A 69,701-nucleotide genomic window follows, 5' to 3' on the forward strand; every position below is an offset into this window, starting at 1 on the left:
CTGAATCGGCAAACCTAGTTTCGTTCCACTGTACTGGAAAATCTCATTTCATTCAATAACACAGGTTAACATATATCATCGTCGTGTGATCAACTGACCCACAAGAAATGAACGCGGAATCCCGCAGAATCCCGCAGAATATCACCGTGCATTACTGGTTGCGTGTCTGAGGATGAGCTAAAAGGTAGCACTCTCTTTTTATGTGTTCGGAGTTAACATGATCCTTATACAGGTATCAAGTTTTATTGAAAAGGAGCCAGTAGGGGCCTAATAGAAATTGATTTTGATATTTTACAAGCTTAAAAAAACAAAAACAAGCCTGCAACTTTATTATCATTATACATACATATTTTCCATCAATCCGTCTATCCATTTTGTGCATACATGCGTAAGTACGTATGTTCATGAATGCATCTGTACATCAATACATACATCTGAAATATAACAGATCCCTTGCTGCTAATCAAAAGGAGTAGCCCATATCTGTTAAATACATCGTTACATATACAACATTCCCTTTCCTTCTTCTTAAACTTGATGATTTAAATAACAATTTAGGGCGAACAAAATAAGTATCATTACAAACCATCGTGCAACGAAACCTAGCCGAATTATCATTTCGCTAGTTGTCATAATTTTCTTACACACCCGTTGGTTAGAAAATCATTCGTTATTTTTGACAACACATACTTTTTTTTACACATGTACGTGTGTTAGTATTTCAAGACATGCGACTGGCTGTTCCTAGGTCACCATTGCCATACATTCAATGAAAAACCAGCACGATCGAAATCGATTACTCTGTGACGTATAGTTAACCTGTCAATCATTTGTCTGTGACGCGTAAGTGCAAGGGCTGTAAATAACTTTTACTAAAAAAAAATGTTAACATTTGCTTAAAACCTGGCTTTACCTAGAAGACATCTCTGATTATAACTTGCTAAAATAATGCAACACTAGTAAAGAATTACCAAATTGTCAACTGGCCCTTAATTAATTTTGATGAGTATATATGTCATTTATCTCAATGAAAAAAGAAAGAAATGTTTTATTTAACGACGCACTCAACACATTTTATTTACGGTTATATGGCGTCAGACATATGGTTAAGGACCACACAGATTTTGAGAGGAAACCCGCTGTCGCCACTACATGGGCTACTCTTTCCGATTAGCAGCAAGGGATCTTTTATTTGCGCTTCCCACAGGCAGGATAGCACAAACCATGGCCTTTGTCACTGTGGTTTACACCTACCCATTGAGCCTTGCGGAGCACTCACTCAGGGTTTGGAGTCGGTATCTGGATTAAAAATCCCATGCCTCGACTAGGATCCGAACCCAGTACCTACCAGCCTGTAGACCGATGACCTAACCACGACGCCACCGAGGCTGTAAATCTCAATGATGATACAGTATCAGAGCATTGGAGTAATTTTGACATTTTATTATATACTAGGGCAAAAACAAATTAAGCAAATTTGGTAAATGTACTTAAATAAAAGAAAACTCGTGACTTAAATTGAAATGAGACACTGACTTTAATTGATGCATCGAGATTTTCAGTACAGAATGAAAATTGTAACTGACATTCGTTATTCAATATAGCTTTTATTTTAAAGTAGAATGCAGTAGTAACAAATTATTAAACGTTATTGGTTTTTTTCTAATTTAACACTTTTTTCTTAGTATGTTTTTGCAATGTTCAATCCATCAAATATACCTCTTAATAAAATAAAAATAATAATAATAAGAACATACACAATATTTTATGGTAACATTTTATATATATATATATATATATATATATATATATATATATATATATATATATATATATATATATATATATATATCTTTAAAAAAAACAAATCATCCACTGTGTGTGTTCGATCCCTTAGCCTCTCACACCATTGGTTGTTTTGTGGAATCGTTTCGCGTAATTCAGTTCCAGCGAGAAAAATCTCTGCCAAACCAAAGATGTGTTATCGTCTTTCAGACAATTTTCTAAACACGGCGACTTGATAATTTCCCGCTGCGAAAGTTTCTCGGTAAATTTACATCAAAGTAAGGACAAAGTTCCGAAATTACGCGATACACGTTAACATGGCCCTGTGTGGTCTCGCGATGCAGGCGAGGCGGAGATTTAATTACGAAAATCCAATATAACTCCGTCCAACTGTTGTTTTTAGTGTTGCGAAAATACTTGAACAAACGTACACGGTGAAGTCGCGTCCATGCCAAATGTATAATTCTAAGTAATTTTCTCCATAAATCAGACCGGTTAAGCGTTGCTGCAGAAGATATCATGTACTTAATGGTTATTTATATTTGCAGCTATCGCTTTGATAGGGGGAAACGAACAGTCATAGGCAACTTGACACTAAACACTTTGATATTTACATCCTCAAAAGGGTAGTTTAAAGAGTAGGTTGTGTCCATAGTTGGGGGGGGGGGGGGGGGGGTATGGAAAGTGTAACCACCCATCCACCCACACAAACACACACACACACACTTACCCACGTACTATACGTATATTATATACGTGCGTGCACCAACTTTGATCTCTTTCTATATGTACCAACCACCTTCAGTTACACACATTCTATCGCACTTATTAAAAAATAATATTTTGTCTATTTTTATTCGACGATATCTGGAAAGGAAGAATTTTCGTATTCCCTCGCTCTCGGTAAATGCATTATTTGTTTGTTTTGCGATTTGTTTTGGTTCCAACCAGTGCCTCACGACTGGTCGTGGTATGTACTGTCCTGTCTTTTCCCTCTCTATATCTATCTCCCCCCACCCTTTTCTCACACTCTCTATCCCTCTCTCTGTTGGTCTGACTGTCTGTCTATCAATATATATATATATATATATTGATAGACAGACAGTCTCCCAAATGTCAAAATAGCAATATGCTAGACATCAAATTAGTGCTAGCATAAAATATGTCATTAAACAAACAAATGGAAAGAGCACGGGTGTATATCTGGGTGTATATCCTTTTGCATTAATTTAGACAAAACGTTTACTTTTTTAGTGTATAGAATCGTAGGATATGCAAAACATCTGTAAGAGTGAAGCACTGACAATGTATGTTATTATTTTATGTATATAATCGTGAGATATGCGAAATATTGAAGAACATGTATATATAATCATTTGCATAGATTTAGACTAAGGCTTCACTATTCTAATGAACATAATTGTGAGATATGCCAAAGATTAAAATAGAGCAAATGTATACATCAGTTTGCATAGGTCAAAACATAGACTTTACTATTCTAATGCACTGAATTGTGCGATATATATTAAATTACAAAATAGCAAATATATAGGCTTAAATTCTTTTGCATAGATTAAAACAAAATCATTACTATTTTAATGCAAAGAATTGTGAGATACGCGAAAGACTGAAAAGGATCAAATGAATATAATATTTTGAATAGTTTAGAGACAAGAGTTTGCACGATTTTAATCGACGGAATCGTTTATAACAAAGTCTCGCAGTGGGACATAGCCAAAGTGTCTCCATCACGGAGCGCCTAACTGGTATCATCTGGCGTACGTCACATTAAAATATCATTATATATAATTATCGTACAGTGCAATCTGGCCGTATATCTGTAAAACATTCCCGTGTACTAAAGCTGCGTGCATTCAAAAATGCAACATTGTGTGTTAGCAACAAACATCTGTCTAAATAGGTTAAATGGGCGGTTGAATTTTTTTTTTTCCTCTCATACTCAATAAAATAGAACATTCTCTGTTCTTGCATTTAAAAAAAAAAATTGATATTTATTGTTGTTGATTGTCGTAGTAAATGTCTTGGGAGAGGGGACTGCACCATTAATAAATTAATTAATTACGATCACGCATTAAAGCGACATATCCTAGTTTTTAAATTTATTTAAATAATTGAAATAAGACACTTATTAACATTTCATTATTTAGATTATCCATTTTATTGTAATCCTGGTGAATCTAATTCCACAAAATCTGTTTTTTTTTTTGTTTTTGTTTTTTTTAAACGCACGTACTTCTGGAGAAGTAACGGTTATGGAGACGAGCTCTATTCTGTTTTTAGGGTATTTCCCAGTTTGAAAGTCATACAAGTTTGTTTCATTCTATAACGTTATCCGGAGAGAAGCCACTTCTGGACGCATGGAACAGACCTACATCAGAAGCTCTGGGGATCCAGGGAAGACCTGCAAACAACTGCCCAATTCATCACTCAGATCGGAATGTCTGTATGAAACAATTTTCACAAATTGGAACGAAGAAGAAGAAGAAGAAGTAACTTTATCCATATGTGTCACAGTCTCTGTAGATTAATCACACTTAGTGTTAATTTTCACGCTTTGAAACTAGAGACTGTGATTTTAAAATAAATCGAATTAGATTTGAGGGCGTTCAATCATGACATCACTGACCTTTTAGCTGGTGATCTTTGCCACTGCATAAAAAGTTAAAAAGTTAAAGTTTGTTTTGTTCAACGACACCACCAGAGCACATTGATTCATTAATCATTGGCTATTGGATGTAAAACATTTGGTAATTCTGACATAGTCTTATAGTAAACACTATACGCACTATATGCACTATTCCACAGGCAGGACAGCACATACCACGGCTTTTGATATACCAGATGTGATGCCCTGGTTTGGACAGGGGAAAAACGATCAGAGAATGGGTCCACTGAGGTAGTTTGATTGGCTATCGGATGTCAAACATTTGGTAATTTTAACATATAGTCTTTGAGGAAACGCTCTACATTTGTTTTCCATTATTAGCAAGGGATATTTTATATGCGCCATCTCACAGACAGGATAGCACATACCACGGCATTTCATATATCAGTCGCTGTGCACAGGCTGGAACGAGAAATAACCAAATAGACCAACCGACGAGGATCAATCCAAAACCGACCGTGCATCAGGCGAGCGTTTTACCACGCGTACGTCCCGCCCTCTGTCGTATTAAAATGCTCAAGAATCTTCCTCCATCCACCGGCCTCGGTGGCGTCGTGGCAGGCCATCGGTCTACAGGCTGGTAGGTACTGGGTTCGGATCCCAGTCGAGGCATGGGATTTTTAATTCAGATACCGACTCCAAACCCTGAATGAGTGCTCCGCAAGGCTCAATGGGTAGGTGTAAACCACTTGCACCGACCAGTGATCCATAACTGGTTCAACAAAGGCCATGGTTTGTGCTATCCTGCCTGTGGGAAGCGCAAATAAAAGATCCCTTGCTGTCTGTCGTAAAAGAGTAGCGTATGTGGCGACAGCGGGTTTCCTCTCCAAATCTGTGTGGTCCTTAACCATATGTCTGACGCCATATAACCGTAAATAAAATGTGTTGAGTGCGTCGTTAAATAAAACATTTCTTTCTTTCTTTCTTTCTTCTTCCATCCAGATTATCCATCCGTTACGGTATTGTATTGGAATAACTTGTGTAGACTATTACACACTGATATACATTCATGGTGATTGCGTATTCCTTTTTGTACGTAAGGCGATACCGCCATGCCCCTTTACTGCACCCCATTACAAATTTATGAACAACACGACTGAACATGATGGCTCTGAACAGCTAAACATCAGAAGAGCGATTTACCTACCTCTTAGCAATACCGAATCCCCCACCCCCATCCGCATGTGTATGCATGCACAAGTATACACACAAATGCGCATGCCCATAAACATTTGTACGCGCGACCACACAAAAAGCACACGCATACATACATACATACATTCATACATACACAAACAAAACACAACATAGAATGGTCCAAAATCCACATCGGCGCGACTATCATCAAATATCATTAGACCGAGATCAGTCTTTATCAAAGTTATGACGCGTCTGGCGCTGATAAAAGAAATTAATTATTCCATAAACTAGCACATTTTAATCATTTCACAAGTTTGGCCGACTCTGACAGCCGCATCTTGATGGATCGACCTGCGTGTAACGAAATCCCTTTGCAAGATGTCAATGGCGGTCAGTACTTCCTGCTATCTTAACACACATCTAATACGGTTTCCTGGATGGGGAGAATTTCAGTTTATAAGCAGTATCATCCCCTTGTTACGTCTTATCTGATATTAGGGGTCAATTGTGAAGGGAAAAGACACTCAATCTCGTTCTTTTCCATCACGAGGAGACAGCATTTGGGATTCTCTCATATTTGTTACTGTCTTTGTCACATGATTCCATTTGTTGACTGCATTAAAACCTAATTTTGAGCATGTAATATTTGTTCTTTTCAAATTGTATGGGTTTTATATGTTGTTGAGTTGTTTTGGTGGGGAGGTGGGGGAGGGGGTATTTTAAAGGTTTTTTTTGTGTAGTTTATGTTCTTGAGTGTCCTTTGTGTGTGTGTGTTTTTGTTTTTTGTTTTTGTTGTTTGTTTTTGTTTGTTTTTTATTTGTTGTTTTTTTAAATATAGTTGCTTGGTAGCTATTCGTATGTCTGTTTGGCTGTTAAATATTATGTTTATAATTATAACTACCCCATCAATACAATACGTGAAACTAACTACCGTTGCAACATAAATAAAACTAAAACTGAAAGTACTGCCAAAATCATCAGCAGGACTATTACCATTACCACTACATCGTCACTACCAGCACTATAACCACCACCATCATCATCACCACTACTACCATCAAAATCACCATCATTAGCATCACCATCGTTACAACCACTACTACCACCATCATCACATAACCATTATTATTTCTTACAAAATGGGAATGTTCCGATGGTAACTGCAATAGTGTTCACCACGTGTTATGACCAATATGAGTTATTAATATATCAGAAACTATAAGCCGGAGTGTGTCGGCTAGTAGAACCAGCACCATGTTGAAAATGTCTGGCATTTACTCGAAAATGTCTTGGGGCGGTCTGCTTTCAAGATCAGAGGCATAATTTTTCACATTGTTGGGAAACATTTTATTGTAAGTGTTGGATAAGTAGTGAACCTGCTCCTATGTTTTTGTCGGGTCAGTCGGGCTGGAAAAGCCAGGAGCAGCCGGCTGTTGTAATTTGCTTTGATCTTTTGATGCTCGCCAAGAAACACTTGGAGATTGCTTTCAGGAAAATGTCATTCGAAACCCACGTGCAGCCGAGACTTGCCGTATGCGTTGTGTGTTATTAATAAGACAATCAAGGCCCAAATGTCGAGGTGTTGCTTTACATGGGTGAATAATAAGGTTCATTATTTAGGGTTTTGTGGAGCTAAATATTATGTTGGAAAAGAAAATATGTCATCAAGATGGCTTTGGTACGAACAAAAGCATGCTCTGGCATGCAGTAGGCACGATGCAGCACATATGGTCGCGGTTTGTATTCTTGTTACAAATGTTTCAAGTGGGATTTTGTGTTGACACAAGTCTTATTTCATCAGGACATAACACATCTGAAAAAAGGGCGTAACCACCAACTTAATAGAAACCACCGTGATTGTTACATGCAGTGACCACCATTAAAACTGAAGTAAAATTAAAGAATATGGTTCATTGATTTGGTTTCTTCGTTAGAACTTCCAGTTATATCAAACAAAATTGAGAAAGAAAATAAAGATACAATTCCTCCTCAGACATGCTAGACAATAGCCATGATACAGTTCCAATGTTCCAATGTTCAGACAGACCAGACTAAGATTTTGGGTCATAATTCACAAAACCTTACCAATGCCTATATAGTTGGTTATTAAAGTGCCGTCTAACCAGTATTAACCTTGAAATTGGTTGGGGTTGGTATGAAGCTTAGAGTTAGATCTGATTGGATGTGTACCATCGTGTTTACTTGTACTTTTCATTTCATACACATGTATATGCATTTCAAAGACCAAATTCAACGGTTGTACAAGCACATATCCACGGACTAGTAAGGTTTCAAATATATGAACTGTGTAATACACGTACTTTATTTTTCAGCGAATGTGGGAACTCTTTTTTGTTTGTTTGTTTGCTGGGGTTTTTTGTTTGTTTGTTTGTTGTTGGGTTTTTTTTTTTTGGGGGGGGGGTTGTGGGGGGTTGTTTGTTTTGTTTGGTTTTTTGTTGTTGTTTGTTTGTTGTTGTTTTGTTTGTTGTTGGTTTTGTTTGTGTTTTGTTTGTGTGGGTTTTTTTTGGGTTTTTTTTTTTTTGGGGGGGGGGGGGTTTGTGGGGATGATGAAACAATCATATTTCAATACTGCGATTGTAACTTAAAGCATGTTCGCCGTAACCGATTTAGTTGTTAATACATTTGAAATTTGGAAAACTCAACGAATACTGATCTTTGGGACATATACTGAATATATATATACATACTGTATGTATCTTGTGGACCTTCATCTTTTTCACCAAGGTCAAATGCAGAACGGAGCCCCTTATATAAAGAATTGTTAATATTTGAAATACCCTTAAGGGACATACCCTAGTCTCAACCCGTGAACATTAACACTAAGTTCAGTTAATCTACCAACCTGTAACACATTTGGATAAAGTTACAACTGAGTGAAACATGAGTCTGTGACTTTGAAATGGTGAAATACCCTCTGAAAATGGACTAAAACTCGACTCCATAACTGTTACTTCTTAGACGCACGTGCGTTTTTAAAAATATGAGAAATGCATTTTGTGATATTAAAAACACCAGAATGACCACAGACACTTCGAATGTACGGAAATTGATAATCTAAACCATAAAATCTAAGTAAAGTATGATTTCAGTTATCAAAAACGGATATAATAGTCAAAAATATACCTTAGTGTTTACAAACTAGGGTATTTCCCTTTAAACACACACTCCTTCTGGGTGAAAGGAGAGAAGCTGCAACTGCGGTATCTCAGGTATCTCACGGAGTCTTGTGGCTGGTTTCCACATTAATTAGAAAGAACAGATCATCGCTTGATCATTTGTTTGTATCACCCTCATCTTAATGTGATATACGTGAGCGATGTTGTCTTTAAAGATACGTGGTGCATAGTTAAATAGGAAACACTAACTGAACGTGTTATGTGATCTTCCCAGGACCCTGATATATTACTAAACTAGATATATCCAGTACTAAATAATAATACTAGTAGGTAATGTGGTCTGGAAACGACTTATCTACGGGCTACTATGATATAACAGCAACGTGATATAATATAAGTATAAAGACATAAATAGATTTGTGACTTGTAACATCTGTTAGACATTTTCAGTTACCAGTGCTCTCAGTAACTAGATGGGGGCGGGGTTTAGCTCAGTCTGTCGAGTGCTCGCCTGAGGTGTTTGCGTCGCAAGATCGAACCACCTCGTTGGAGCCATTCAACTGATTGGGGTTTTCTTGTTCCAACCAGTGCTTCACAACTGACATATCAAATGCCGTGGTATGTGCTTTCGTGTCTGTGGGAAGTGCATATAAAAGATGCCGGGTTTCTTCTGATGACTATAGGTCAAAATTACAAAATGTTTGACGTCCACTAGCTAATCATTACTTAATCAATGTGCTCTAGTGATCTCATTAAACAAACAAAAACCCTTTAACTTCAGTAACAAGAACGGACGGGCGGACGGAAGGACGAATCAACCGACGGTCTGGCTTATAAAAATAACATATATTGAAATATCTGTTGTCGACTTTCAGCCGGTCGCCTTCCTGAATAACAAAGAAAATCATCAACTTAACGCGATAGTATGCCATTGTTTTCTCAGCCAGTAGCCACCTGAACGCCGACTTCCGATTCGGTTCCTGGGTGGAGTTAGCGTTTAAGGGTTTTCTCCAACTTCAGTTAGATTGATATTTTGCAAGCCTGGGGACAGAAATGAAATCTTCCAGAGAACAACAGCGCTGGTACCGAATTGAGAGTCTGCTTCCTGAGTAACAATTCAAAGTTTGTTAACAAGACCATCACGAGGTCATGGGTTACATTGTGAAATGTGTAGATTTGTTGACGAATTGGGTAATATTTTCCTGACGACAATATGTGAGCCATACAGCGCGGAGATTGATAGTGGTCTCAGATGGCCCCGTCGCCATCAGGGTGACGGGGTTAATCAGAAACAAACCATTCCATCCATAGCGAGATGTATTCTCTCATAGTTGGCTTCTGTGGGGTTCCAAAACTCGACTCTGGAAGTGCGCGAAGAATTCGCTATCCGAGCCGTTGTTTGCCTCAATGTTGCTGACACGTCTGATTGGATGGAGTTGAATACCGCGATAGATCACCAAGGGACATACGCGTATTATTGTATGGAGTAAATCTGGTTTCAAAAAGACGACTTCATTACAATGTTAATTTTCCCATATTACAAATAATAATAATAATAATAATAATAATAATAATGTATAATTAATATTACTGTCACTACTATTACTGCTACTGCTGCTACTACTGCCACCACCACCACCACAACTACTACCACCATCACCACCACCACTACTACTACTACTACTGAGGTGCTGCTACTGCTGCTACTACTGCCACCACCACCACTACCACAACTACTACTACTACCACCACCACCACCACCCACCATCACCACTACTACTACTACTACTACTACTACTATTGATGTGCTGCTACTGCTGCTGCTACTAATACTATTGTTATTAGTGCACTATAGTTACTATAGAAATTATATAAATAATGCAAATACTACTACTAATAATAATATTAAGAAAAAATATATAAATACTTGAACCACAATTACTGATGCTGCAGCCGCTACTACTACTACTACTACTACTACTGCTACTGCTACTACTACATCATCTACTACTACTACTGCTACTACTACATCAACTACTACTACTACTACTACTACTACTACTACTACTACTACTACTACTACGAATTAATGACACCAAAGGACGCATTCAGCTATATCTTTTCAAAGACTTCCTTGTAAAAGAACCTCGTGGAGGATAATTTTGTTCATGGTGTATGACAACACGAATGTGTGTATATGTTTCTCTGTGAGTCTATACTTACGTACATTTTACGTAATTTGTAACAAGACCCATGTTTGTGTGGTGGGGACAATGAACGTTAAAAAGCCTCCAGCACACTTGTCAAGATTTGTTCCCGATTGCTGCTAATTTCTTGATTCATGTTGGCAGGCAACAGTGGACAGAATCGAGTATGTCGCCCACTATATCTTCCCAACCAACTGATCAAAGCCAAATGCTTCCATTACTCGGCAAGTCATGACGGCAGACTGCAGTCGTAGCGGCGTGTGTGGTATTCCACAGTATCTACTATCGAACTACTGTAAGAAGGAGCAGCAGCAGAAGACGAAGAAGGAGAAGAAAGAAAAAAAACATTTTAGTTTCTTTGATGGTCTGCATCTTGGCAACAGATGATGCCGTTTCCCGCCGAGCTCTGAAGTACTCGACCGCCATCATCGTGTGCGCAAGATGATTGGGTCTGACGCCTACTCCCGCTGTGCGAGCCGAGCACGGACTGCACGTTCTGACGCCATCCAATCACACGGCTTTATGAGGCACGAGATGAATTACACCCAATGTCAAAGGTCGCTCTATATTAGCTCATAAAAATCTCTGATGGAAGAAGGAACACTTGAAATGACGAAGTCACTTCGCTTGATTACCACAGGCACAAAGCATTGCGTTATGTTTTCTCGCTACTTTCCTCGAGATTGGCCTTAAATGCACAAGCAATCCCTTGTGCTGTTTTTATTGTTTTTTTAAATATTTTTATTAATTTTTTATTTTATTAATATGAGCATGGTGAATAATGGTTTCTTTGACTTAAACACTAGCAACAGCCCGGCGGGTTATTTCAGTTTAATGCACTGATATTTGATCATAATTAAGACGGTGGTGTGGTTTATTTACCGTCAGAAATTTATTGACCGAATACAGCAAGTCTAACAAGGTAAAGCATGCAGATAATACAGTTACATAATTGTGTAGTTATACTACACATGGTAACGCTGAATGTATTTTATAGTTTTCCAGTCTCAAACAGTGCTCCAAGACAGTTATATTAAACATCGTGGTATATATATATATATATATATATATATATATATATATATATATATATATATATATATATATATATATATATATATATATATATATATATATATAGTAGACGTTGGTTGGGTCGAACCCCGTCTGTGCAGAGAAAGTGTTCGACCCATCGGGTAGTTCGACCTAATCATTTGGTCAACAACGTGTGAGTGTAACTCGGGACTTCGTTTTTTATTTATTCGAGCGTCGTTGTGTATACGACCCTTCCGAGTTCGACCCAACGATATTCTACTGTGTGTGTGTGTGTGTGTGTGTGTGTGTGTGTGTGTGTGTGTGTGTGTATGTGTGTCTGTGTGTGTGTGTGTGTATGTATATATATATATATATATATATATATATATATATATATATATATTATACTAGTGGGAAACGTCCCTGTGCACTAAATGAATGAATAGAGATCTGCATTTACTTGAAGTCCGGTCATGAAGATATTCCAGAGGTGTTCTGTCGATTGCACGTGTTATTCACGCTTTATGCGCATAGCTTGTCGTATGCGCATTTCGGGTCACGTGCTACTGTTTGACGTCATTTTTCTTATTATTGGACTGCAAACGAATGCATTGCTTCTTATCACCCCAAAAAACCCAAACATATTTCTTGGTATCTGATTGTCATCAACGTGATGTCACACCTCTCACAAAATGGACATCTTCGAACGATCGGTGTGTTTGAAGTTGGGATGGGACAAATCATGGTGGCTAGACGTCGAGGTGTTCACTGGTGTTCATCAGAACACCATGCAGTGTCTGCGGAGATGTTATTAACGGTTAGGAGTACTAGAGACCTTCTGCATTTAGGGAGCCTACGTGTGACGTCACGTTTGCAAAATCCCTATACCAGGCTAGTACACCTACGCAATCATTTGGAACCGACAAGTTTGAAATCCCAGAAAATACCAGAATTAAGAGTAATTAGTGGAAGAACTGTACGCAATCGGTTACCTGATTACAAAAAAAAAAGGAAAAAAAAAAGGACCACGTCTGTTCAGCAATACGTTGTCCTGTACGTCATCGACAACGCACTAAGCATGATATAGACTGCACTTTAGGTTTAGAAGTCACTACAGGTTCCCAATACTTTTAACATATAAATAATACATGTACTGAGAACAAAAGGTTTTGATTTATTTAAAATATAAGTATTCCTTAGATTTTAATGATACACAGGAACGTTTTATCCGTTAGCACACAAACAACACACACACACACACACACACACACTCACTAATGGGAAAAGTTATGTATGTGTGTGTGTGTGTGTGTATGTATGTGTGTGTCTATATATATATATATATATATATATATATATATATATATATATATATATATATATATATATATATATATATATATATATATATATATATATCATGTTCCTTTCTCTTCTGTCAGTCTTTTAATCTTCAAAATTGTGTTCAAACAGTTGCCAAACAGTTGTTTTAGTTCCTTCTCAAATGCAAACAGGTCTGGCCTTTCCATCGGTACTACAAAATCACTGCCTTTAGTGATTCGTTTATTTTAGAATATTCAAAGATCTTCTTTTCTGTTATTTTGAAAACGTTGTCATATATAACACAATTTATGATAATTTATTCATCTAATTTCAGCTCTTGCGCGATGTCCTGGGCTCGTAATTCTGAGGTTAATTAATTTGTGTTATTGAGTAAATCCGCTTCCTCCACATGGGCTTTTTCTAGGTAATGGCTCCATGGGATCCTTTGTAGGTACGTTCTCAGAGACAGGAAAGCGTCGAACTCGGCCTTTGGTGCACCTGGCTTGGGGCAATGTTCTGTGTACACCTGGCCACGGAATCTAGCAGTAGACATTCTGATAGTAGAGAAGTAAATGAACAATCAGCATTTTGTTATCATGGACATTATTAAAACAAACAGAGGGAATTAGTTTGTAAGAAATTTAGCTCTTTTTTCAATTCAGATTAATTCCTCTTCATTCAGAAACATTTGAAGCACAAAACGTCTGCCACGGTCTATCTATATATGTGACTCGGCAAGGAAACGTCTTTGTTTTCTATTTCTTTGCATATAATATTTATGCTGATAGGATGGACAATGTGATACAGTTTACTTCCCTGCTACTAATACAAAAGTGAGTTGCCCCCAGCATCTATAAACACCTCCTCGGTTTTATTTCACCCGAACCGTTGTTCTGTCGCCAGTTAACCTGATGAATCTTTACATTTTAAAAAATGGATTTTATTCGCTATGCAAAAATAATTAATGAAACCAAACTATCGATTAACTAGGTGAAAATCACGTTAACAAAGTTCTGGTTACCTAAGAATTTGAAATCTTGTTTTCCGTCTTTCGCTGTCTGGAATCGTAGATCAAGTATTGAAATATCTATATTAGACACCAAAAGAGCTATAGTTTGACATTTCATTTCAAGTTATTTCTGTGCTTATAAGTTATATACTGTCTGTCTGTCCACAACAATAAGAAAGAAGTCTGTGTAGTAGACTTAGAGTCGTTAAACTCGCTCTGGGTGGAAACCGGTGCCGGAATGCGAACCCAGTACCCACCAGCTTTACGTTCGGTGACTAAACCACTGTACACCACTAAGGCCCGTTAAAGTTCAAAATGTGCTGAGGTGTCTTTAAATAAATAATCCTTTACTATAGCAACCTTGAACCCCATGACGTCACGACCACTGGCGTTACTGGTGTCGACCAGCGTAGTCTGTAGGCTATAAAATATATGAAAACCAACAGGTTTATACCTGAGATAACGTGAATGATTTCAGCCGACAGCTATCTATTTAGAAGCAAAGGACGGGTAAAATTATAGTAAATTGGTAAATAACCAAAACATGTAGTCATGATACTATCAGTTGAAAAGGGTTATCTCCCCCATCAGTGTACGGCGGGCCGCTCGGGGAGACTATTCGGTTCGTTACACACATTGAAAACGCTTGTTGTTGTGGTTTAAAAGAAAAAAATTATACCCAACATGCAGAGAGATATAGTTGCAGAAAATTGAAGTATCGAAATAACAACATTAACCATCATTTTTTTCGCTGAAGCGTAAAATCTCGTCATGGATATAATACTCTCGTTACAGTCGCGTGACTATGATGATTGACAGGCCTTGTGGTGGCCTCTGGTGCCCAGGAGGCCCTGCTTGGGATTTAAAATATAACAAAAAACAATAATTGTAAATGGTATATTATAAAATTTAATTTTGGGGGTTTATGGGTTTTTTCATTGTTTTTTTAAATTATTATTAATATTATTAATTTTTTTATTATTATTTTTTTTTATTTTATTTTTTTTATTATTATTATTATTATTATTCTTTCTAGCAAATTTTACAAGGTTTTGGATGTTTATATAACACGTGTGTTTTTTTCTTAATAAATATTAATATTTAACACTTGTATAATTGTTGAGAGACAGTTACCCAATGAAAGTTAATTAAAGTTTTCATTTGACATGTGCAATCCCAAAAAGGTCTCACGACATAAGTTTTTCTACGTATCAAGCTATGTCGATTTGTGTCGGGGGAAACGATTGGCTATTGAGATAGCGTCGCCATGATGAGATTTCAGGGTGGTCCTGCCGTGTTGGGGAGAGAAAGAATGTTCTTCTTCTTTTTCCGTCCACCTGACGAGAATAAAGAATGGTTCACTGTGATCACAGAACGCGTCAATGTAATTATGAGATGCATGTCGCCATGTAGCAACTGATGATCGTGCTATGATTTATTCAGCTGTTCGCTCGTGTGATTTCCCGCGCAATTATTGGGCAAATGAGCTTTTCTTATTTATACACGTATTAATAACTCGAGGTATTTTTAACTCGTGGGGCAGTTAACAAAAGAAATTATTATTTAGCTTATAATGCAAATTACACAGATACTTATCTGTTCATGGTGTTAAATGTTTGCATAAAGCTGTAAGGATTTTAAATCTTCGTTGCTTTTTGCTAATTAAACGTTAAACGAAAGAAAGAAAGAAATGTTTTATTTAACGACGCACTCAACACATTTTATGTACGGTTATATGGCGTCAGACATATGGTTAAGGACCACACAGATTTTGAGAGGAAACCCGCTGTCGCCACTACATGGGCTACTCTTTCCGATTAGCAGCAAGGGATCTTTTATTTGCGCTTCCCACAGGCAGGATAGCACAAACCATGGCCTTTGTTGAACCAGTTATGGATCACTGGTCGGTGCAAGTGGTTTACACCTACCCACTGAGCCTTGCGGAGCACTCACTCAGGGTTTAGAATCAGTATCTGGATTAAAAATCCCATGCCTCGACTGGGATCCGAACCAGCCTGTAGACCGGTGGCCTAATCACGACGCCACCGAGGCCGGTAAACGTTAAACGAAAGCCTATTTATAACTTAATTTCGGTTTTGAAAACAGCAAAAAAACACAAAAAAAACAACAAAAAAACATTTGAAATTAAAATGAATAGTGTGAAAGAAATAATAAATGGAAAAGATGCGAAACGAAAACGAAGTAAATAACAGTTATGCACTGTTTATTTATTTATTTATTTATATCATACTGTCCAACATTAGTGAAAAATATATTGAATATCAAAAGAATCGCGAAAGTAATTTTCACCTGTAACTTGAATTTAGTTTTTTTTTAAATAAATAATCCTTTACTATAGCAACCTTGAACCCGATGACGTCATGACCACTGGTGTTAGTCTACTGTTGTCGACCAGAGTTGGTCTGTATTTTTATATATGAAAACCAGCAGGTTTATACCTGAGATAACGTTAGACTGGATTGACACATATTAAGAATTTCTAGAATTAAACATTCCGCATCAGGATGTGCAACTGAAATGAAAACAGTTTTCTTAGTCAAATCCCATATGTTCAAAAATATTAGTATCGTCATTTAATTTCAGGGCTAGCTCTGCCACTCGCCAAATTCGCCAATTCCGAATTTTAGGAACAATTGGCGAATTTTATTTTAATTTGGCGAAAATATTTCAAGTAATAATTGGTGTTTTGTAGAAAAATAACTGGGTTTTGCTTTTTTTTTTATCTTTTTTTTTTAGATAATTTGGCGAAATGTTTTGCTCACCCAGAGCTAGTCCTGAATTTAACGTGTTTCTATCGTCTACTTCCTAATGTCTTGCATTTAGTGCTAGATAAACTAAAATAATTGTACTGATGATGTTTCTGTTCTTGAAACAAGTTAAAAGTTTGTTTTGTTTAACTATCCACCACTAAATCATATTGATTTATTAGTGGATGTCAAACATGTGGATACTTTGACTCGTAGTCTTCAGAGGAAGCCCGCTACATTTGTTCTATTAGCAGCAGGGGATCTTTTGAAACACTTTCCCGCAGACAAGACAGCACATACCACAGCCTTTGTTATACCAGTCGTGAGGGTTCTGGCTGGGACTGGGAAAAAACAATAATAGAATGGGTCCACCGAGAAGGTTCGATCATGCGACCAAAGCTTCCCAAACACGCGCTAGATACCTCCTGAGTTACATCCCGCCCCTATTCTTGAAACAATTATTAAATGTAACATTTTATTTACGGTTATATGGCGTCAGACATATGGCTAAGGACCACACAGATTTTGAGAGGAAACCCGCTGTCGCCACTTCATGGGATACTCTTTCCGATTAGCACCAAGGGATCTTTTATTTGCGCTTCCCACAGGCAGGATAGCACAAACCATGGCCTTTGTTGAACCAGTTATGGATCACTGGTCGGTGCAAGTGGTTTACACATACCCATTGAGCCTTGCGGAGCACTCACTCAGGGTTTGGAGTCGGTATCTGGGTTAAAAATCCCATGCCTCGAATGGGATCCGAACCCAGTACTTAACAGCCTGTTGACCATAAACAGAAAGATGAACAGTAAGTTTGGATAACTTCAGTTAAACTATTTGAACTGTAGGTTTGTGCCCTTTTCAAAGTTGTCACGACATTAACCTTTATAATCCATCGACGACAATCAGTTGAACATGTAGAGGCATATTAAAACTGAACAATGTCAGTGGGTTCTGGACAAGCATTAAAACCGTATGGCGGGGCTTAACTTATGACATTAAAGGCTACGGAACAGTGACCTACCTGTATAATTACTCAACCCTTATCAGGTGTGTGTAGTCAAATACTATTATTTACCGAACAATAGCACTCGTATCGCATATATCATCACAAAACACACGAATACGCTATGCGTGTTTATGTTTCAAACATAAATTCTTATACGGGGATCTTCCTTACGTTAATGTTTTGGTACAAACAGCAGGATAGCTTATTCACCGCCACTGCAATAATCATTCAGTAACTGAATAAAATTACATATTATAACAAAGACCTTGATTAACATTATTTTGACACCTGTCAAAGTCCATATTTCCCGCTGACATACAGGCCTTATTAAAGAGACTTTGTAATGCAAGACGTTTCCATGGTGACGATGGTGTCTGAGCCACCAAGCTGTTAGATCCGGTCAGCCGCCTCTATTTGCAGTCACCTGGGACTGGCATCGTTCATACCTGGTTATTATCTGTATGAAGGGGCGGGGTAGAACCCGTATCGCTGTACACGAGGTAATGAAATGCCTACGAGGACAATTCGCCATCTAATCTCGTGTTGCCTCTTTGTCGCCAACGTCGACACGCGATGCTGTGTGATCTGACGTCTTCCAGAACTCCTGACGTGGTGAGACTGTGGGACATGTGCGGGTTTTATACCATTAGAAATGTAAAGACTGTCCACTTCGAAAGGAAATACAGCTTGAGTGATAGACAGGGATTGCGGTCAGAGAGAGAGAGAGAGAGAGAGAGAGAGAGAGAGAGAGAGAGAGAGAGAGAGAGAGAGAGAGAGAGAGAGAGAGAGAGAGAGAGAGAGAGAGAGAGAGAGGGAGGGAGGGAGAGAGGGAGGAGAGGGAGGGAGGGAGGGAGGGAGGGAGGGAGGGAGAGAGAGAGAGAGAGAGAGAGAGAGAGAGAGAGAGAGAGAGAGAGAGAGAGAGAGAGAGAGAGAGAGAGAGAGATGGAAACCTTGTGTGTATGATATATAGGGACAGAGGAGGAGAGAATGGATGGATGGATGAATGGATGGATGGATGGATCAGGCCCGATATGGGGGACAAGCCATATTTTTATATTTATTTATACAGAGAAGGGCCAGTACATACATAGATGGATAGATCCCCTCAGTATAAAGACAATAGGTTTTATACTGTCTCAGCCATTGCTCTACAACTGGTATCTCAGAGACGGTGGTCATAGACATGTGCCACTTCTGTTTATGAGGGACTGCCTATACCAAGGGTCTCGTACAGTTAAACGAAGGATTAACCGTAATATATTACAATACAAGACGCGTGTTAGACTATGCAATTACGCGTCTATCTGTAAACACTTTCTTGTCTCGCGGTACCCTGGTCTGTAATCCCAAAACCATCCAATACCACACATGGACACATAACAGTGCATTACTCACATTTGGGTCGATAAATTAGAACTTTGTAGACTTTAGAGCATTGACTGGAAAACAAGAATTTAAATTTAGTTAATAAGGAATTGATCTCACGACGTTGCAATTTTTTTTTCATAAATGTTTAAAGTGTCTAGTGCACTTATATACACAAGGGAGTATCACCTGAATTGTATTGTAGCGAAAAGGTCGCCTAAAAGTAGTTGTCCGTGCCAACGTAATTTAAACCAGATATTTTAGAGGGTTTTTTTTTTACATATTCTGTAACGTATTTACCGATATGGCATGAATAAATGACTTACGTCAGTGTAATTTCATCTCCATACTTAATTAGTATACATTTCCATGCATATTTACAGCTTCTGTCTTTTTCTCTAGAATATATTAAATATTGCTGTATATTGTTGAAATGATAGCCTACTTGGTGTCAGTGTTTTTCAATAACGTCTGTATACAAAGGACATTAATTTCAGTGTTTTTCTTCCTCGAAATGGTCACAGTTATTTCCGAAGTATAAGCCATATGGTCACAGTTATTTCCGAAGTATAAGCCATATGGTCACAGTTATTTCCGAAGTATAAGCCATATGGTCAAAGCTAGGTGGTGCTAAATTAATTTTAGGTGTATACCCCAGATAGCCTACCTAATTATCATAGCTCTCCTTTAAGCTCTCTCAAAAAGCATCGCGTTGTCATTTTAAGTCTTTTATTCACAGCAAGACTTTAGTGAATTGGTCTCCCCCCCCCCCCCCCCCCCCCCCCCCCCGCCTCTAAATTTTGCGACAGTTATACTTTTATTATATATTAATTTAAATTGTTTACGATCTCCCTTCAAACCTCCTCCAAAGTTCCCTTGGCATTCCGCCTCATGGCATTGGGGTCCCCCATAATGGATTTTCTGGATCCACCACAGTTAATAAACTACGTTCTGATACCCCCTTTTATATGGCTGGATGTAAGCTGGCGGTAAAGCGATGTGTAATAGTACACTGTGCTCTCCTGTTGATGAGAAAATGCTAATGAAAGATTCCATGCTATTAAGAAACTGCAGGATCCTTTTCTCAATCTCTCAAACATGTGTCGTAATTACCATTATAACAGTTTCATATCCTCTGAAGCATGTGTCGCAATCACCATCATAACAGTTTGAATGAAACCAGATATTACTTCCAGTGTAGCTTGTCTGATCTCAGCAAATTCAACGTTATTTCAAATTCAGGTGACGTTTCATTCGACCAACCGAAATTAGCCATCTCCAGGTTAGCAGCGTAAAGGCGACGTTAGCCAATGCCGTTTCGTGTTTAGGTGAACATTTGTTGTGAACAGTCATTCCAGGTGCCGTAAGACGACGCCACACGATACAAAAAAGAAAGAAACGACGCAATTTAACGACGCACTCAACACATTTTATTTACGGTTATATGGCATCAGACATATGGTTAAGGACCACACAGATATTGAGAGAGGAAACCCGCTATCGCCACTTCATGGGCTACTCTTTTCGATTAGCAGCAAGGGGTCTTTTATATGCACCACCCCACAGACAGGGTAGTATATACCACGGCCTTTAATATACCAGTCGTAGTGCACTGGCTGGAACGAGAAATAGCCCAATGTGCCCACTGACGGGGATCGATCTCACACCGACCGCACTTCGAGCGAGCCACATGATACAAATGCCGTGTACAAGAATAGCCGATTACATTGAAATCGTAATAGTTGTCTTGTCGTCACACTCGGCTATTCTCGTGCAAGTGTCTTCGCTTTAAAGGCATACTGTCACAGACCACTGATCTATTTAATTGTCTAACAGAGTATTACCTGAACAAAAATATTTTGATTTGTCCCTAAATGTACTTTATTCAACCATCTTCATAACCACCATACTCCATTTATTAATGACATTTTGTAAAAATAATTGAATTATGGCAATGGTCCATAATTCAAAAACTAAAATTGTCGAGAGGGATGGCATGGATTTCACTCCATCATGGTTTAGTTAAGGTGATGCGATAGCTAGATTTGGTTTCCAACAATTAATGTAATTTTTATTTATTATTATTTATTTTTAGAGAAATAAGGTCCTTAAATCCGTGACAGTATGCCTTTAAGGCACTCGGAATGACTGTTCACGACGAATGATCACATGGATCATAGGCGTATGGGCTCCCATTTTTGCTCCTATGTTTTGCTCCCATTTATTCATATCAGCATTACTACCAAACAGATATATAGGGTTGCAAACTAATCACTACGCATATTTACATTGATTATAACTAATTTTGAGGATAGAATGATGGAAATATATGGTAAAAAGTTCTCAGGTTTGCACATTTCCCCCAAATATCTGTATCATTTTGGTCCGAATTTGAGGTTTTGCTCCAGCACTGATGGGGGGGGGGGGGGGGTGTAGTCCCCCTGTCCCTTGCTTAAGACCTGGACACACGAAATGGCATTGGCTCCCTAATGTCAAATCTACCGGAGGAGACAAGACGAACTGGTCACTGATGTCAGGTTTTCATAAAATATGTAACAGGTCGCCGTCTAGTCCGGAGGGACGTAGTAAGTGTGGTTTAAGATTCGACAGAAACCGTCTGCGACTGGGTTCCCATAAAATATGTATTTTTGTATGCGTCGATCTGCGTCAGTTTGCGTCAGTCGGTGACGTCTTACAGCTTAAGATGTGATTTCAGTTAAATGACTTTGATATATTAATAAAGATGATTAATGCACCACCAAATCCATACTTTGTCCACTCGCCAACCCGAATTTTTTTTTTTTTTTTTTTTTTTTTTTTTTTTTTAATGAAAAAAAAAAGGGAAAGAAAAAGGGGAAAAAAAGAAACACCATTAAATTAAAATTAATATGACAACGTAAAATCATTGTTAAAATCTAAATCCATCTACCTTAAAAGCTATAACACCGGTATACATAAAACCATCGGTGGAATTCGTTGTCATAAAATACGGCCGATAATGAAATAGATAAATGCGTTTGTAGCATGTAGCGTCATTTCGGCGGATACAGTATCCGGCTATTGTTTGCCACTAACTGGACGACAGCTTATAGTGGATATGTTATAAGGGGATGATACCGCTATCAATTTCCAAAACCAGTGAATTGATGGTATTTCCTGTGCTTTTATAATATAACCAACGTCCAGATTTGATAAAAACTTCGAAAAGGCAGATAACTCTAGCAAGTGGTCGTATATCACGGACAGACCTGTGTGTAATGACGCGACAATGGACAACCAGCAGTGATTGACAGGTGCCACTGGTAAACTATCATTATATTTCAGGGCTGTTGTTTTCTCCTCCCGCTATGTTTTCCACGCGTACCCGTGATCGCTCTTTTGTCCACAAATTAAAATAATACTCCTACCCGGAGAAACGACACTTAAATAAACCCGAGAAACAAAATATAAATATTTGAGGCACTTAATATGACAAACTGAAATTTTCAGTGAATAAAATCGACAGTGAAATGGCATGGGTAAATATTTGCCAACATGACGCGGAGTCTTGTCCGGAACATGCCGAAAGCACCCGGTTCAAGTCGTTGGTAAACACGAAGTAGAAAGGTGAAGAATGTTAAATAAATTTGACAGTGAATAATGAGCGAGACACGACTATTGCGGAAACACGTCGTGTCTCGATATTCGAGTAGGGTATGATGACGTCGTTGACTTGTTTTGTATTCAGTGTTTGTGAAAGCTGGTCTCGCTACATGGTTTGCGTGCCCCGTTGTTATCTTGTACAATTGACACATATGTGTCGGTTCCAACCTACGATTTCTGCTTCTTATTAAACAAGAATCGTGGGTATTACTTTTCGATCATAAGTAAATTTATGTTCTATTGAGGCACTTCTTAAAGCAGCATTCTCGATAATAATTGTACTGTAATTTACTATAATAGTTTGTTTTGTTTAACGACACTACTAGAGCAAAATGGTTTATTAATTTTCAGCTAGTGGGTGCCAAACATTTGGTAATTGTGACGTGTAGTCTTCAGAGGAAACCACTACATATTTTTTTCATTAGTAGCAAGATATTTTTATATGCATTGTTTTCACAGATAAGACAGAACATACCACAACCTTTGATATAAAAGTCATGGGGCACTGGTTGAGACGGGGAAAATACAAGTAAGAGAATGGGTTCACCAAGGGGTTTCGATCCTTCGACCCAAGTACTGCAAGCGTGCTATATACAGACTGAGCTATAGCCTCTATTAGAAATTCGCGAGAACAAATAGGCATAGTTACGTCCCCTAACCACGAACCACTTCCGCCGCGTTCCTGTTACTTCAGGAATGGCCGATGACCACAGTTGTTTGTGAATCTTAAGTTGAGATTTATGCATGCCAGTCCCTGGCATCATAAATGTCACCACCTATGCTATAAAAATAAAGAATGATACAGGTAAAATTTAAGTTGATGAAATTGCATTTTGTTATAACTGATCACGTCCCTATGTGTTGTTTGATTGTAGCTGACGATTAACGATGACAGCGATAACACTCGAGTTTCTTAAGACTGTCAGTATGCTTGTATTTTGCATTAGTAAATGTTGTTATAAAATGATGAGAAAAGCTTGTAACGTTAACTGAACTAGTATACTGCCATACATGTACCATGCTATAAAATGACGACAATCAGACTATTAATTTTATTGTATTGCTTTTCTGCTGAAACAGTAATTTCTTGTCTAGCATGATGGTATCAGTTTTATTTTTACTGTGCTTTTGTATTAATATAATATACAGTTCAGGCACGGCGGAAGCAAGTAGGCATGGGGGGGGGGGGGGCGGGGGCTGACAGATCGAGGACGCAAAGCAAAGTTTCTTAGGGATCGGGGGTATGCTCCCCTGTAAACTTTTTAAAACTAGATTCCATGAAATGCAATTTCCTACATTCTACAAATAAAATTCATCTCTACCTTAAGATATATCAATAATATTTTTGATTAATAATTATTGTGGAGCTAGAGACCATACGCCAGTCCCTCCTCCGCCGTGCCTGCAGTTATATAGAATGTTATGGGATTATGAGTAGCAGTCTATTATTTGTATTGAGGTACCTTTCAACTAATAATATCCAGTTTATTGACATGTGTTTATAAGCACCAGTATTAGTATTTTCTGCGGTCTCAACCAGTGTCCCACGACCGATATATCAAAGATTATGGTATGTCCTGCCCTGTCTGTGGGGAAGTGCATATAAAATATATCGGTTTGCTACAGGAAAAAATGTAGCGGGTTTCCTGAAGACTACATCCCATATGTTTAACATTCAGTATCTGGTGATTGATTAATGTGCTCTAGTGGTGTCGTTAAACAAATCAAACTTTAACAATGTCATTATTATAATCTAGGCCAGCGTGTCAATCTATACTTCACGACATGACTAGCATAGTACGTTGTAGCATATTACAGCAGTTTTTAAGTGAAATAAAATATCAAATTTTAATACAAACATCAAGCATTTGATAGGATCTATTTTGTTTAAAATAGGTAATTTTCTATTGCATTAATACAGATGTATGGTAGGATTTTTATTGAAGTTTATACAAGATACAACTATTTTATATTTATGTAATCTACAGTTTAAATAATACATGTATATACATGAATGTGATACTGTTTTGTTGATTAAATTGTAATAGACGTTATTTCCGTTTCAATACCCACAATAAAAGTTTAAAACGGTTTTGCTTAAAACATAATTAAATAATATGATACCCCTGTTACCAAAGCCCATAAATATAACTACGCGGCGAAATTAAGTAATTATATTACCATATAATTATTTCTATGTGTTGGGAAAAAAAAGAAGTGCAAAATAACACCATAACAGCAATAGGTTATTGGTGATGGCAAATGTGCAGTTTGCCGTTTGACCTTTGACCTCACTCAGCCTCCACCACCTGTCTCTTCCCTACAGAGGGATGTGAGATCAATAGTGGGCCTTGCTGGTAGCACTATACCAAATGATATCCGGCTGGGTCATTGTTTGGAGTGAACATTTAATAGAGCAATTAATACTACCAGTCCTGCCATTATTGATAAACAGGAGTTTGTTATTAGTATTATATTTCTTTTTATCTCGGCAATAAATGTATACGATTTTATTTCATTTAGCACCACTGTGTCAAGTAGCCATGTGTTTGAAACATATATGGCGTATCTGTAAAACTAATACAGTAGGCCTAAAACAATTTTGAGGAAAACAGTTATATTAAAAATAAACCATCAAAGGTTCTTAATACTTTTGGGGATGGGTTGTAGCATTCATTTTTATGGGCCATAATTTGGTTCATATTTTTGTGTATGCTAATAGTATTTTTAGCCACATACGTTAACATTGTCGCCTATGCGCTTCCATTTTTGTACAGTAAAACCTACTTGGTAATCGTCCTTGATGGCGCAGTGGTCATGTCACCCAATTTAAGAGCAGTGCCCATTTCACAAAACATCGAAGTTTACGTCTGTAACGGACAGTTATACAGGTCGTGCGTTTATATGTGTTTGGCGTCTATTCCACGCAGAAAATTACATCTTTTAGGACGATCGAGCATTTTAAGGACAAAAAGTAAAGTTTGTTTTATTTAACGACGCCACTAGAGCACATTGATTTTTTATTTTATCATCGGCTATCGGACGTCAATTTAAGGACAAAAGAAAATGAATAAGTGTATTTCAAATATATTTGTTGTACTATAATAGTAATATGAATTGTGGTTTAATCGTAGATTTACGTTTACGTACAAAACTAGGCTTACGATGTTTTGTGAAATAGGCCCCTGGTTCGGATGGATCCCAGCAGCGTCCAAAATCCATGGTGTACAAGAATTGTGATTAGCGATTTTGCACTTAAACACTGAAACATGAACTCAGTCGGTAGAGCGCTTATCCGAGGTGATTGGATCGTTGAATCGAATCCCCTCCGTGGACTCATTCTCTGATTGGGCTTTCCCCCCATGCCAACCAGTGCCACATGACTGGTATATCAAAGGCCGTGGTAGATGTTGTCCTGTTTGTGAAATTGTTTTTTAGCAGGTTACCTCTAAGATTATATGTCACATTTATCAAATGTTTGGCATCCAGTACCGATCATTAATAAATCAATGGCTTCTAGTGATGTTTTTAAATGGAAGAAAAATGTTTTATTTAACGACGCACACAGATATTGAGAGACGAAACCAGATGTCGCCACTTCATGGGCTACTATTTTCGATTAGCAGCAAGGGATCTTTTATATGCACAATCCCACAGACAGGATAGTACATACCAGTTATGGAGCACAGGCTGGAATGAGATATAGCTCAGTGGGGCGAGCGCTTTACCACTGGGCTACGTCCCGCCCCTGTTTTTAAATGAAACAAACTTTAATTTTTAACTAAACCATTAAAGGCATAGTGGCATGGTAGCTGATATATCAAAGACAGCACTGCGCGCATTAATTGACTTGAAACGTACGCGGTGAATATACGTGTTCCTTGACATCTAATGTGCGCCACTACTAGCCAACACCTAAAACAGCTAGCGTCAGTTGAGGTTAAAGTTGGTTTGTTTAACGACACCACTAAGGTACATTGATTTTTTAATCATCGGTTATTGAGTGTCAAACATTTGGTAATTCTTTTGTAAATGTATGAGAATCAGGATGTTATTTGCATTGCTGTACCTTTCAGTTGATATAACAAGAAGTGAAAAAAAGCCAGTGTGTGTGTGTGTGTGTGTGTGTGTGTGTGTGTGTGTATGTGTGTGTGTGTGTGTATGTGTGTGTGTGTGTATGTGTGTATGTGTGTGTGTGTGTGCGCGCGCGCGTGGATGTGTGCACATATGCATTTACAATGTAAATATATTCTCAGGCATGTAAATGAAACACCTCTGCAGCCATTTGTCTTTGTATTGTCTAATGCAGTTCAGTTTTGTCTGTATTAAGCAGCTACCTGACTAAGTTAATGGGGTTTTTTTTTTAACGACACCCCTAGAACACATTGTGTTATTAATCATTGGCTATTGGATGTCAAACATTTGGTATACGGACACATTACAATCGTCAGAGGAAAGCAGCTACATTTTGCCATTTGCAAAAAGGGATCTTTTATATGCATTTTCTTATAGAGAGAAAAGCACATACCGCGCGGCCTTTGATATACCAGTCGTGAGACACTGTTTGGAACGGGAAAAAACAACAATCAGCGAATGGGTCCATAATAAGGGTTCAATTCTACGACCCAGGCGAACGCTCAAGCGACTGAGCTACCCAACTGCCTGAAGCATGCGACTTTTTAAAGGTACTTAACCTAGTTATTAGGCAGTGTAAAACATCGTCGCAAATTACAGATGTTCTACCATTAAATTACACAACATTACTTACAAGTAAATTATGGCAAATTCAATTCAGTGGTCTTTCAAGAGTTTGTAGTAGTTCTTAATGTATTTTATGTGAAAGAGAAAAGGGCGGGGGACAAAAGCAATTAAGGATTGACATGATATATTTTTAATTTCAGTTGCAATAAGATAGATGTCTGTCCTTGTTCAGTTTATGGCACTGACAGTGTATGGTGTTTTGGCACAGGCGGGCGAGCGTGGGTTCGTTCGTGCGTCCGTGCGTCCGTGCGTCCGTGTGTGTGTATGCATTTATGTTGTTAAAAATAAGTCGACATAGAGTTGCAAAGTTGATTTATTGAGGGGGAAAAAAGCTTGAGACTTTGCTTAATATTTTTTTCTGTGGTGTATATATTTTTTATTTTGTGTATTACCGATGATAACACCATACTACGTTGAGCTTGGTTAAAATAATGAACATTGTCTTTGGAAGAAACATTAAGGGCGTCTCCCCAGTCAGCTAGTACAGACATTTACCAGGTTTTCTCATTAAAGCACCAACTGAAACATTAGCCGGTAAGTTTTGCAAATCTCGCGTATTTTCTTACACGACAAGTACATTAATAGCCGCTAAGCGATTGTCAATACCAAGGAAACATTCACAGCATTTACGTGGTAATGCACGGCATTCGAACATAGGTTTGTTTTGAAAACACGTCGCCGCATGACACTTAACTGACTGATTTACGTTAAGAGTTACGAAACACGATTCTCGATTAATATAACTCTTTTTTTAAAGTAACGTAAGTCGTTAACTTCGTTATAGAACGTAGTCAAGCATACTACAGAATTATTCTAATTATTGGTTAAAACGATTTGCGTCTGGAATACATGATATGTAATAGATTCGTCTTTTTAGAAGTTTCAGAAATTAATTGATATGGTGGGTGCTGGTACCCTATTTTGTTTTCATGCAAGCAGTATAAACATGTTTTATTTTATTGCGTGGTTAGTAGGTGCTGAACAACACTTCTCCACGTCTTTAATAAGCTCTAATGAGTTATTTTTGCTTTATGAATGCAGTAATTTGCATTTAAAATATTTTGAAAAAGGTTTTTCTATTAAAATGTAATTTAATAATTAATATCATATAAATTAATGAAGTTAAATATTATACTGAGAAAAAACAACTAAGCCAATAAGCATTATTTATTGAAAGTGCCTATCTTACTTTTCTAAACTTGAACCAAATTATTGAACACACCTTCCAATCCCAAAATAGCATTTACACACACAATAACACACCTCTTGAAACAAACAAACGAACGAACAATCAGTGACACAAGACTGGTCTAGTTGTTTTCAAATCATACGAATCATTCTGTGAAAGCTTTCAAAGATTTAATCCCTAGAAAACGCTCCATGTCCATATTATGTGTCTGTTTCACCCTCATTCCTTTTAGATCCATAACAACCACTGCCACAGTTCTTTGTCTAAAACAAACTATGACTGAAAAATGTGGAACTTTTATAATTTTATCACATACATAACTTACACAACCTGTTCTCGGATTTTTTTTATGTAAACGAAATAGTTTGCTCATTCATGGTATTCAGAAGGCTACTTCCTTTTAAACAATATTTATGAACGTTTGTATTAAGGATGGGATTGACCAACAGGCGATGCCTATATTAAGGCCTCTCTCTCTCTACACAATTTACAATTACAAATTTTTCATGGCAGACAAAATAATAAAATTGGTTAAAACATCAAGTAGACAGACAAGAAATGAAGGTTGGCTACTTCCTTGACAAATAACCCAGCAATGGATGCCTGATGGTGGTAATAGTGGTGGTAGAGAAGGTGAAGGAGGAGAAAAAATTTCCATGTTAAAAAAAAAGGAACTTGTGGATGCTACAAATCCCATTGAGATGGGGAACAAGTAAGACCAAGTGGTTTTCATTCTTTTTTAAAATCTCGTTAATGCATGGTTTCATTTTAATTACCTCCTACACGCGCTTCACGTACTTAAAAGAGCTTAAACAGAGTCTCGGGTAATCAGCTGTACCAAAAATCCGTGAACTAGGTCCGTAACAAGTGACCTCGAACGAATTAAAAAGATATAAGCTAAACACTAAGTGCGGTGGCCTTGATATCATAAGACGGGATCCCACCGACGTCGAGGTTCCAACACCGTGCGTGAGTTCGTCAAAGCGATCAACTTCTCCCAGCCTCATTGATGGTGCGTGTCAACCGGTGCATCTGGTTAATGAATTGTGTTCTTTCACTCAGAGCGGGTAGCTCCAGAGTGTGGAACCACGGGAGGTGGGGTTCGAAAGAAGCGCAAGATATGTTAGAACGTGTAAGCACTTTGACAGAAATGAACCCACACGTAATAGACTATATACCGTGTCCTCCATAAATCACGCATGATTCAAGACGCGACAGTCAAGCTTAGAGAGGAAGAGGGGTGGAGAGAAAGAAAGAAAGAGAGAGAGACACACACACACACAGATAGATAGAGAGAGAGAGAGAGAGAGAGAGAGAGAGAGAGAGAGAGAGAGAAGAGAGAGAGAGAGAGAGAGAGAGAGCCAAAGACATAGAGAGAGAGAGAGAGAGAGAGAGAGAGAGAGAGAGAGAGAGAGAGAGAGAGAGAGAGAAAGAGAGATACAGAGAAGAGAGAAAGGAGAGACAGTGAGACAGAGACAGAGAGAGACAAATACACACAGACACGAAGAAGGATAGACACATAGAGAGGAGAGAGGGAGACACACACACATACAGAGAGAGAGAGAGAGAGAGAGAGAGAGAGAGAGAGAGAGAGAGAGAGAGAGAGAGAGAGAGAGAGAGAGAGAGAGAGAGAGAGAGAGAGAGAAGAGAGAGAGAGAGAGAGAGAGAGAGAGAGAGAGAGAGAGAGAGAGAGAGAGAGACTGAGATACAGAGATATGTCGTTGAACAAAACAAACTTTAACTTTATTTTAAATCCTAAAAAAATAAGAGGGCATTTCAATTTATACAGAGATACGATATTAAATGTTACACAACAAAGGGGACAAAGTTTCTCAAAGCTTGCTTTTTATAATTGCGACAAAAACAGTTTGAGAATATGCGCGGTGCTCAGAGTTCGAGATACGATATAAGGGACATAACCCAACCCCAAACGTATCAATATTCTTCCACAGACTGAGTCATACAGGGGGAGAAATATATTATATAAACTCGAAATTTAAAATGCAGTCAGTAAACTTATAGTATATCGTAGCTTATCATCTAACCACATTGTTACACTTTGTAGGATAAGTTAACCATATTAAAATGATTTGAACAAACTCGGTTCCAGCGACGTAAAATTTGTTGGGTCTCTGAAGTGAATTTTCTTATGTAGCTGGTTCATACTTAGGAATGGTGGCACCGAGTGCTGACTTGTCCCATCGCGACGAATTCCAAAACCACTTTTCTGTGTATTTTGTGGTTTTTGTTTGTTTTGGGGGATTTTGGTGGCAGGGTGGATGGGCGAAACATCCTTTTAAGCTAATAAAATAACCAAACACTACTTTAGGGCACATGATATCAAAGGAGAACTTGGAATATTCACTATCAAAGGAAGCAAATGTTTTATTTAACAACGCACTCAGCACATTTATTTACAGTTATATGACGTCAGACATATGGTTATGGATCACACAGATATTGAGAGAGGAAACCCGCTGTCGCCACTTCATGGACTATTCGATTAGTAGCAAGGGATCTTTTATACGCACCATCCCACAGACAGGATAGTACATACCACGACCTTTGTTACACCAGTTGTGGAGCACTGGCTGGATATTCACTAACAGGGACAGTATTTAGCTCAGTCGGTTGAGTGCTCGCTTGAGGTGCTTGCGTCGTGGGATCGAACAACCTCGGTGGATCTATTCAACTGATTGGGGTTTTTTTATCGTTCCAACTAGTGCACCACAACTGGTTGAAGGCCGTGGTATGTGCTTTCCTGTCTGTGAGAAAGTGCATATAAAAGATGCCTTGCTGCAGTAATAAAATGTAGCGGGTTTCCTCTGATGACTACGTATCAGAATTACCAAATGTTTGACATCCAATAGCCGATAATTAATCAATCTAGTGGTGGACATAACCCAGTGGTAAAGAGCTCGCTTGATGCGCTTGGGATCGATCCCCGTCGGTGGGCCCATCGGGCTATTTTTTGTTCCCTCCAGTGCACCACGACTGGTATATTAAAGGCCGTAGTATGTGTCATCCTATCTGTGAGATGGTGCATATAAAATATCCCTTAATAGAAAAAGTGTAGCGGGTTTCCTCTCTAAGACTATATGTCAAAATTACCAAATGTTTGACATCCAATAGCCGATAATTAATAAATCAATGTGCTCTAGTGGTGTCGTTAAACAAAACAAACAAACAAATCTTACAAGGATTCCTTAAAATGGATTATGTACCTATCGTCCAGACCCCTCATACACACTTTTAACAATCTGGCTGAGTAGCTATAGCAGTAGCTAGCTATATGAGAAGTCGCGTCCCTTGCCGGACAGCAGATGGCGTTCTTCAGGCCAGGTCAAGGATCAAAAGGCAGACGTCACAGACCGGGTCATTCGGAAATTGCAGAGGGTTTCCGATTACGTGGCTTCTGTATGACCTCATGCAAAGCCAACAACATGAAATCAAATAGGTGTTTTCTCAACGCATTAATGTGCTTGTTTAAGCCATGTCACTTTGTAATAAAATGCACACAATTAAGTTTCCCCCGGCCATGTTGGCCTCGAGTGCAATTTGCTTTGTGGACGAAAGGAAAAAGGGGTTGTTCCGCAAATATGAACAGTATGGCATATTCAAGTAAGCTACGTCAAACAGGAGAACGTAATTTTGATTTATCCGATTTCAAAATAGAACATTTTGTAAGCGAGGTATCCGGTGGACAGCGAGAAGTGGTATACCCGATACTGAGCACGTGCCATAAAATAAGAGCACACGAGCGCGAGTCATAAGATACCGTTCTTGGCAGTAGATCTAGTCGGCGTTCTTCGGAAACAAATTTCAATCTCACAACAAATGGAGTTCCCATTGTAGAAAGTTCAATTTAAAGTTTGTTTTGTTTAATGACACCACTAGAGCACATTGATTTATTAATCATCGGCTATTGACAAACATTTTGTAATTTTGACTTACAATCTTAGAGAGGAAACCCGCTACATTTTTCCATTAGTAGCAATTAAGGGATCTTTTATATGCACCATACCACAGACAGGATATCACATATCACGGCCTTTGATATACCAGTCGTGGTACACTGGCTGAAACGAGAAATAGCCCAATGGGCCCACCGACGGGGATCGATCCTAGACTGACGCGCATCAAGCGAGCGTTTTGCCACTGGGCTACCCCATCCCCCCCCCCCCCCCCCCCCCCCCCACCCCCCCCCCCCCCCCCCCCCCCCCCATTGTAGAAAAGAAAATGAGCTATTGGGAATGTATAGAACGTAGACTTCTCCTTGCAGCAGACCTAACAAATTTGAACTACACTACCACTAACACTTTCAAAATCGTATATCTGCACAAAGCAGAATCATTAACATGTTTTGACAAGGTTGTGACCGCTCCTACAAATCACTGTCATGTTTTATCTGTAGAATGTTTGCCACCCACTAAAACGATATATCTTTCCTGTTTGGCTGTAGCAGAACTATTACTCGCGACATTGCTTTGACAAATCCAAACCTATATAAAATAGAGCTTATTGAATATTTAAACATTTGTGATGACATGCACTCATGCACCCATGAATCACTAACCAAACAAACTGTTTACGGCGATGGTGTCAGGTATTGGCGCGGCCTCTGCATAATCGGGTGGGAATATGGTACAGCTTCTTACATTGTCTCGATGTTTTATGATCAGTGGTTGTATCATCCGGTGTATTACTGCAGTTATAATACAGGTATACACCACTATTACTCTTCCAGGATCAAATACCATAAGTATAGATAGGGGCCTTTACACCACTATTACTCTTCCAGGATGAAATACTGTAAGTATAGATAGGGGCCTTTACACCACTATTACTCTTCCAGGATGAAATGCTATAAGTATAGATAGGGGCCTTTACACCACTATTACTCTTACAGGATGAAATACCATAAGTATAGATAGGGGCCTTTACACCACTATTACTCTTCCAGGATGAAATGCTATAAGTATAGATAGGGGCCTTTACACCACTATTACTCTTACAGGATGAAATACCATAAGTATAGATAGGGGCCTATACACCACTATTACTCTTCCAGGATGAAATACTGTAAGTATAGATAGGGGCCTTTACACCACTATTACTCTTCCAGGATGAAATGCTATAAGTATAGATAGGGGCCTTTACACCACTATTACTCTTACAGGATGAAATACCATAAGTATAGATAGGGGCCTTTACACCACTATTACTCTTACAGGATGAAATGCTATAAGTATAGATAGGGGCCTTTACACCACTATTACTCTTACAGGATGAAATACTATAAGTATAGATAGGGGCCTTTACACCACTATAGTGTTACTCTTCTAGGATCAAATACCATAAGTATAGATAGTGGCCTATACACCACTATTACTCTTACAGGATGAAATACTGTAAGTATAGATAGGGGCCAATGGACCACTATTACTATTCCAGGATCACTCTTGGTTCAAACACGCATTTGCTGGACATTCAATTGGATCAAGTCAGGCAGTGTGTCCAAAACAGAATCAAGACAAGTAGAAGAGTGCAATCTATGAATTTTGAAAAAATAAAATCAGATAATAAAAGTTGTGTGCACTATATGCAAAACTATTTTCGATATACACTGAAAAAAATAAAAAAAAAAACGAAAACAAACAAATAAACAAAAAAAAAAAACAAAAAAACAAAACAAAAAAAAACAAAAAACAAACAAACAAACAAGCAAGCAAACAAAAAAAAAAAAAAACAAAACAAACAAATAGGTTTTTTTATTAAACACCATCTTAGATTAATAATAAACTGATTTATTATTATTATTATTATTATTATTATTATTATTATTTGTTTTGGAGGGTTTTTTTGGGGTGGGTGGTGGGTTTTTTTTGGGGGGGGGGTTTGGGGGGGGGGGATATTCCGTATCATAAATTTTATGTCACAAAAACGTTTTGGTAAACGGGTTTCTGGTGGTGAGTGTGGCAAATATGGGAGTCAAAGTAGGATCCACCTCCAAAAAGATGGCCAATTACTAATATTGGTAGATCAGATAACTGGGAGAATCTGTTAAATTATGATACAAGCATGACACTTGGCATAAATTATCCACCACCAGAAGCCCGTTTACAAAAAGTTTTTGTTAACATATCTTCTAAAGAATACAAAATATTAGATCTACATAATGCCCTTTTCGGTTTTAAGTATATGTTTAAAGAAAAAGTTAGACAAAGCTGGTACACCTTTTACATTCCAAAACATTCATAACCTTGATTCAATGAAACAAGTTATAATGGCCTTTACGTAGCCTCGTATCCTAATCTTTTGTTATGCATACGTAGCCTCGTATCCTAATCTTTTGTTATGCAAATAGCCGTAGTTATTTATAGGAGAATGAACGTTCATTCAAAACATACAGAGATTTTTGTAAAATGGAAATAAGTCAACTTCGTGCATTTTAGATGATGAATTGTATATAAAACCTGTCGGGGTTTGGGTTTGTTTTCATGCAAATGTAAAGAACATAAGGATTGAATAGGAATTAAACGTAACATTTGCAAAAAATGTAGGGTCTAACAATTGAACAGAACTATAGTGTACGTTTTCCCTCATTAAACAAAGGGGACCAACCAAATTATAGAATACTATTGCAATGTCATGTTATGTTTCAGTCACAACGGTTGGTATAATAGCGCATAAATAAAAATGACATTGAGAGAATAATTTAGAACATTAGAATGACACAGATAATATTGCGTTCTGCACTCAGATGGCTGGGATCCCTGCGGACACCAATCGTAAATTATATACTAGTATATATATATATATATATATATATATATATATATATATATATATATATATATATACATACAGATCCGATGAGTGCAACAAATCAAATAATGTTGGTCCTGGTGATGGCGTTTGTGGATGTGACAAGTACATACAAAAAGAGGAAACAATTACAAACTGATCCGCATGGCACCCTGATGTACTCTGGTGGGGAGTAAGCCCCCTCCCCCCAAAAAAACAACAAAAAAACAACAACAAACAAACAAATAACCACAGACAACAACAACAAACAACAAATCCAACAAGAAGAACAACAAACAAATGAAAAAAACAACAACAGATCCCTATTGAATTATATGTTCAGATACTCGTCTGCAATGAAATACCAAATTTTGTAGGTCAAGCACATGTGCCTGTATATAGTTTATCTAAAGAGACCTTAGCTCAAAATATGCTAATGATATGCATGTAAATTGTAATTTAATCAAAGTTATAAGTGTGTTTAGCATATTTTAACTTCATATAACCTGCAGTGATGAATGATTTTTTTTCTTTTCGAAAACAAAAAATACATTTCTACATAGCTAGAGAAATGAATAAGTAAATAATTAATATTTGCCTTTATTCAGAACAAATAAGTGTGTTTATGCATGATTTATTTCTGTCTTAAACATTCGCGATGGACTAGTCAGCAACACTGAATTTATTATATCCATGGAAGCGGCTGAGTATAGGTTCCGGTTTGGTTATTTCAGGATAACCCCTAAGCAAGCGGCTGAGTATAGGTTCCGGTTTGGTTATTTCAGGACACCCCTACACGTATCTCTCCAGCTAGTCTTCCTTCACGCACTCAGCGCTCGCTTCGGTGGAAGGGAGCCAACCCCATCATATGTCCACCCAACTTAAACTAAATCATCTTTGTAATGTTAACCAATATGTGTGGCTGATTGATTGAGTGATTAAGTGAGTGAGTGGTTGTTTGATTATTTGATTGATTGTTAGTGAGCGAGTGAGTGGGTGGGTGAGTGAGCGAGTGAGTGACTAAATCAATGAGTAAATTAGTAAGTGTGTTTACCTGTGTACTTAAGCCGACGTCGCTTTCCTTTTTTATTTGTTTTGCGAGTGTTCCTTTCAAATGAGGAAACTACGAAGACAGAAGACAATGCGGATCTCGTATTGTAAAGGAGGAATTCCCAGACAATTTCTTGAAAGATGGCGGGAATATGAAAAGAAGTGAAGACGATGTAAACAAGAACACTTAAAATTTGTAGTACTAAATATACTTTCTCTGGTAAGCAGATGTGAATCAGTTTATGTTACAAAAATGAGAAACTGTTTTACTTTCTTAAGGGTTGTTTATACGTGTCCCGTTACAGTTGTATTTTTATGGAACGCAACGTAGCCTAGTGCTGAGTGCCTAGCAGTGGTCCTGGGTTAAAATTAAATCACTGCCACTGGTAGCCCGAGTACTCTGACTGTAAGAGAGCTAGACGGACATTTGGACATAAATACGCTCTCATTACAGTCAGAGACCAAGCTATGTATTTTTTGGCAATTCCCGACAACCAAAAAGTTGGCAAAGATTTCCGCTCTAATATCACAACAATCCTGTTTGACGTTAAATACTTTTATATCGATCATTTTTGAGTAAATTGATTTTTAAAAATCCACATATTAATAACTAATACACACATTACAGAAAGAAACCCGACAGCACCCACATTCAGCTAAGCTTCAACAAACTCCGGACAGCAGAATTCTAATTTCGCCGACCTATATCGTGACATTGTGTCACATGATCGCCCACTCAGCCATTCCGTCTACTAGGCGGAATCGCCCAGTGGGCGATCACGTGATCTATGTCACAAAATAGGTCACTGAGCTTTGTAATTCTTGCGACGGAGTGTCACGAAGCGTAGCTGAATGTGGGTGCTGTCGGATTTCTTTCTGTACTATGTGTATTAGTGATTAATATGTGGATTTTTTTTAATCAGTTAACTCGAAAATTATCGATGTAAAGGTATTTCACGTCAAACATAGGATTGTTGTGGTATTAGAGCGGAAATCTTTGCCAACTTTTTGGTTGTCAGGAATTGCCAAAAAAATACATAGCTTGGTCTCTGACTGTAATGAGAGCGTATTTATGTCCAAATGTCCGTCTAGCTCTCTTACAGTCAGAGTACTCGGGCTATGCCACTGGTTGTGCTAAAGCGCTTGTCGGTAGGACTTTCCTTTGGCACTGTCAAGTATAAAGAACATTATAAATACTTATCATAAATAGAGTTAGGGTTAGTGACAGTGCCAAAGGAAAGTCCTTCCAAAACAAAAAAAAGTACTTTCCTGCTCGCTAAATCAGAGCAAATGTGAGTAAAAATTCTTATGGACAAGTTGAAAAATGCAAATACTAGTCTGACGGGCGATCCTGACAAATTTTGTTATTAATTATTTTCTTTTGCATCGACTCTGCATCAGCCATGCCAAAATTCCAGACCATTCAAACAAATGCTCAAAATACACAATGCATGTGCTACATTGACAACAGACGACTTTGGAGTTCCGATCTGAGCAAGATCAACATTACTGAAACACAGCCGGTCAAAGATCAATACTTCCCAGAAATGTCTTGTTTACGAACAGGGTTTCTGCCAGAGGGTAAAACCGGTATTGTGCCATACCCAAATGTTTTGTCAGATTTTATTTTTTTTAAGTTGACTTTTTGACAAAATTAATGACTATCATTACTGTATGATTTTCTTATACCTAACCCTAACCCATTTTATTTTTAGGGGAGGCCCCCCATATGATACGCTCTGTCGATTGCGGTTGCATTCAGCACACACATTGTAATTAATGTAAATATTCTGAATTCAATTCCATAGTGCCATACCCAAACATTTCTTTGTGAAGAAACCCTGTAAAAGTATGTTGCTGATTTGAAATAATTATGGGATGTCACTTGAATTTTGTTAATCTATATGAAACATATATATAATATGTGGAAAAAAAATTGCCTTTATAAATTATATATAAATAAGAATATTAAAACAATTTATTGATTTTTCAGTCAAGGTACTGGTAAGGGACTTGATTTCGTTTTCCACGTGATGTTGATCACTTACCAAGTGTCCATAATAATTTATCATTTGATATTGTTCTATAGGCTGGGGGACTAGTAAAGATTCTGGCAGGCTAGTAGATTTTAGTTGGTTCTGGTCCAGCGGACTAGTGATATATTTTCCATTTCTGCACCCCTTCTATTGGAAAAATGTAGAGGGATTCCTCTCTGACATCCAATAACCGATGATTTATAAATTAATGTGTTCAAGTGGTATCATTAAATGAAAAAAACAACTTTTATATGTTTGTGTATAATTTGATCACTTTTAAACAGACCTCATTATCATTTCTGCTATCAGAATAGCGCCCATGATTAAAATATATATTTGTTTTTGTTTGTAAGAATTTTACATCAAAAACAGCTATGTAATCATCATACTGCAAGTGCAATAGCTTTTTCTTGTTATAATGGGACGGTTTTCAACTTTTGGATAGGTCTGAGGTTGACGACAGTCACTTTTCACACCCTTGTTTTGACTTTGTATACAACATCATACCATAACTTCACTATAAATCAATATTTCACTTGCACTGAATAAACAAAAAAGAACCCCTGAAAATCAGGCTTCAATGATACAGTTTCCATGCTTTGAAGTGGTCATGAATATGGGACACCTTGACCAATTAATACATACATGTACAGTTCATATGAACATAATATAGTCAAAGATTAATGTCTTCTGCTAAATGGAATAAAAATGCAAATTATTACCTCAAATCAGTGACATTAATAATAATACATAAAAATTATATGTTTATGTGGTGCATAGTTCATGTATGTAGATTTCACAGAATTGGTCATGTATGTAGATTTCACAGAATTGGTCATGTATGTAGATTTCGCAGAATTGGTCATGTATGTAATGATTTAGCAGGATTTCATGTAATGTCGGGCTACATTTTGTTTTCAAAATTTTGATAGTGATCAGTTGAAAATTGAGTAGCGATTACTATTTAACGTTTTAGAAGTGTAGTGATCTTTCAAATTTTGCAGCGAATTGCAGTGCAATACTGATTCAATCATGAGTGAACAAATTTTCCCTGGGCTACATGTAGCTTCATATGACGCATTATTTTTCACTACAAAATTCTGCACCGATGTTATAGTTCATGTTAAATGGTTGTTTCTGGATCTTTTACAGCAACTTAGTGTGAAGCTATGTCAGCTCAAGCTGCTGCACAAGCAGCCACTGTTCTGGAGGCAGAAGATGAAACGTTCGGACCTTTGCCTATTGTCAGACTAGAGGTACGTGTGTGTTGTGTGATATCAGACTTGGTCTTTGTCGTAAGCAAAATCGGGGTGAGCTGAAAATCAGACTCCTGAAATGGCAAACAATCACATGAAGTTTTAAATATAGTTTTTTGAAAGTTTTATTGTAATGTGATCAATTTGCTGCTCCTAAAACAACAATTGTGTACCTGTAGCTTTGGTGTATGCATGTAGATCTTCTGCCAGAAGAGGGTATGTTTTTATATAAACTAGCCAGAAATGAGCTATTTGTGAATATCATTTGATAACAAGTTAAAGTTTTTGTAGCCAAACAAAAAGCAACCCTAAAAGATTAAACAAACTAATGACTAAATTCTTAAAACAAGATGTTATTAAACAAATTCATGTAATTGTCAAAAATGCTCTTTTGTTAATATTGTTTGTGGAAACGTGTGCTAGTACTTGATTGTTTTATTGTTACAGGGGAATGGTCTGACAGGCAGTGACATTAAGAAACTCGAAGAAGCTGGATTCTTCACAGTAGAAGCAGTTGCCTTCGTCCCTAAGAAAATGTTGCTATCAATTAAGGGTATCAGTGAGGCAAAAGCTGACAAACTGCTGGTAAAAGCACAGTTGTATAACTCCCACTTTTTTGTGTGTGTTTCTTTTTACTGATAATGCGTCAGGTTTCTTCCAGGCCATGAAAATCCTGGAAAGTCATATCAAAATTTGCAATTATAATTTTATAAACATGGAATTTCTGGTTATGCTGTATGAAAATCTGTTGATAACTTCTTCTTGTTCTTCATATTTTATGATTTAAAGTAACACTAGAACTTCTAGTACATTTTTAGTCTGGGCTAGTGGAAATTATCAACTGTATTGCTATAATACATGGGGCACTAGCCAAAACTTCTGTGGGGGCTGGTGATTTCTCAAACATGTGTTAAACAGTGCCAGAAGAGATTGGTAAAATGCTTCAGAATATTGTAATATTAGATTATGACTGATTGGAGAGAAAAAAATCAGTGAAAATGAGGGGGGAGGGGGGGGTTTAAAGGTTGTCATGTCATGTCATAGGGTTTTACGTGCACATTCAGAATAAGCTGTCGTGGGCACAAGACAGGAAAGGTGGGGGGAGGGGAGAGGAATTTGACCACCACCACCCCCACCTGCCTGCTACCGATTTTAAATAGTCATATAAGTTGTATATGAACCCTGTAAAAAGCAGAGAGCATTTTATTTTTAATATTTTCGATTAGCAACAATTAATAATAATTTGAATATTGATTAGGTAATATTTTGTAAAAGGTTTACTCATATTTTTCTTCAAATAAATTGCATTGTTAAAACTATGGATTATTTATAATCAGACTGAAAAACACATGCACTATATTTAACTGGCATGTTAATGTGATTTTAAAAAATCATGATTGTATAAATTTAAATAGACAGTTAATTTGAAAATTCCTTTATGATCAAGACAACACCACCATACATAATTGTGATTATTCGGATTTTGTTCTGAATGTGTGTTTGTATTACAGGCTGAGGCAGCTAAACTTGTTCCCATGGGTTTTACAACTGCTACTGAATTCCATCAAAAGAGATCCGAAATTATTCAGGTGACCACAGGATCCAAAGAACTTGATAAACTTTTACAAGGTAATTTCAGTATGCACACAGAGGACGATATTTCTAAACTGTAGGTTCACGTCTCTTTTACCTGAGTCCGGCTCAAATTTAACGGCAGCCATGCAGCAAGTTGTCGCAATGCCCTGGAAATTAAACACAAGTCTCGTGACCACACAGGCCTTATTTTTCATGTTAGTAATTGACCTGAAAGTTGTTTTGTTAAGACATGAAACTGTTCAAACGTATTCAGGGCTAGCTCTGGCACTCGCCAAATTCGCCAGTTGCAAATTTTAGAAACAATTAGCGAAATTTATTTTCATTTGGCGAACGAATTTCCAGTATTAATTGATATTTAGTTACAAAATAACTGGGTATCTATACAGTTTGGAAGTTTAAGAGATAATTTGGCGAAATGTTTTGTTGACCCAGAGCTAGCCCTGGTGTTGATTTTGAATGGGTGCTGTGGTTATACTGAGGCACTTGTTGAAGTTTGCCTTGTTGCCCTGCCTTCTGGATGTAATCTCCCCACCTAAAAATCTCCATTGATCTAGGCAAGATGGCCATGCTCTCTTATTTGCCAGCTGAGTTAATTATATCTGTGTAACCAGTGAGCAATCTAATCCTAACATGTACCATGGAACACTGACTTTTCAAACCTACAGTAATCAGGAAAGTTAGTGAGCATAAAATGTTAGCGAATTTAGCAAGGTCATACAAGACACTAATATTTCATGACGCTAAATTTAAAGAGACATACAACAGTGAACACACTGTTCCAAAAATCGTTTGTGCAATTGTTTTGTCTGTGATTAACTGAAGGCACAACAATGGTTACATGCTACTGATTAAACCAAAAGGATAGCAAATAATACTAGTTAGTTAGCATGCACATTACTGCAATTTTGTACTAAATCAAGATGCATATATAATGTCAAGATGTGTCAAAAACATTATTTCAGCTGATCCTACAACTTAAGCTTATTCGGTTTTTTGTTTCTGATATGTTGACCTTGCTAAAGTTCTATGTCGCTAATATGTCACTTATTTGGATTTAGCTAAATTTTAAGATCGCTAATACTTTACGCTTTACAGTATTTGAAACCAACTGATTTTGCAATAAGATGTTACAAAGAGGAGAAGCTTTTTTTTATTTGACTACTGATTTGCTGAACAAAATGATGGTTTGCATGGAATATTGTGTCCTTCGTATTCATACAGTGCAGTGTTTTCGCTGCTCCATTTAAGAGGGGCGGCCTGCCCCGCTATTGCATTTTACCGCCCTCCTTTATTTTACAGCACCTATCTCATGTATTTCCAAATGCACACTTGTTTCCTCACTCACAAAAATCGATCAGTCTGCACACTACATCAAAGGAAACAAGCCGCATTGTGTGAACGTAAAAGTAACGTAATTTTACAGTATTTTTAACAGCCTTTATTTTATCCCATACCTGTATCCATTTGTATGTTTGATACACATAATAAAAGTTATATTTTATTTGAGCAGTGAAAACATGTTATTTTTATGGATTCGGCAATCTCCGACTGAAAAAACACTTATTTGGAACCAAATTTGTCACGTGATCAGAACGGTCATTCTGTCTTTCGTTTCCACTACGGTAATTATGATATCATCTGATATTTTGTCGTCAATTGCAGATTTAATTTGTTGTAACTGATGATTTTTACTTTCTTTCATTCTGTTTATTCATCAATTCTTTATAAAATATTGTAAACTTTTAATTTTTGGGGGGATATCACCAGTTATAAAAACAACGGAAGTGGTAGTGTTGATCATTAAAATCATTTATCTTGGGTAACAGCTAATATATACACCACTTTTGTTTTTTTTGGAAGGGTGGGGTGCCGCACGGCCACCCTTCTTTAATTTTCACCCAGAAAGAACAATGTAGTGTATATGAAAAATCGAACAAAAACAAAAAACCTGCAAAGTGGCATCAGTGGCAAAACAAGCCAACCGCCAGAGAAATAAAAATAATGTTCATGTGTGTGTGATTATTTTTATCATCACTATTTTGTGGTACATCTTGTGTTTTTCTGGTTTAGGTGGTGTGGAGACTGGGTCAATCACAGAAGTATTTGGTGAATTCCGAACTGGCAAGACTCAGCTGTGTCACACGTTAGCAGTCACTTGTCAGGTAAATATTATCTTTATATACAGATCTGCATGTTTCAGAGGTAGTACAATTTAATTCATTAGTGAGCATCAGTCTGAGGTGTAGTGACAGAAAATAAATAAACTAAACCCAAGTTGTTATTTTGAAATGATTTTTCTTTTTGTTTCCAGGCTGCAAATTTAGCATGATTCTGGGAATCCCAGATTTTGGGTTGGAAGCATACAGTTATGAGACGGAATCCCAAAATATCCAAATTAAATTATGTTTTTGATTCTGGCGGAATCCTAATTTTTTTTTCCAAATATTCAAGGCCTGGTTTCTACATCAAGAATTTTTTTATATTACAGATCAAGTTTCACTTTCATGGTGATTTATTCATTTGTGACATAGTTATAGCCCTTGAACTAAGGAAATAAGAAAATGTGTTGTGCCTAATATGGAACATATATTGCTTTAGCAGTACTCTCATAATGCTTGTTTACTAAGTCCGACAATAAGTGGTTGATATTTAATTTTTGTCGTTTGTTTACAGCTGCCTATTGACATGGGTGGAGGTGAAGGGAAGGCCATGTACATTGACACAGAGGGAACATTCCGTCCTGAGAGACTTCTAGCAGTTGCAGAGAGGTTTGCTTATTGGCACAGTTAAAAAGTTTCTTTTGTTTAATGACACCACTAAAGCACATTGATTTATTAATCTTTGGCTATTGGATGTCAAACATTTGATAATTCTGACTCATAGTCAGAGGAAACCTGCTACAATTTTTCTTAATGCAGCAAGGGATCTTTTATATGCACTTTTCCACAGACCGGAAAGCACATACCACAGCCTTTGACCATTTGTGATGCACTGGTTGGAACAAGAAAGAAAAAACAATCAGTTGAATGGATCCATCGAGGTGATTCGATCCTGCGATGCAAGCACTTCAAGCAAGCACTCAACCGACTGAGCTAAATTCTGCCCCTTATTGGCACATATGTTTTTGTCCAAAGATATTGGCATAATGTTAATTTTATTTGCTGGGTTATCACTGTAATCCATTCCAAAGGCTGGCTTGTGCTATACTATTGGGTGATGGAAATGGCATTTTGCTACTACTACACAAAGAATAGAAATAATTATAATTTGACACCCAGTAACTAATAATTAATTGTGTCTGGGTGTTATTAAATAAATATTGCTCGTTTCACACCCAGTAACTAATAATTATTTGTGTTTGGGAGTTATTAGATAAATACTTCTCATTTCACACCGAATAACTGATAAATTGTGTTTGGGTATTATTAAGCAAAACATTGCTCATTTAACACACAATAACTAATGTATTGTGTTTTCGGGTGTTTTAAAGCCGCACACCCTAGTTCCATCTAGCGAAAATAAATTATAATTTGGTTAATCTACAAACCTGTAACACACTTAGATCACGTTTTTATCAAATGGAGTGAAAAAGCAGGTTTTATATCGATAAATACCATGGGAATCCCCATGCCCCAATTGCTTGAAGTAATTTTGAAAGTTAGTATTCTGATGTCACCGGTAGATGTCGAAGCACAACAATGCCTACATCACGACAAATTTCACAGACTTTTTCACCTCTCCTGGACATGTTCTAAGACTTAGCAAAATTATTGGTTTTAAGGGTTTGTAACGTTTTGTATTGAGACACTTACTTGTCTGAACTTTATTGTTACTGACAACTGTGAAGAAAAATCTCACAAATCCCAACAACAAATCGGATGTGTGATTGCGTGAACCGTGCACGAGAAAACAAACCGAACCAAAATGATAACGGTCACGTGATATACCAACATCTGTGACATTGAAATGGAAATATCCCCTCTAAAAATAGATTGGACCTCGCTTGCTTAACGTTTTTTTCTCGACAACACGTCTTGTGAAAAAATTCACAAAATGCATTTCGTGGTTTTACATCAGGATTACCAAAAAGCGCTTCAGGTGAATGGAAATGTGTATTCTAAATAATAAAATGTAAGTAAAGTGCAATTTTATTTGTGAAAAATGGGGTTTAATAGCGAAAAACAACGCCGTAATGGTTAACAAATAAACATAACTAGGGTGTGTCCCTTTAAAGAAATGGTGCTCATTTGACATGCATGTGTTATAACATGTATTGATTTCCTTGTAGGTACTCCCTGTCTGGCAGTGATGTTCTGGACAACGTGGCATACGCCCGAGCCTATAACAGTGACCACCAGTCCCAGCTCCTCATCCAGGCAGCAGCAATGATGGCAGAGTCCAGGTACATTTTCACACGTAACATCGTGTTTGTTAGCAGGGATGCAATTTTTTTTTTTTATCCGATTTTAGCTACTTTTTATTATATAATTTTTTTATAAAGTAGATTGGATTTAATATGAAATGCTAAATAATAATGTTTATTTGAGTAAAATATAGAGTTTAAAGCCTTTTAAAGATCAGTTCAGCTTTTATTTTTAAATGGGTGTCACATCCCTATTATTGATGAGCTCCAGCTAAAGAAGGATTGTGATTTAGTAGAATGTCTTCTTGATGTGAGATTGGTTACAGCATTGATTCTCAGAGGATTAATTTTTGCTCATTTAGTATGGTATATCACAGACCATTATGGTACAGTAGGTGCTTCTCTGTGCAGACAATATATGTATAAAAGAATGGTTCCCCACCAGCAGTATCTGTAATCTCCTACTGGACTTACAATTACCATGTGCAGGGCTAGTTCTGCCACTGACCCAATTTGCCACATGTAAATTTTATTTCCAAATTTTGTAGACCCTAGTTTTTAAACACTAAGGCATAATTTTCATCTAGACTCTAGTTTCAACCCGTAAAGATGGACACTTAAGTTTGGTTAATTTACAAACCTATAACAAATTTGCATACAACAGAGTGAAACAAGAGTCTGTGACATTGAAATATCCTTAAAAATAGACTAAAACGCAACTCCATAACGGCTACTTCTCAGACGCACATGCGTTTTTAAAAATATGAAGCATGCATTTTGTAGTATTAGAAACACCATGATGACCAGAAACACTTTGGTTGTACAGAAATGGATAATCTAAACAATAAAATATAAGTAATGTTTGATTTCAGTGATCATAAATGACTCTTAATAGTGACAAATATGCCTTAGTGTTTAAAAAATAGGGTCTGTCCCTTTAATTTTATGAAATGATTTTATGTAATGCTTTATAATTTATTGGAAAATATCTGAGTTTCTGCAATGAAGTATCATAGTTAGCAACATTTTCATTTCATCTAGAGCATCCGGATATGTTTGACATTAAATTTGAATAGCCATTGATTAAATAAGTTTCCAGTTTTTAAATATAGACTCTGACATGTTTTGCTACCACTTTTAGATATAGGTGAGATAACTGGAATAAAATTACCGTATTTGATTTATGTTGTATATTTAAAACAAATATTTATTTAATCCAGGTATGCATTGCTTATAGTCGATAGTGCCACAGCATTGTACAGGACTGATTATTCAGGCAGGGGAGAGTTATCTGCCCGACAAATGCACTTGGGCAGGTTCCTAAGAATGCTGTTACGGCTAGCAGATGAGGTAGGTGCCTGTAATGTTAATTCGAGATATTTCTGATCATAAAAATTACATGACTAAATCCTTCAAACCATTCTAAAACAAATTGACCTTTAAATTTAAGTTCTGGTATTTAATGTTTTGTCCAGTAAAAGTAATACACAATCTAAAAATCCAAATGTATTGCTTGTTAAATTGATTTCAACTGCTGTTTTTATTTGTTGTCCAAAACCTTTTATTTTCAAAAGCTATATTTCAATCAGTGTATTCCCTAATGCACTTTATATAACCCAAATGATGTCGCCTATAAATAAAAAAAATGTTTTAAAAATAGAAACAAGTGAATAACATTTTTATTATATAACATTTAGTGAAATATCCTAAAATATCAGTGAAATAAAAGTGTTATCAGTCACTCAGTGACAATAACACCGTTTAGAGTGAACATTTCACTATTTCACTCTGAAATGTGTTATCATCACTAGAAAGTGTTATCTTCACTGTAAGAAAGTCGGAACTATTTTGCTGCTGGCGACTCATGTGATATGATTGCAAACTTTACTCGATGAGATATAAATAATATTTGACAAAAAAAATAAAAAAATATCCTCTATTTCAACTTAATTTAATTTTGTTTATTTAGTTTGGTGTGGCTGTTTTGATCACAAACCAAGTGGTGGCACAAGTAGATGGAGCGTCTATGTTTGCAGCTGACCCAAAGAAACCTATTGGCGGAAATATCATTGCTCATGCATCAACAACTAGGTCAGTGGTAAAATACATAATATGTTTTGTGTAAACCTGTCTATGCTATAATGCTATTTGACAGCTTGTAAATGTATAATGTGATTTGCGAGGGATATTAAACTGGCCCGAGTCAGCTCACTGGTGATTTCAGAACTCCAAAACTGTTAAAAGATAACTTCACAAAACAATGTACACATTCATTAAGTGGTCTAGTAGTGCCTTTTTCTATTAGGAACTTTTCATTTTCAACATTTGTTTTTGTTACCATGGAAACAAATAGCCAAAATGATCAAATTCAGTGTTTCATTAATTGTCTACAGAGCACAATTCCATAACTGTTCAAGATAACTTCCCAAGTTTTGTACACACATCAATCTAGTGGTCTAGTAGCGCCTTTTGCCATGAAGGAGTTTTCTTTTTTTGATATTTTTTCTGTTAACATGGAAACAAATGATAGAGGGTGGGGGGATTTTGATGACTTATTGTTCTGTAAATTTTTGTTCATTTATTTTTTTCTTAGATTATACCTGAGGAAAGGTCGAGGAGAAACCAGAATTTGTAAGATCTACGACTCGCCATGTCTCCCTGAAGCTGAGGCTATGTTTGCCATTAATCCCGACGGAATTGGAGATGCCAAAGATTGATATTTGTCTCACAATAATTCACTCTTATTGAGATTCGCAGACTGACCAAACACCAGTGTTGGAAGACACGAATTTCAAAAGTTAATAAATTCTGACAAACTATGCAAAAGAATTTGACCAGTATGTGATTCTGGTTGACAACATTCTCATTAAATGTGATTAGCAACTCAAAGCAGTTTACAGAAAATCACATTTCCCCCATGTCAAACCGTGTTGATTTGTGTGCTACATGTACAAGGGTGTGAGAGCTATGCAGAAACACGTAAATGCACTTTTCCATTTCGTCTTAAAAAAAACCCACCCAAAACCATGATGTTCAATACTGTTGACCACACAAGGTTCATTTGCATGTTTTCACGGTTTCAAGTTTATGATGTGTGCTGTATATTATAAGTTATAACCAGTTTAGATTTGTTAGCATTGAATGCAATTTTTGGCTGTTCCAGGGGTTGCAAACACCAATTTTCCTTCAGGGGCCCTTGTACCCCGGCCGCAGTAAGCTTTTTTGTTCCAGCCCCTCTCACATCCCTGCATGTAGGCCTACTAACTGGTGAAATGATGAGTTTGTTAGCCATTGTACATAACAAGTTGAAGTTTTAAAAGCAAAATTGCACAACAGATGACAAGAAAGAATTGTTTAATGTCATTCCTCACAAAACACCATGTCAGTTTGTTTTACGTTGGCTTCAAACCGAATGTACATCAACACATGCTGCACTTACCTGTCAAGCTTTGTTTAGTTCTCGTCAGATTTATTTCGATAATGCCCGAAAATATTAATTTTAACATGACACATTAATTACCAGTTACTTTATACTATCCCTCCTTTTAATGAAAATATTCAATTGTTTTCTTTCAACAGTTAATTTGATAAGAAAACATCGATTTCAACCGAGTGTATAATTTAGAACCTAAAACAAAAAATGTTCACATTGTTTATTTTTATCACATGTCTCCCCTTTCTCCAGGATGGGAGAAGTCATTTCTAATTGTTCAGTAACCAGCCTCAGTGGTGTCGTGGTTAAGCCATCGGACATAAGGCTGATAGGTACAGAGATCGCAGCCTGGTACCAGGTCCCACCCACAGCAAGTTTTAATTCAGTGGATAGGTGTAAGACCACTACACCATCTTCTTTCTCACTAACCACTAACCACTAACCAACTAACAACTAACGCACTGTCCTGGACAGATAGCCCAGGTAGCTGAGATGTGTGCCCAGGACAGCATGCTTGAACCTTAATTGGATACAAGTAAGAAAATAAAAGAAAGAAATTGTTCAGTTCTAGATTAGTGCCTGCTACATGGTGCTGATAACCTGTTTGCTACACATAGAAGGTCTTATAAGACTACATATACCACTGATTACCAAAAAGCTTCATAGAATCAGATCTAATACCTCTAATTTATTTGCAAAATATTTATTGTTCATTAGCTTCATTGGGATTTAAACTGAGTTCACATAGGTTATAGTTGGGTTGCAGGGCTCGAACTTAATGATGTCAATTGCCGTTGTTGAAATATAAATTGCCGTAGGCCGGGAGCATCACTGACGGCACTGTTGTGCCTTCAGCAAAGCTCCTCAATGATTGCAAAATGTATACACTTGGTGTACATTATCTGCCAGTATATAAATGTGTACATTTGAAATATGTCTACATACAGGAAAATACTCTTTCAGTCATGTTTATTTGCTGCAAAAGTCAGTTTTTAAAACAATTGCCATAGACAGTGTCAAAATTGATATCGGTGGGTTATTTCACCCATAGCAATTTAAAAATAGAATTGCTGTAGGAGACAAATTCTTAAGTTCAAGCCCTGGGTTAATAAGTAATTTGATTCCTAATGGAGTGTCTATTATAAAGTGTAACTACAGTATTATGAATGTTAAAGTCTGCCAACGTGTGATCCATATGGTCTGATTTACAACTAGTTACATGTAACCTTGGTTATAGGCTTTGAAGGAATGGCTGCAAGGACTGGGTCATTACCTAAAAGCAGTCAAATGTATGTCTTTAAATGCAACATAAATAATGATGTTCTCACTAACAGGTGTGTAAGAAATTGGTTTATTGGATGGTATCCGTATATAAAATTATACATATGATTACACAACTTGACAACTAATGACAAACGTTTATGCTTGAAGGTAATGTGCTGCCTCCTAGTTATTCTATTTATGTTAGTGTTAATAGTGAGTTCTGCGTTTAATGACAGTTTGTTTGTTAGCTGGTGTGGTATGTTGCCAGTAAATACAGATAATTCATGGCAATTGTGGTTTGAAAATACTCTCCTTCCCCCCCCCCCCCCCCCCCCCCACACACACACCCTCCAAAGTCTATTTGATAATTTTAATATGCATAGCACAAGTTTTGAATACCAGTAATTTGGTGTTCAACAATTGTGTCATGTCAAGAGTCTGAAATGTTTACAAAGTTACACAGGTAAAATTTACAATTAAGAGTCTTTCCTACATTAGAGTCATTATGAAATAGGTACACATGTATGAAATAGGTACACATGTACACCTGGAAATTAACTGAGCACTATATAGTTTTGGCCATGCGACTTACAATTAGAAAGTAATCGTGGATACAAAACGATGAAATTAATGTTCTGTGTATAATATGGATAGGAAAAACAAATGACATATAAGGCTGTCAATCTCCATCAATATATAATGCATTCTAGAGAATATAAATATGCATAAAAGTATTTGGTAATTAACTAGAGCTGGAATTACACTGACGTGCTGCTAACTAATTTACTCGTGCCATCTTCGTAAATATTCCATAGATACAGAATAAGTCTAAATATCTGGCTTAAACCAGGTTGTTACAGCTACGACTAAATGTCTTTTTGGCTGCAATACAATTCAGGTGGTGTTTGATAATTTCCAGGTGTATGAACTTTGGAAAATGTGGGCTTAAATATGGTGCTTGTTAATTTAAATGTAAAATGTAGATTCACTTACAAATGTAAATAAAATTATAAATATTTGTTTTTGTTGCATTTTTGTCTTTTGTTTTCATGTTAATAGGGAACGATGCACTGAAAAGAGCCAGTCCTACAAGGACGATTTGTTACAACCCATTGCTCTACCATTGAGTGGGGTGGATGTGGTACAGTGCTCGCTCGATGTGCGGTCAGTCTAGGATCAATCCCCGTCGGTGGGCCCATTGGGCTATTTCTCGTTCCAGCCAGTGCACCACGACTGGTATATCCAAGGCCGTGGTATGTACTACCCTGTCTGTGGGATGGTGCATATAAAAGAACCCTTGCTGCTAATCGAAAAGAGTAGTCCATGAAGTGGCGACAGCAGGTTTCCTCTCTCTCCATATCTGTGTGGTCCTTAACCATATGAAAGTTGCTGTTTCCTCTAGGATATTAGTATACATGTGTATATACAAAATATCGAGATGATTCATCAAGTGCAGTTAATATACCACAGATTTCTCATTTAATACTCCAGCTAAACTGGGGGTGGGACATAGCCCAGTGGTAAAGCACTTGCTTGATGTGCAGTCTGTCTAGGATTGATCCCTGTCGGTGGGCCCATTGAGCTATTTCTCGTTACAGCCTGTGCAACATGACTTGTATATCAACGGCTGTGGTATGTGCTATCCTGTGTGGGATTGTGCATACAATAGATCCCTGGCTACTAGTGGGTTTCCCATCTAAGACTGTCAAAATTACCAAATGTGACATGCAATAACTGATAATTAATAAATCAATGTGCTCTAGTAGCTTTCAAACTAGTAAATAAAACAAAGACTAATTTTAGATATTGTTTTTTTATTATTGCACAAAGCATTCTTATAACACAAAATACAATGATATTCACATTGCTTTCATATACAAATGTACATGTAATTTGATAAATATACTCAAAGGCAAAAGTTATTGTGATATGGATTGTTTGGAGTAATACATTTGTGAATGGATTTTATGGATGTAAACCAGAGAAAATGTGCATGAAACAGCTCAAAGAAATGCAACCAAGCAGTTGTTGTAGCGATTGCATGTTTTGTGCAAGAAACATGGAATATTCGCGAGAAATGCTGTCCAGTGTTCACCATAAAAGGCCAGGCATTCTGTCGCAAATCATTGCCACTATGCGCAGTCTTCAGAAAAACACCATTAGTGAACTATTTGATGCAATTTCGTCATGCCATGCCTCAGTGAAAATGACAGATGGCGAGTCATAGGGATCCTTGAAGCCGGGACCTCGCAGCATGATGTCGCACATCAATTCAATGTCCACAGAAACACCATATGGCACCGATATAAACAAAACAACCAGGTCAGGGACCATCCCCGTAGCGGCTGACCACCCGTGACAACCCCTCACCAAAACACATGGATCCGAACCACACATCTGCCAAACAGGTTCCAGCCAGCAACCCTCACAGCCCGTACCATCTCTTTCTCCAGCATTTAGTGGCGTCAATGAGACGACGGTGCCAGGCCTGTATCAATGCTCAAGGTGGACACACTCGCTACTGACTGTGTGAACTTCGCTCTGAACCATCTCTAGTGATGTGGCTCATTTGCATATGGCAGGTGCGCCTTTTCATGGACTGTTGCTCGTTTCCATACCTTCAGACATTTCTCTTTCCATGTTATGACGTTTCATACATGGCAGTAAAAACTTGATTATAAAAACATCAATTATCTTTGTCTTTTGTGTGTCACAATAACTTTTGCCTTTTAGTATAATAGTCTGGCTAGTACAAATAAACAAATAAAACTGCAGGTATATAGAATCCTTTCCAGTAATCAAGGCATAGCTCCTGTCCATACAGGCCTAAAGCTATAAGTCCAAAATGTTAGCTGAAAAAAGTAATAAAAAGCAACAAAAAAAATTGTTTTACAAATAAAGTGAAAACTCTCAAGACTGGACCCTGTAAACCTGAATTCTCACAAAACCAGACGTTTTACAGAGTTCCTATCTAAAAACCAGGGCAGAACTTAACCTCTCTAAACTGGATCCCTCTTAATACTGGACATTTGTCTTGGTCCCAAGAGTGTCTGGTTTAGAAGGGATTCACTGTACAGTTTGTGTGGGATAAATAGACTGTAATCTAACTGGAATCAATTTTGTTTCACCATCTTAGTCTGCTCTGACCATTAGTGGAAATAGCCTAAGACTAACAACTTAATATTCTTTTCTAGGCTTTGGGCATTGGCCATGTGTGAGTTTATAATACCAATATTTATATCTGATCGTTATCCTGACATAACTGTAACTTTATGTCTAATTCCTATAATTGTTCTAAAACCCCTAAAAGACCCTATCATTCCTCCTTATAAATATGAGTGTATCACTATCAATACACCTATGGATAAATCAGTTGGTGCCAAAGTAGAATCCAAAGGCAACTAGATTTATCACAAAACAAACGGTTTCTAATATGAATTAAAAAAACACCTAACATACATGTATCAATACCCAATGACCATCCTTTATGTTGCTGCTGTTAGTTCCTGAGGTAAAAACCTTTTCTGTCTAATACAATCACCAGGACCACCAGAAAAATGTATTTGCCAAAATTGATAATTTAAACAAGGTGTAATTAATACGCAAGAGAACAGTGAAGAAGTGAATAGCTGAAGATATTTTACCAGGGTTTCTACCAGAGGGTATGAAGGGTAAAATTATAAACCCTAAAATCTTGAAAATGTATAGATATATTTATAGTAAGAGAACTGTTGTTTACAATTTGTCAAAGTACATGAAATGCAGTGTCCAATTTGAAAAGATTTGACCACCTAATGGAGGCATTTATGATCTGTTTTGTTACTGCATCCATGACAATGTATTGTTTTGATTTTAAAAATGAAACTGTCATGACGAGAAAGTAACATTAAAATTGGTGCACACTATTTACAATTTTGCTGCCTTCTGGAAACTTTAATATCTAACTATGGACCCCAATCATGTAGCGGAGGAGCTGGCTGAGGCCGACACCTATGCCCAGGACAGGCGTGCACTACAACAGCTTGTTCTGAATGTGCACGTTAAACTCTCCGATCCGACCTGACCTAATGCTGCAGGTGATGGTGAACCAGAGTGTTTGCTGTTGATGCTCACAGTGTATCACCTAATAATGATGAATCCAGGCCCCTGCTTATAAAACGTTTTAGAGTCTATAGACTCAAATCTCTAATGCCGCCACATGCATGCAATTTGTATGACATTGTACAGTCTTAATCCTAGAAGTTTTATAAGCACCAGGCCTGATCAAGGTGCTGATTATATATATATATAAAATAATTAAGGAGTCGACTTATAGGCAACTCTTGGTGTCCGGGTGTAATTTACCAAAAGGATAATGCTAGACCAATACTTCTGGAATAGGATATCTTATGGCCCTGTTTTACAAAACGATTGTAGTGCTAAGATCATCCCAAGTTATAAGTTAACACTAAGATCACTTCATAAAATGAGGCCACAAGGCAGTAGTCCTTTGTTTTTACATGCATGCAGTTTAACCAGTGCAAGAGGGGTAAGTTCCCGATGAATGACTACAGAGGCAAATACACGGATGGCAATCAGGTATCCAGTTCAGAAGACCGTAATAGAGGTAAGTGATATTAATTCAGGTTTCTGTAGTATCCTAACATTATACATGTAAGTCAATTGCTGTTTATTTCCTTCTAGTCTACTACAAAAATGGTTGAATTATAGTTTACAAAATTATACTAATATCTATTATTTATAGCCTACATTAAGTAAATGCACCAATAAGCATACAGTTTTCATTTGTGTAATATTATTAATTTTACAACTTATTTTTAATTAAATAATTTTTATCATTATTTACTGTACTTTACAATAACTTGGTCAAAATGACATCTAGCTTTGTCACGTTACACTCAAACAGAGATCCCCTGGTTGGGAAAATCAGCATCTACAAATTTATTGGCATCAAGAATTACTGCAGTCTTGTGGAATAAAGGCGCTTCGGTAAGATTCTTCAAAATCACAACTATCAAAACCAGTTACAGCCATTTTAAGTTATTAAATACACAATCTCACACACATATGAACCTATATATGTTATCGGTCTATATTCAAAACTTGGACTTGGAAAGAAAGATGGGGAAAGTTGAATTGGACATGAGAACTCCAATCTTCCACTGATTTCGAATTGAACAGCAACAGGGGCCTAATTCACAGAGGTCTCTTAGGCTCTGCTAGACAACAAAGCATCCTCTTTGCAAGTCTTTTAGTATTGCACTGCAAGATCGCAAAGTTGCGAGAGTTTAGTGAATTAGGCCCCCGTTTCAAAATGGAAGCAGTGTGTAACACTTTGTGTGATAATCATCAACAAGTTATTAAAGTAACTGCTTGTTATCCAGTGGAAGGAAGGAAGAAAGGAATATTTTATTTAACGACACACATTTTACTTTTTAAAATATTTATCTGGCATCGGACACTCTTTCCGATTAGCAGCAAATGATAATTTTGGCGCACTAGAATTAAATGTTCACACTTCACGGTAACGGTATCGGTGGGTGATGAGAGATAACTGCAGACAAACGGAGAGCTGGCAGTTATAGTGCTGGGACCTCTGAGATGTGATCATTCTAAGAACAGCGTTCAGCACAGCAACTCGGCTAACCAAATTTTGAATTTATTCCTTAACATGGAACACAGCGAATTCCAAACTATTATACAACAGATTACAAATTTAAGAAAAGAGGAAATGAATTACAGTTTAAACACAACAGAGAAGTGATGGACTGTCTATTTGAATCCGAGGAGCACATGGGGGCAAACAGATTGAGTAGTGCTCAGGAGACCCTAAAATGAGGAATGGGGATAGTAAAACAGACACAGAAGATAATTCTGCTTGCAGACAAATCAGAATATGGGTGGAAAACTGTGCAAGAATAAGAGGGGAAAGATATAGCAGACGACAGCTACGACGATAAGAACATGAGGAAAGCTGAATTCACAGCGGGGATGAAAATAAAAGAACAAAGCAGCAAGAGGAGTTTTGGTGGGAATTTAGAGAGGATTCCCAGACCACCTGAGAAGAAACAGCAGCAAGTTCACCTGTAAAACGGGGAAAGACTGGAAACTGCTTTAAACTGCAGAAAGTTCGGCCACTGGGCCAGGGAGTGTCAGACGTTTGCTGACTGGCACTCATCAGGAAGTGTCCTGGTTGGTCGGAAGCAAGCGAGAAAGATAAGTAATCTTATAGTGTAGTACTGAAAGTACATATCTTGAAGATCAGGCTTTATGTAATAACAAGATGATCAATGATGAATTAGATGGCATTTTTGAAAGAGAACATTTTGAATATACTGAGGGTATAGACAGAAAACATATTGTATTTAACTTCAATTTTAAGGGGCAATTAAAGGCAAACATACAGAAATGGAGGTTGCTTACACCACCGGGGTGGTTTATTGACACCGTATAATCTGGGTACAAATTACCATTCAAAGGTTTGCCAAAGTCAAATAACAAATCAGCAAGAGAGAATAGCTCGTTTGTAACAGAACCAATATCTGACTTGTTACAAAGACAAGGTATCGTAGAAATAAGTGAACCAGCATGTGTTGTAAATCCATTGTCAGTGGTGACAAACGACCATGGGGAAAGTAGACTAATTCTTGACCTTAGACATGTAAACCTATTTCTTTATAAAGACAAATTTATCTCTCATACGGGAAATTAACATAGTACATATCATTGCCTTTGTTACACCAGTTGCACTGGCTGGAATGTGAGATTGCCCAATGAGCCTGCCGACAGGGTACTATCAAATGGAGGCAGTTCTTCTGCCCTATGGATGACACAACAGCAATAAGGTTACATTAATGTATTACTGGTCATGAATGCCACCCGATACTGACAGGCTTTCTGCCAGAAAATAATAATTTGAGGTAAGTAATAAAAAGACCCAACCCCAGATCACATATTAAGTGCCCCTACTTGGTGGTTAAGGGTTTGAATTTCTTTTCTACTTCAACTGACCTCAAACAAATGCATAATCACATAAAAATAGTAGTCTGATCCGAACATCCCAACAGCCAATGGGATGGCTTAAAAATCTTCCAATGAGTCCTCTGTTCTATTCCGGTCACATAACTTCCTTGCTTCTCTTTTGCAGATCTGGTTTGGACGTCTTTTCTTTTTGCTCAATCTTAATTTAAGCCATACATGTTTTTCTGTTAAGTTTATTTGAGGGTTTGTGTGTGGAATACCTTCCTACACACTACTGCAATCTTATTAAATATAATTTTGGTTTAATTCACTTTTCAAAGTGTTCTTTCCAAACTTTTACTTTTCACTTGTGTCTGTCACCAGCCACCATTTTTAAAAGTGGAATTTGTGCACTCATGTCCTTTATCGATATATATTAATTACCAGGACCGTACCTCTAGAAAATAGCATACACATATCGGGTTTAATTTGCATAGTGTTTCATTTGTTTCTATGCTGACAGAAGGAGTGATCAAACTTAGATCTAAAATGAGACATCATTGGACAATACAGTTAGTAATTAGCTTTACCAGTAGGTAGAAAGTCAATGAAATGACTAATGAAAAGTGGTCTATAACTAGGTTTATCCATAGGCCATGTGGCTTCCTTTGACATTGTTATATGTTGAAATAAAATGAAAGATGGCTATTTTCTCAATTTGGTGGATGATAGTATGTCGGATTTTGATGTTTTCACATATGACGATATACATGGATAAATTTTTTGTGTAAATGACAATAGAGGCTTCCTACTGATGTCACAACTACCTAAGTAACCACTTCCGGTAGCCATTGCGGAGGACAAACAAACTGTAAAACATGGCCAGTATAGAAAAGTATTACGAATGTTTAGACGACTGCAACAAAGGCATTTATCAGGGTGGGAATTGGTGAACTGTAAAAAAATGAGGAAAGCTGTTTGCTGGCATGGTATCCAATATAGCGGTGGATAGTGACACAGCCCAACAATTTTCAGCAATTGTCAAAGTTTAGTCATAAACTGGAGACATTGAAGAGGAAGGGTCCCTTTTAGGCCTCTAATCAGCTTAAAAGATGGAAATCATCCACTTACAAGCGCCAGCCATTTCATGTTACACCAACGATAGGAAGCCTTCCGGGCCTGGCAGTCAACCTACCGGGAAACCGGCTCAATGTTGACTGCAACCTGCAAACCCAGGATTGCTGCGACCTTTTGGACCTTCACCCTCCTCTTGACTCAACTGATCAACGATTGCAACCGTAAGCTTCAGGTCTGTCCAACACTGGTCGAAATTACCACAGTCGGAAGCAAACTCCAGCTCTTTTGGCATAACTGGAAACTACTTTTCAATGATCCATTTGTGACCCACACCCCGAGGGATGGCTACCGCTTGCTATAGTCTTTCATCCCACCCTTAAATCTCTCTCCACAGGAAGGTTGTCACTCTTCCACACACATTCTGCTGTTACAGCAGGCATTCAACAAGCTAGTGGAGAAGGATGCCATCAGACGGATTCCAGTACAACATGTCACTACTGGCTTTTATTCCAAGATCTTCCTGGTTCCCAAGAAAGATTCTGAAGAGACAACCTGGCCTACTTCAATTAACACTACTTTCTTCCTCTACCAAAGTGAAAACCATGGTTCAACCAGTCCTCAAGGATGCTTACCCACACGTGCCCATCCATCCAGATCACCACAAGTATCTGCGGTTCATCTTGCAACAAACTCATTGTGTGTGGATGGTCCTGCTGTTTGGTATCTCGGTAACTCTTTGGCTGTTCACCAGGACAAGGGCACTGATATCTTGGTTCCTCCATCGTCAGGGTATTTACTTTTACTCGTATCTGGATGATTGCATGGTGCACACAATCTTGAAAAGGGGCCTAGAAAGTGACATTGGGCCTTGAAAAGTATCTGATTTTCATACATGTGCCTTGAAAAGTACTTGATTTTACATAAAACCTAATAGTGTTTTTATCAAATCAATTGAATCGTAACTGGCATGAATTTTGGGAGAAATTCCAGACTAAAAAATACATACATATCAACTGTTTCGTCACTGTGTGTGAAAAAGATGTTAAGTAGCAGCCATGTGCAGAGATATAATTGGCATTGTGTGAAAAAGGTCAGGCATTCATTCAGAATGAGTAATTCTGGAGTTAAATCACAGACATGGGTCACTACTGAATATGCCACCTAACAAACGTGTATAATAGACGGTGGGAGAAGGCCTGCTTGTGCATATGAGAAGCTAAAGGTGATCGTCACAAGCGTATTCTGTGTGGTGCAACACATAAAATAGCAAAAATGGAAAAGGTGGCTCTGAAAAGCCATTCAAATGGAGAGAAACACAAACATGCTCAAGTATCATTTAACCCTTACAGCGATGAATCCCGCTGTACCGGGATCCGCGATCGTTTTTACTGACGACGAATCCCGCTGTACCGGGATTTGGAACCTACTTTGAATTTCCCTCCATTTTGGTAATACGATTACCCACAATCACTTCCGTTTTATACCACTTCCTTTCGTAACAAGCATGGCTGTGTAGAGAGAGATTTTTTTTACAAATCAACGCACTTTTTGATTTTTAGCGAATTATTTTCATCGAACGTTACATTTTTTCAATGATGTCCGATTCCGAGAATAGTGGATCAGAAAGTGATTCATCTGATGAAGAAAATAATGACGATTTTATGTTATTTCGAGACGAACAAGAGATCGGACGACAACGAATTTTGGCCATGTTTGAAGATGACGACGATGAGATTAATTTTGATGGTTTTTTTACCAAACTTTGACAAGGATCCTGCTTTCAGTTTTTCTAATGAACAATCGGACGACATTTCTTCAGCTGTTTATTCGGGACGACCAGGTCCAATGCGGATTTTTGACGGAAGTTGCTCAGCACTTGAGTACTTTCAGTTGTTTTTTACAGATGACTTGTTTGAAAACATTTGTTATTGGACCGACAAAACCGCGTGTTACAAAATTGCCACCGATCCCAGTAACAACAAAGCTAAAAAGTTATTTTGGAATTAGACTAGCCATGCTGATGTGTGTTGACTGCCCCAGAATTGAAAGATACTTTTGTGAAAAATCAGACAAGTGGATATTTCATACCCCAGGATTTGCAAAAGTGATCACGTACTGCAGGTATATTCAATTGAGTAGATATTTACATTTTTGTGATGAAACTGATGCTGACAAAAATGACAGACTTTATAAAGTGAGACCTTTCCTTTCTTACATCCAAACTAAGTTTGAGGAAGAGTATTATCCATCTAAGAACATTTCCATTGATGAATGCATGATCCCTTTCAAGGGCAGATTGGGATTGAAGCAGTACATAAAATCAAAACCAACGAAATGGGGAATAAAGGCATTTCTCTTGTGTGATTCTGCGACAGCGTACTGCTACAGATTTGAAATCTATGTTGCTAAGAACAGTGTGTTTGAAGGGGAAAATATTGGGCTAACAACAGCTGTTGTTCTGAATTTAACTAAAGGAATTGAAAACATGGGACACATTTTGTACACGGACAATTTTTATACCAGCCCTATCCTTGCGTATAATTTGAAAAGTCGTGGCATTGGAATTGTTGGAACGGTTCGTAAAAACAGGAAAGGTTACCCCAAGCAGCTTGCTGACGTCAAAGATCGAGATCTACGTAGGGGCGAGTGCAAGTGGATGATGTCTGATGGTATGTTGGCGTTGGTGTGGAAGGATAATCGGTTGGTCCACCTGCTTTCAACAGTTCACCAGCCGGATATAGATGTTGTTTCGCGTCGAAACAAACAGGGAGTTTTGGAGGATGTGCGATGTCCACAACTGATAAAGGACTACAACAGTAACATGGGTGGTGTTGACAGGAATGATCAGATGTGTCACTACAGCAAATCTGCCAAGCAGTACAGATGGTACATGCGTCTTGTACTAAAGGGACTGTTGTGGTGTATTTTCAATGCATACGTTATTGAGGGCCACGTGATCGATCACAAACCTGGCAGGGGACGAGCACGTGATTTTCAACAGTTCATCGATGAACTTGTTCATTCTTTGGTTGGTGACAACAGAGCTATTCGGAAAAAAAGGAAACGACCAAGTGTAGATGTTGAGATTCCTGATCGTCTTCTGGATATTGGAACTCATTTTCCGACAACCGAGGATGTGGACAGTACAAACCACACCTGTGTTGTGTGTACAAAGAAACACCATGTTTATTCCAATGCAAATGGAGGAGTATCAAGAAAAGACAATCCTTGTAAATTGACCAAGACAATTTTTAAATGCAGTGGTTGTGCCACTTACTTGTGTGTAAAGAAAGGTTCGACATGTTTCCGAGATTTCCATACCAAAGTGGAATATTGGCGATAGTCAATTCACTTACCTGTGCAGTTCACCTTTTTATATTTACATTTACTGTTTACTTGTTTACCTGTTTACCTTTGTGTTTCTTTGACTGAAGAATTCTTATTGTACTTATTATACTTCATGTGTGTGTATGTGTGCAACACACAATTCTGTGACATTTGGATTGTGTATTCGATAATATGACATTGGACAAAACTGTGTGGATTTCAATTGTATACAGGTATTATTAATTTTTTAAGGTTTACACTGAATAATAACAATATCAAATATATTTATACATGTATTCTTCACTTGTATTAAAAATGTGACTTTAATTTAGTTGAAAACAAACAGCTTTTGTGTTATTTCTTATTTTCACCTGTAATTGCAATTTATTTGACAGGTAATAACAATTTTTTTTTTTTAAATATCACAAACAGTCTTGTCCTTTTATCTCACTAAATCCAAAAGTTTGTGCTTCTAACTATAAAACTTAATCTAAGACGGCTAATTTAGTAAAGACAATGGCAATTTGCTAATTAGGTCAAGGAAGCCATCGTCAAGGGTCAGCTTGTTAGCAGGGAGCAATCGGTGAAAGGGTTAACAGACAAATTTTTATCAGTTGTGACAAGATACAACAATAAAATCCAAGAGATGCTCATTTCCATTCACACTGAAGACCAACAACATGCTACCAATATTGCCTTAAAAATTACTGACTTTGTAATAACAAAAAATGACGTACTGAAAGCAGAATTTGCCTGGGTTTTACAAATGATTCAAACTCATAATTCTTACCCATCTAATGAGAATATTACTGTCTATTAATTACAAAATAGATGAATTTATTTAAGGAATTGAAATTGTATTTGGTAATGTATGGGCAAGCTTAGAACCAGTTTCAAACACTGGCTCGTTCGCAGCGGTCAGAGTAACAACAAACGTAACATCCGGCTTTTATTGCCACCCTTTTTTATTCCTTTGTCTGAAATCAACGCTATCATCTGAAAAAAAAAATTGGCAGAAAAATAGTAACGAAAAAATTAGGCGATCGAAGAGACCTTTAGCAAGTTCATATGCGACAAAAACATAGGCAAAAAAGACGGCTACTGCTAGTGCTCGGCATCCAAAAACCTAAGGTGAGGGAATCGACTTGGCGTCGGAGGACAGTTCTGGACATTTGGGACTTCCAACAATGGCTGACCTACCGATTGATGTCCAGCCAAGTTTACTGAAGGTAATACTTTTGAACAAGTTATTTTGCCAATCGAGAGTGTACATACTATGATTGGTTTGCATGTGGCTGCAGCAACAAAAGGAAAAATAATTAAAGGAGAGTATGTAGATTTGGCGACCTTGTTAGGGAACAAATTTAGAAAGGAACGACATGATTTTGGTTATCAGGGAAGAGGATCAGTAATAAAATTAACGACAGAGACCTGGACAAATGCATTTTTAACCTTTGTTAGTTTTTATGTGGTAGTGCATCCAAGCAATATTCAAGAGCTCTTGAAATACATTCATGATATCAGGCTGGGGGCACTGTGTACCGGTGGGCTAGGGTGGAAAGTCTTACGACGAGCAGTTTCATCTCAGAAAAATGTGTGGACCCATCAAGCTCTTGGGGAAAGATTGATTACGAGTTATGGCTGCTGTACATGTCTGCCCCAGCCGTACCCATTGTTCCCATGAAACAAGCTGGCAGTGCAATGCACAACAGGTGCTATGATTTCAATTATAAGGCAGCGTGTTTACGTCAAGCATGTAATTACTCTCGCATGTGCATCCAGTGCAGGGGGAGGTCATCCATTAGTGTCCAGTTGGGCTCAAAAACCTGGGGTGTCACTTCTACATTTTGTGCCTTTCCAACAAACACAGGAGGACAATGACCAGAATAATAAGGCCATGGAAAGAGCTTGGGTGCAGATAAATAGTGCGACAGGCAAAGAGGCCATTGGGCTGGTGTGATGGATACATATTGTATGCTGATATTTCCCTTAGATCTCCTTCGTTGTTCCTACCTGAATGAGTGCATTTAAGCAGTACAGGGACAGACATTTTTTTAAACACACTGCAAGGGGCACTGGAGTGTTTCAAATCTGGAAGTAACATGGCGTACCCATATTAGACGGTTGTAGTGCTTCCGACTATTAATTTGTTGGGGTCACGGCTATGTGATATAACTTTAAGTGTCTTCGGCTGCTGCTTGTAATGTCTGATGGCTCTGCTTTCATCGATGGTGTATACGTAACAAGATCAAACCTCAGACAATTCATGTTGAGAAGTTTCTTTTATATCTCTGGAACAGCTTGAAGCTCAAGGGATCGACAATAGCAGTCATTGCTAGTCCGGGATTAGGCCAACAGGTCCAAGTTGGCGGTCGTTCCAGATATCAATGCTATTATCAAGGGCTTTAAACACGAAGACCCGATTCAACAATTTCGGCCTCCGAAATAGGACTAAAGATTAAATCAATGCCGAAACATCCTACACATAATGCGGTGTTTGATAGCAAATATACATGAAGTTATAAGATGCGAAGCCGAATGCCATCCGAACATTTGGTCTTTGCATGAAGCAGCAATATCAGTTTTAGAACATTGATTTATCCAATATTTTGGAAATGCTTTCATATTTTATTGTGCCACCCTGATGTATCAAACCACCAAAATGTTTATTTTATCTTGTGCATCTAAAGAAAGATCCACAGATGCATTTATTTATAAACATTTCATGGAAATCCATGGATTTATTTTTGACTGGCCAATCGGGCCACTCACAGCAACACTTTGACTCACCCTTACAACTTATGAATGGCCTGCGACCGATTTTTGTTAAAAAAAGAACTAATACAAAAGAAGGAAATTATTATGTTGTCACGGGACCCACACAATCAAACATCTGGAATGTTTTACCAAGGCTCGGTCTTGGAATGAATAAGGTGCTTTTATGGCCGTATGACGAGGAATTAAAAAAATACTAAGCTGACAGCAATTCTCCCATTCGTGTTGCACGTCACATCCGCTGACCTTCACCCTAGAATGCCTAGCAACCAGTGAACTGGGTGAAAACAAATGGCTCATTTACACTGAATTGCCCATCAGTGTTAGACATTTTTGCCCATTGAGAAGCACAGCACTTCTATTTTCGATTCTGTCAGTAGTGTCGTTATACTGTAACTACACCTGAACATGATATGTTGCGGAGAAAAAAAGAAGTTAATTTTACTTAAAGTTGCTGTATAAACATACGCATATTGCACATGCATAAATGTGCATGTTATTACATACTTCCTATGTTTTTTTGAGTCAGTAGTCTCGAGTGTCTATATGTTGACATCGTTTGCAGTGACGATTGGGTGTTTGGTATAGTAGACTTGGTATATTCTGTAACAAACTAAAAATCTTTCTGTGAAACATAGCGTAGTGGAATGTGACGAGTTGTTCTGATTGTAACTAAATGGAAAGTAAAGACGGACATGGCGGAGGTGTTCCAATTGAACCTATGAACACTTTTACATGGTCGTGGTTTTTCTAATACATAATTAAAACCGGCCGAGGCATTCCAAATGGTTTTAGACTGGGGAAGTGGTCGCTATTATGTCCCATATCGGTTTGGTTGCGCAGATACTAATAGGAAACCAGTTGAAAACAAAAATAAAAAATAACTTTCCGATCTCTTACAAACATTAGTTATTTGCATTTTGATACATAATACAATATGCCGAAAACAGTCATAGAAAGTACCGGTACATGGACATGTAATTGTCATCTCAGGTCTGGTATGGTGGGATGTGTGTCACACTTTAAAATCTAATTGTCAAATAACTGTCAATCACATGTTAATTGTTAAGATGGGCAGAACTCTGAAACTACTGAATTTCAAACAAGAATTAAAAAAAGATTTTTTAAATTAAAATAAATTAACTAACTTTTTTTGGGGGGTGGGGTGGGGGGTATTTCTACTCACTTTGGCAGCCTCATTTTTAATTTGATTGAGGAACAAATCAAAATGGAGGATTAATATATATATATATATATATATTTATATATTAAGTATCAAAGGGTTATTTTCTCAGAACATGATGCTGCACCTAATCATGACTTCATATTACGGATCAGGTCCCCATGATCAAATGGATTTGGTACTATCAAATTCAAATCACCGATAACAGACCCCTATCATACAGTAAATGCTCACAGATTAAGTTACACGGTCTTTAATAGCTTACAATACAGGCAGTTTTGTGTGTATGTGTGTGTAAGAGAGAGACAGACAGAGAGGGGTGATGACTACAGAAACCGACTGCTATTAGCCCGGCTGCCAAGTTGGAAATGTTTGTATATATATTTTTTTCTTGATGGATTTGTGTAGGTGAGAGTTATTAACATTTGTGTAATGGATATTGAAATGGGTGTAATTTGGTCTTTTAGTCCACATACAAACAAACAGAGAATGAAAAGAGCTGGACAATCCTGCTTTTGAGTGATCAGTCACCCTAGGCAGGTAAAAATGCTACTGGCCTAGTGAGATTAATAAGACTGCTGCAGCCATTGTGGCTATATGGAAAACATAGTCATAAGTAATTGTGGTCTCAGATCTAGTATGGTGGGATGTGTGTCACACTTTGATACCTAATTGTCAAGTGACTGTCAATCACATGTTAATTGTTAAGATGGGCAGAACTCTGAAACTACTTAATTTCAATCAAGAATAAAAAATTAAAAAATTAAACAAATTAAATTAAATTAAATTAAATTAACTTTAGTTTTTAATTTCACATACTAGTATCACATTTTAAAGTTTATTCCTACTCACTTTGGCAGCCTCACGTTGAATTTGATTGAGGAACAAACCAAAAATGAGGATTTAAAAAAATAAAAAAGTATCAAAGGGTTATTTTCTCAGAACACGATGCTGCACCTAATCATGTATGTATGTTATGAATCACATCCCCATGACCAAATGGATTTGGAACTATCAAATTCAAATCATCAATAACAAGACCTCTATCATACAGTAAATGCTCACAGATTAAGTTACGTGGTCTTTAACAGCTTTAGATACAGGAACAGGAACAGGGAGGGGGAGAGGGAGGGGGAGAGGGATTGACATTTGTGTCACACACACATTGAAATGGGTACAATTTGGGACACAAAGGTTTGTTTACAATGAAATAACAAAACAAAAAAAACACCCAAAAACCCTTCACAATCCTGCTTTTGAGTGTTCATTGGCTCCAGGCAGGTAAAATTTCTTGTAAAATGCCACTAGCCTATAGTGAGATTAATAAGACTGCTATAGCAGTGGCAAGGGGAAATAACCCTTATGCACTATGAGCATTACATCCAGGTTTCTTTTCAAAACTTAAATTGTAGAAGATAAATGTCTAGGAATCAGTGAAAAATTGTAGTTTACAGGACTTTCAAAAACAGAATAATGGCATAAAAGATTTTGTAGATATTTCATCTTTCCACGGAGACAAGTTTTGGTATTTGCTCAGATGGAGCTACAAAGCACTTCAAAGAAAAATCAACATTTCAGTTTTGCACCAATATCATAAACTCAGGAATTCTTGCAACAGGAACTTTTTTGCTATGTCTCACGGAAAAAGCACTGTAGATGGTACAATACCATTTTGGTGAACAGTCGAAAGGGACAGTTTGGTGTAATGAAGACACAAAGCTATGAAGTGCATAATGTTACACATGTACATATAGGTCCAATGCAGATTGTGCTGGAAAATTCACATCTATGAAGAATTGTTTCTCCAACATTGCCAATGACTGAGAATATTTAAAAGTAAAACATTAACTTATAAAAGACAAAGGAAAATAGGGCACTAAACATCTGACAATATCAGAACTTTAGTAAATAAGTACCAAAGTTGCCAGGCACATTTTTTTTAACTATCAACAAATGTTCTACAGATTATTTGATCAACTATCAACAAATGTTCTACAGATTATTTGATCAACTATCAACTTATCAATACAATCCAGTCAAGGCATTTTAATATCTTTTTCAGGGCTCACCCTGTACAGTGCCTAATTAGCCAATTGCTAATTTTTATACAAAATGGCTACAAAATGTAGTCATTGGCTAATCAAATATTCCTCAAATTAACCACATTTTAATAAATTTCAAGGAAATACTCTTAATTTCAGAAAATTGGCTAAACCAAACAAATTTCCAGTGTGAGCCCGGCAAACACCCAAGCTATTCTTCTTACTGGACAAATGATAAAAAGTATTGGAGATGCCTGGATTCAGAGAAATCATGCCAAGAGATACATGTACCCTGTAGGTTTTTGCAGACACAAAAATTTCCACCTCAGTGACAATTAACTCAAGATGTGCTAAGCAGGGTGTCTGCAACAGTTGGCAGATTTTTGACAAAATTAATTATTCTTATCATTACTGTATGATTTTCTTACACATAACCCTAAACTTAACCCATTTTCTTTCTAGGGGAGGCCCCCCATACCCCATGGCATGTTGACTGTGGTTGCATTCAATTCCATAGCAACACACCCAAACATTTCTTTCTGGCAGAAACACTGCTAAAGGATAGTCCGTACTATGGCCTTTTATTGACATTCTCAGAATTTTTTCAAAAGATTTTCATCTTGCCAGAGAGGCATATAATGATAAAAGTATAATACCCTTCAAAGGTATGACCAGCTCAATGAAACATATGCCAAACAAGCCCACAACTAATACGGTTTATTTTGTTATTTTTTAAAGACTTGAAGCATACAGATGCAATGACAATTTCGGTAATGCAAATGACCTTGCTAAGGAATTCAACATGGAAATCCCAAATGTGACCAACTACAAGGACATAAAACTCAGAAAGCCAGCTTCCTGCATTTCCTTTCGAGAGGATTGAAACTGACGGAGACAGCCGTCTGCACATTAACTTTTGATCGGGGTCTGAAACAACTGGAGTAGCACTTTAATGATCGAAAGCCAGGGCATGGAGCAATTAACCCAAGAAGGTTCCCCTATTAGTTAGATGGTATCTGTATCGTTGATAGTTTTAGAGAATTAGTGTGGCCATTATTTCGCCACGCGTCCATAAATGACAGGACTGCCAAAGATGGGACCCAGCTGCCAAAAACCAAAGCAGGGGATTATAAGCTGGGAGTTCTTTCTGTATAGGGACTTGGGTAGCAACCACGTACAAGGAGGCGGTCGAAACACTGTCTGCTGAGCAAACTATATTAGTCCAGTTGACATAGGTAACTATATTTTACTACTCTGTGGTAACTGAAAGGTATTTTGTTGTGGAATTCAAGTATCATAATTATGTGTATTCATGTTTTGCTTAGTGTGGGAAGGACAGCTGGTAATCTAAGTCAGACTGACTAAAGTAAACTGTAGGCATCTCTTACCCAGAAGTTACGAGTAGTTATAATATCTATAACTGGTGATCCTAGTATCATGACCTGGTAAATTTTAGGTCCTCTGAATATTGGATGTA

At 37.4% G+C, this 69,701-nt stretch overlaps 2 protein-coding genes across 2 annotated transcripts; both read left to right on the plus strand.

The window, feature by feature from the left end:
- The first annotated feature begins 37,028 nt into the window (after positions 1 to 37,028).
- Positions 37,029 to 49,168, plus strand: LOC121372182 (DNA repair protein RAD51 homolog 1). The gene is made up of 10 exons (XM_041498465.1): positions 37,029 to 37,133; positions 40,102 to 40,205; positions 40,653 to 40,790; positions 41,717 to 41,834; positions 43,872 to 43,963; positions 44,475 to 44,569; positions 46,090 to 46,203; positions 47,385 to 47,514; positions 48,134 to 48,255; positions 48,758 to 49,168. Exons 2-10 carry the CDS (start codon positions 40,119 to 40,121, stop codon positions 48,879 to 48,881), a joined length of 1,020 nt encoding a protein of 339 aa, XP_041354399.1. The 5' UTR covers positions 37,029 to 37,133; positions 40,102 to 40,118; the 3' UTR covers positions 48,882 to 49,168.
- Positions 49,169 to 60,492: 11,324 nt separating this feature from the next.
- Positions 60,493 to 62,240, plus strand: LOC121369943 (piggyBac transposable element-derived protein 4-like). Its single transcript, XM_041495026.1, has 2 exons — positions 60,493 to 60,643; positions 61,273 to 62,240. Exons 1-2 carry the CDS (start codon positions 60,493 to 60,495, stop codon positions 62,238 to 62,240), a joined length of 1,119 nt encoding a protein of 372 aa, XP_041350960.1.
- Positions 62,241 to 69,701: the final 7,461 nt, after the last annotated feature.

The sequence above is a fragment of the Gigantopelta aegis genome, chromosome 4, assembly GCF_016097555.1.
Source record: "Gigantopelta aegis isolate Gae_Host chromosome 4, Gae_host_genome, whole genome shotgun sequence".
In the NCBI taxonomy this organism is placed as follows: Eukaryota; Metazoa; Mollusca; class Gastropoda; order Neomphalida; family Peltospiridae; genus Gigantopelta; species Gigantopelta aegis.

Coding starts and splice junctions, on each gene's coding strand:
- LOC121369943 (XM_041495026.1), top strand. CDS start 60,493: ATGTCCGATTCCGAGAATAGTGGATCAGAAAGTGATTCATCTGATGAA. Junction 60,644..61,272: donor CGATGAGATTAATTTTGATG/GTTTTTTTACCA, acceptor ATTCTGCGACAG/CGTACTGCTACAGATTTGAA.
- LOC121372182 (XM_041498465.1), top strand. CDS start 40,119: ATGTCAGCTCAAGCTGCTGCACAAGCAGCCACTGTTCTGGAGGCAGAA. Junction 43,964..44,474: donor CGTTAGCAGTCACTTGTCAG/GTAAATATTATC, acceptor GTTTGTTTACAG/CTGCCTATTGACATGGGTGG. Junction 47,515..48,133: donor TGTTACGGCTAGCAGATGAG/GTAGGTGCCTGT, acceptor TTGTTTATTTAG/TTTGGTGTGGCTGTTTTGAT.